Here is a 72,089-nt window from a genome sequence, read left to right as displayed (position 1 = left end):
CGTTGTGTTACAATGATTATTTTATTATTAAAAAAGAAGCTCGACACAAACATGAGGTGATTTTATTTCGCTTCTGCATAACACACAATTAAGCAATCTCTCTCAATATCAGTCGAGTCTCAACAGACATAGCAGTCAAAAGCATAAGCTCTCAATACACTCACACTTTACAACATACATACACACATACATGTGAGATGTATAATATCACAGATGGTAAATTTTAAATAATAGCAATGTAGTAGTAATACAATAAATCTTCCTTAAAAATATAATAATTATTCACTACAGCATTAGCGTTTCTTAGATATTAATCTAACATGCCTGCATAACACATACAATTAGGCAAACTCTCTCAATATCAGTCGAGTCTCTCTTTTGCCTGTTGACCACTAATATGTTTGAATACGCAGATACTCCAATATTAAACACAATGCTGCATTGTACATCCTATTAATAAATACAATGCGTCTAGCGTGTTTACAAAATATATATTTACACATGTATGTAGTCATGTATAAATATGATCTGGTGCCATTTGGGGTACTCATCTCATAGTCAGACGGAGATGTCTCTGGGATGGAGCGTCTAGGTTGATGTTCCCAAGCTCTCAGTGTGGGAAGAGTATAGTTGTTTCATGCAGGGAATAACTCCCTTTTTAAGTCCACCAGGTGTCAAAGCAAACTTATCTTTAGGATGTACACTACACACTAGTAGTTTTTGTAGGACTGAAGTGATCCCAACTGAATCTGAGTAACCACTGAGCACAAAATTCAGCATCAACAGGGAAAGAATGAGAGGAAAATTAGTGCAATGAGGTGTGCGGCAATGTAGTGAGGATGTCCTCTCCTCTTGCTGATAAATAACTTTTTTTTAAGTTTATTTTAAACATGGTAATGAAAATGCAAAACCTTCTTCTCTTCCTTCATAGTTCTATGTGACCAGAAGTGAACACGCACACACTTGCATCTCGGAAGCTCACCGGCACCATCTTGTGCAACTAGCCCATTGAGCACTGGTGCAGCCAGTGCTCACGACTGTTACACATGCTGAACGCATGATCAGTGCTTTCTGCTCATGTTTTTTTTTTTTTGACACAGTCTGTGCATGCATCTTCTGCATAACGGTCCTCAGAGCGGGGTTTACCATAGCAGAGCAAACTGAAGATGCAATGTCCTTGAAGGACGTTCAGCTTGCATTAGAAAACGGTCAGTTTACTGTTAGGAGTCCCACATCAGGCAAGTCTGATTTATGGGAGTCTGTTTCATGCGACATAGACGCAAATGAAAAAAACACTTACCATTTGCGCAGTGTGATAATATCTCAAAGTTTTACCCTTTAGCAGTCGCAAGACTGGAACCTCAGGTTTAAGGCAGAACTCATCACAAAGGGGCAAACAAAACTAACATTTAGCCTACAATCCTTGCACAACCTACAGTTTTATGTTATCCCTCTCTTTTGGTAGTATCAAATTCAACTTGGAAACCAGATCTAAATTTAGTGGGAACATCTGGGTAGAAAATTATTCTAAGGGGCAGCGGATGAACAAAGACTGAATGGGATGAATGCAATGGGAGTGTTCGGGTGGGAGTCCTCCATATATATTAAAACCTAGTGGGAGTGGGATTTTTTTTTTTTTTTAAATCTGTCCCGCGCAGACCTCTAAATGCGTTTCCTATGGGTGCTTCGGTTTCCCCCACAGTCCGAAGACGTGTATAGGTGAATTGGGTAAACAAAATTGGCCTTCGTGCATGAGTTTCTGTGTGTGAGAGCGTATGTGTGTTTCCTGGTACTGGTTTGTGGCTGGAAAGGGATCTACACTATAAAACATATTCTGGCATAGTTGGCAGTTCATTCCACTCTGGCGACCCTTGATAAATAAGGGACTAAGCCTAGAGAAAATGAATGAATAATATTTGCAACCATCTTCATTCCTTTACTCAAATTCACAACGGACTATGCAGCACCAACATATTTGTGCTCTTTTGTTCATTTAATTTCTTCTTTTGTCATCTTTAACTCAAGATAAAAGCATATATCTGAAAATTAAATGTAATGGACCCTTTTCACATTTCCGTGTTTCTCAGTAGCATACGTCGTCATAGTAGGGTAAACTTAAAGTGAATGGGAGAGCACAATAATTATTTTTTTTACAATCCTATTTGCTGAAATAATAAAAGAAAACGCCACAATGGTGTTATCAAGACTATCAGAAAAAGGAAAAACTGTGAGACTGATTACTGCAGCCAGAAGACAGAATAACATCACATTTACTGTCCTGCCTAATAGACGCTGCTTTCAAACACCTTGCATAAGTGGCAATTCGTTTTTTTTGTAATTTGACGCAAAGATGATATAATACATCCATAAATGCTCATTCAATCCATACATTTTTCTTCACCATAGTCCCTTTATTAATCTGGGGTCACCACAGCGGAATGAACCGGCAACTTATCCAGCACATGTTTCACGCAGCGGATGCCCTTCTATTTGCAACCCATCACTGGGAAACATCCATACACACTCATTCGCACATATACACTACGAACAATTTAGCTTACCAAATTCACCTAAAGCACATGTCTTTGCACTCCACACAGAAATGCCAACTGACCCACCCAAGGTTTGAACCAGTGATCTTCTTGCTGTGAGGTGATCGTGACGCCAAATGTTCATACATTTTTAAAATAAATTAAAATATTAAAAACTTTTAGTGAGTTAAGATTATGATGACTGTTAAACGCGTCATAACACTCTTGTGAAAAGGGTCCATAGTTTCAGATTAGTGTATACTGTAAATTAATTTAAAACTGGCACCCTGGAATGAGATGTGAATTTAAAGGAAGAGTGACCAATAATTAATTTGATCAATGTGGATTTAAAAGAGAAAAGCATATGCTGTACATATAACATTAGCAGATAATAATCTGAAACTGAAGCAGTCATTTGGTAAATCATTGATAACTTACCAATTGGAAGCCACCAGCACAAGAAGAACAAAGCAAAAATGTGATCCATTTAGTTTAAGCGTGTTTAACTTTTTCAACTGTGTTTAAAAAGTGTGATTAGCCTCTAAAGCCTAGCTTCTTCATCTGGTCTGTGAGTCCTCCCACAACACACTCTCAGAAGTAAAGGTACAAAAGCTGTCATCGGGGCGGTACTGATTTCAAAAGATAAACTTTTGCAACTTTTAGGTGCTAATATGTACTTTTTAAAGACGAAAATGTATTTTGAAGTGCAAATGTGTACAGATAGAGCCTGGTATAGTTTACAACCACACACTCTGAACACATGCTGTAAGCAAAATCAGAAACGCTGTGACGATCTTATGTCATAATGTAATGAAGCTTTTAATAATAGATTTTCAAAAAATGGTTTTATAATTATGCAGTGGTGATTAATGGAAAAATAAACGGAGTTGAAGCTGTCAGCTTTCTCACTTTGTCAGAGGTGTGATTATTAGCAACTCAACGAGTGAGTCAAACTGAAACCTGCTGTGGTTTAAGTTTCTTTAGACACACAATAACCTGTGATCAGATGAATTCTGGACAGACAGACACTGTAGGTGAAGAGTGGTTTCTTGTTTACCTCTTCTAACAGAGCTTTTTTTGAGAAGTACTCCAGAAAGAGTCAAATAATCACCAGTCAAAATGGATTACCATATTAAACTGGATTATCAATAATCACTAAAGGACTAACAGCTATTGTAAAGATTAATATTGTGAATTGTTTCTTTCTATTTAAGTAATAAGTGAATGTTTGCTTTAATTCCTAATGACCTGTTAAAGTCACCAGTTTCAATCTGATAGCAATAGCTTAGAAATATAGAAATAAGGTTTTTACATGAATCCTGTTCAGTCCAACAAACTTCATAATAATAATAATAATAATAATATTAATAATAATAATAATAATGATAATAATAATAATAATAATAGTAGAATAATTTGTTGCATTGTATTTAATGCTTTCTTAACGCTCAAAGCACTCTAGATGTAATTTAGTAGTATATTAATGGTACATTAATAGCTGCTTGCTATCGAAAAATAGAATCATAAAGCATTTTATCAAATTAAAAAAGATGAAATAGAGCAGGTTCGAATGAGAGGCATAGTTGAGTATCATCAGCAATTTGAAAAGGGATCCAAAGGAAAACTGAGACCTAAGGACACAAGGCTTGTCCTCATTAACAACCTTAACATTGTAATACTATAGATCAGTGGTTCCCAACCTGTTTTGTCTGAGACCCCCTTTTCCTCCGGAAAATATTCTAAGGCCCCCCTCCGCATATAAGTTTGCCGTAAGGATGACAAAAAAGAGCACTGTGGCTGGGTCGGGATCACTTTGCTTTGAAAAAAAGGAATAAAACCATAATTCAGGTAACTATCTTGGTATTTCCTGCATCTCGTGTTTCCAGTATTGCTAATGCTGTGACCCGAAATGTTTGGAGCTTCCTCACCTGGGTCCAGTATGCTTGGATCATTACTATTAGCCACTGAAGGTGAATCAGTGAGACTCTGTTGTTTTTGTGGTCCATTTATTGGTCAGCCAGGGGATAAAATGAACTAAGACAACATGATGGTCTCCTAATTGTCCACTACTACTAAAAAAAAAAAAATTACGCAACTCCCCCCACAGAGCTTGCTGAGGCCCCCTTGTGGGCCAGGACCCCCCCCACATATAATATATATATATGATTCAACACAAAAAATAGAAGCATGTATTTATAGCTCACCCTGTCGCGGAAAAGCAGCACTATTATTAGAGAGTTTGATAATTAAAGAACAGAAGCGATGGTGTTCGTTACATTTACCAAAATATCCATTCAAGCTCGACATTTTGAGGCTGCAAATGCTGTACAGTGCTCTTTATATTGTGAAAAAATATATATACAAAGTATACAGTGCTCTTCAATTGTAAAAAAGAATAAATCAAGAACAATAATTAGCAAACAAAAAGTGTGATTTAATATTTAATGTACATTTTCACCTGATAAACAAATGACATATTATATTTTCGAGTTTGCAAATGCAAATGCAAAATCTGAAAACAAAGATATCCATGCAGAGAATAAATGTGAATAAAAAAGCCAAAAGGAGTGATGAAAGATGAAAGTCCAGAGCTAACAGCAGTTCCTGTAATCAATATGGTCATCGTTTTTTAGGGACATTTTCATAAACAGCCTCCATCTTTGATTTCTGCAAGGAAGCACAAACTCAGTAAGTCTTGCTGATGTCACAGACAATCTATAGCCAAGTTCATATTCTCTCTAAATAATTCTAATAATAACAATTCACCCTTGGTCCTAATAAATAATTAATTTACTTCAGGGTCTTAAAATATCATAAATGTAGAACTGAACATAATTTTACTCCAAAGGTTGCCCTTGCAGATTAAAAGCTGCTTGTATCCTGTGAATTTTCTCTTATTGGTTATAAATTAGATATTTAAATTCTAGAGTTGCTAATCTGTTTTTTATTACATAAAGAACGTGTGTTGAACGCCATCTAGTGTATAGAAAGCGTCACTGCAACCGTTACACACCAGGAAAGTAGCTGCTACAAACGGAAATGACAACATCTGGTTCATCATCTGGTGAGTTTTTGAACATTTTATCGTCGAACAGGTAAAGTTCTAAAGCTAGTTACGTTAGCATATAAGCTGAGAATGCTTGCCTTAAAAAACAATGACAAATGTAATGCTGCACGTCAATAAAACTAGCAAAAGGTACACTTCATCCAGTCATCAAGGCCAGACTTCAGCACAGGTAATAACTTAGTGTCTTACTTTCTTTCCAGTGAAAATGTACTTGTATCTCTGCTGAAAAAAAGCATATGCTGGTAAGATATGTTTTGATGTTGAGTCTTGTAGGTTTCAGTGCTGGTTTTGCTGGTTTCAATGCTGGTTGTGCTGGTCTCAGTGCTGGTCTTGCTGGTTTCAGTGCTGGTCTTGCTTAATGCTTTCAAACCAGCAAGACTAGCATCAAGACCTGCAAAACCAGCACTGAAACCAACAAGACCAGCATTAAAATCAGCAAGACCAGCATTAAAACCAGCAAGACCAGCATACTAGCATCAAAACATACCTTACCTGCATATGCTGTTTTTTTTCAGCAGGGATGATACTGATTTGAGATTTGTTTTTTAGAATAGCAAACAACTAGCTAAAATTGATTAAATAAATTTTTAATAGACCATAATTTAACCATGAAGACAATTTATTTGCATAATATTGATATTTTGTTGCATTAATGGCTGTCTCTTCACACAATAAAAAAATACTATAGTAATTTATACTAAATACTAGTGTTTCTGTACCATATTATAGTGCTAAAGTGTATTATACTGCGTATCTTATAGTATTTACAACTCTTTGTTAATCAATGCTACAACATACTGTAGTATTATCTATAGTATATTAATAAACTATATTAAATACTGAGGTGTACTTTCGTTTTTTCTACACTACACTTTGCTGTATTTTAGGGCTGTGTGATATTGGAAAAAGCTGATATTGCAATATTTTATTTTTCTGTGTTAAATATTGCAAAATGCATTTTCACAAGATGGTTTGCATTGCACTGATTGAGGGTTTTTTGGGTAGTCTTCAGGTACAGAAATTGAATATTTTTTTGTCTCATTTCTAGTCGAAATATCAGAAAATTCTTAATCAAGTAAAATATTGTTTTGTTTTCAACTTGAGAAGAAATAAGTAAATTTTTTACCTAAAACAAGAACAATTATCTGCCAGTGGAGTAGGCAAAATAATCAGTTTTTTGTTTTTAAATGTAAGTATTTGGACTAGAAACAAGACAAAAATACTAAGTATGAAATACATTAAGCGTCATGGTGGCGCAGTGGGTAGCACGATTGCCTCACAAGAAGGTCGCTGGTTCGAGCCTCGGTTGGGTCAGTTGACGTTTCTGTGTGGAGTTTGCATGTTCAACCCATGTTTGTGTGGGTTTCCTCCAGGTGCTTCGGTTTCCCCCATAGTCCAAAGACGTGGTAGAAGTGAATTGGATTGGCTAAATTGTCCAAAGTGTATTTGTGTGAATGAGTGTGTATGAGTGTTTCCCAGTGATGGGACTGTACTGTATACATTTTGAACAATCGGCTGAACTACTTGCTTAAACATTTTGAAAATCATGCAAAATGTCACAATGAACTGTTGCACTTGTGCGTGGCGCCTTATTACAATACTGAGTTCTGATTGGCCAATTGTCATTGTATAATTCATAAATTACCATAAATAGACAATTTATATATTTGATTTGCATGATAAGTTTTACATTTCACACACTGTTGTTAATCTTAGGGGGATGGTAAGGGGGGGGGGGATGGTGGTTTTACAAAGAGGATTTTTTTTCCTTTTTTTTTTTTTCTTTCATTAGGGGGATGCCATCCTCCCACATTCCCCCTCAATTCGAGCACTGGTTATATCAGAGGTATCTGCATACTCGCATTCTAATCAGCTGTGTATCGGGACTACCCTATCTTCAAGAATCTTACAATCTACAAAATAAATTGTATAAAACACTTTTTAGTCTTTAAAAACATTATTAACTCTATACACTTCATAATTAAAATTACGTTAAAAAGTTACATGGAATTTATTTATTTATTTTTCAGTTAGACCAGTTTAGAATGGAATTTAGATTAAATATTCTACCTTATATGCGCACTGTCCCTTTAAATTTGACATTTTTCTACTTTACCATTACAACTATGTGCTAAAGAGCTCCAATATGGCTGGCAAGGGCGTAGCAACCAGGGGGACGGAGGGGATACATCCCTCTCACTTTTAGAGACAGACCATTTAGAAACAGATGAGTAATAATCAAATGAGCGTAAACTTTTAGATCTCATACAGCTGTCCCCCCACTTTTAAAATGTGAATTTAAAATAATATTACTAATTTATTTATTCAAAATTGGTTTGTCTAAAAAAAGAAATTGCCTTTAACTATTAGATCGTCCATCTATTAGATCATAACTATTAGATGATCGTAGGTTCAAATGTGCCTGGGCATGATTTAAAGTGTGAGTACACCCTTAAAAAAAGCACTTTACAACTGAAAACTTAAGAAAAAAATTAAGAAATAAAACTGAATTATTTTAGTTCTAACAAGTTGAAGTAATTTAAGCTTTCACTCGTGAACCTAGAATGAGTTGAGTGTGCTTAAATGACAGGAGATTGTTCATGTCGTGCGTTGCTGTTGATTTTATATGTATTGTTTCTGGCCTTAAGGAATAATTGTATTAAACAAATACACAGCTTGCTAAGTTAAATGCTAACCATTAGTTAGACAAAAGCAGTGTGATAAGTATTAAGTCAAAAAAGAAGTGCTAATATGCTACTGAAGACACTATTTGGTCATTTGTCACTCCTCAAAAAATAATAATAAACTTTTAAAGGGATAGTTCACCCAAAAATAAAAATATACTCACCATTTACTCATGAGTTTCTTTCTTCTGTTGAACACAAAAGGAGATATTCTGAAGAAAGTTTGAAAACCTGTTACCACTGATTTCCATAGTAGGAAAAACAAATACTATAGAAGTCAATGGTTTACATTTCTCATAACATTTTTTTTTGTGTTTAACAGATGAAAGAAACTCATAACAAGTTTGGAACAAGTGAATGAGGATTAAATAATGGCAGAATTATTATTTTTTTTTGAGTGAACTATCCCTTTAAATTTGAAAGGCGCAAACAGTAGACTTACGAACTTAAATACTCAAGTCAGCTTAATCTATTAATAAAGCACATTTAAAAACTCAAGTATGCAAAATAAAAGTTTAAAGAGAAGCTTAACAACTTACAAAACATAACTAATAGACTGGACTGTACACGTTAAAGCACCAACAAACAAAAAATAAACCTAACGACCTTTGAACCTGCTCTTTGTTTACGAAACGTAATGGCAGTTGTGTTTCGGAAGTTTCAGTTACGTCTGATGTGCATTTCACACACAACTTCAATCAGCCAACTTCAATCAAACTGCCTGCAACACAGCCAAAAATAAGCTTACCGTTTTCCGTGTTGTTTTTTTGCACTGCGGCGAATCTGTGTTATATTCCACATACAACTGGGGTGCATTAACTACAATCAGATAAACCAACATTAGAATTTGTGTCCTAATAAATAATAATATCTTCTATACCGATTAATTGATTATTTTCCTGACCTCTTTTTTGACGTTTCTTGCAGATGCAGTTCAGACGAACTACGACAGCAGTTAACAGTAATCCAGCCGCAGTGGATATCAGCAGTATGTGCAATAAAGGTAAGCGCAGTCCTGTTATGGACACAGTAAACCATTAGAAAGACAGCATCGGTCTAATCTGTAGATAATCGACTTTTATATCAATGCCAATGTACCTGATGGTGTGTTACATGGTTGACAGAGTTGAGTGATGTTGAGTTGTGTGGTCTGGTTGCTAATGGTGTTGTTCGCCACACAACTGTATGTGTTTTTGTCTTGATATTCCACATCTAAGGAAAGGCTCCTGATCTGATCAGACACACTGATGCTGGACAATAAACTGTTTCCTTTGTGCCAGGAGAGACTCACAGCGCTCACATTCACCACTGAACACAACACTGAACAGTTATACTGGGATGATGAACATTGAGAAGAGTTGAGGACAGGAACAGGCAGACGAGCTGGAAAACAGCAGAAAATATTGATAAATATGGATAAATCTACTCCAAAAATTATTTGTGTGATGGAGTGTTTCTGAGATCTAAAACAACAGCATTAGCGACACTATTTTGGTTAACACTTTGTTTTTTTATACGCTATATTCTATATAAAAAATGACTTTATTTACAGCTTGTTCAAACCACTTATTTAAAATCAGTTGAAACAACACAATTCTTAATGTTATTTATTTATTTTGTATTGTTTTATATTTAAACTACTTAATTGCGATTTTTAAAAATAATTGGGTCAACATGAAGGTACTGAGTGGAACCCAACATTTTTATAGTGTATTTAAGAAGTGCCGCTTACTTCACAATAATAAAATAATTATAATTATTCTGGTTTTATTATTGTAACATTAAGCACTTGCTTATGAAGTAAACTCACAAAGTTTATAGAAAACTCACGGATTCAATAAGTGTAACGGGCTGAAATATTTGTGTGTAAATAAAGGGTGCGAATAACATCGAGTTGCGTATTTTCAGATTTGTAGAGTCATGCACTGAAAAAATTATTCAAAGATGATTCCTTGGATTTACTCATTTTTTTACGTTAAGTGGTTGTAAACAATTTATTTGGGCTGAATTTAAACAAACAAATTAAGTTGAACGTTATTAAATTTAATTTGTTTGTTTAAATTCAACACAAATAAATTGTTTGCAACACTTTTGCATGCAACACTTTTTTCAGTGCGGTTGATTTTAATGTGTCATTTTGTCATGCAAATTATACCATTATAATTGCTAGAATATGTATTAAATGTGCAATCCTGAATGACAAATTTATGTTGCACAGGTACATTTTTGGCAGTAGTCAAAAAATGTGGGTCACTTATTACACTGTAAAAAATGCAGGGTTCCACACAATTCATTCATGTTGTCCCAACACAAATCGATTAAGTAAACTTAACACTTTTAACTAATTTATGTGGATTGAACATAAAAAAATTAAGTTGTCCCAATGAAATCTCAAGATTTGTGGTGTTTCAGCTCATTTTAAATAAGTAGTTTCAACAAGTATTTATAAATGTATATATATTTTTGAGTGTAGCATATTATTCACTTCATTCAATTCAAGTTTATTTGTATAGTGCTTTATACAATGATTATTGTTTCAAAGCTGCTTTATAAACGGTGCAGGTAATTGCATTACAATCAAATTAGGTTAAAACTACAATCAAATATAAGTTATTATTATATATAAACCTGCAATTAGTTATATAAAACCTGCAGTTTTATATCATATAGGTAAGCCCACACAGAATCTGCGCACGCAGAAATCCGCAGATCTTTAGCCGATCATTGAGTCTGTTTGTTTTTCTAAATATAATATTTATACATTTACGTTTGTTCAGTTTTTAAGTTAATTTCAGTAATATTACTGACTAATAGGAAAATGTCCATACGATTCATGTACAATACAGTTTGTACAGTAATATTTTCTGTATTTTAGTAGTGATATTATATGACAGACTTGCTTTGTTTACTGAATAAGTGGATCTAGATGGATTTGCATTGTAAACATTAAATAAAGTAAAAAATATATATATTATTTTTATTTATTAAGATTTTTAGTTACGATACTCAAAATAATTCTGCATAAATTCGCTGATTTATTACACAATTCTTCGCAGAAATGGCAGATTCTGTCTGGCCCTATATGTAGATGGTGTCTATGTGTACATATTTAATGAAGTGAGTTGTTGTATAATTTGTTTATTAAGTATGTGTTGTTAAGAATATGAAGTAAAGATCATGTTGCATGAAGACATTTAGTACATTTCTTACTGTAAATATATTAACTTTATTTTTGCTTAGCAATGTGCATTGCCAAGTAGTTAATTTGGACAACTTTAAAGGTGTTTTTTTCTCAGTATTTAGGTTAGTTTGAACCCTCGGATTCTACATTTTCATATAGTAATAACATATTGTCCTCCTAAGGAACCATACATCAGTAGAAAGCTTATTTATCAGCTATAAATGTGTATAATAAGCTATATTAATGTAAAAATTAGCACATATGACTGGTTTTGTGGTCCCGCTTATTCAACAATGTGCATTTAATGCTTGAATGGAGCATAATATAATGTAAGCGTCTAAAACAAAAAAGGGAAATTTCCCTTGTCGACTTTAAATGTTTTATTATTATTATTATTATTATTATTATTATTATTATTATTATTATTATTATTATTATTATTATTATTATTATTATTACAAGTTTTGCTCTTTAGAAACCCTCTATAACTCATGTTGTAATAAGCGCCTTTTCTTTGTCATAATTTTTTCAGAGGAATCAATAAAATTAATTTTATTTTCAGATACATTATTGTGAAAATTTGATATATGGCATTAAAAACTTAAAAACAAAAATAGCTCTTTGATAAAACAAGAGTTTTGTGAAAGCTTCATCCAATGATCTCTTCTCACCATAGACAGAAACGCTGAATGTTTTTGATCTCAGTTCTGCTCCACGAATCTGCACTTCATAATCTCCAGCATGTTTGATTGTGATGTTCATGATGGTCAGAGATCCGGTTTGATTGTCCAGCTTCAGTCTGTCTCTGAATCTCCCATCCAGAACATCATGTTTAATAGAGAAGATCCCAGCATCTCCCCTCATTTCAGCTATCAGAGACTTATTAGCTCCGTATTTCCACAGAATGTCATCATTATCATCTTCAGGTAGTTTGGTAACACTAGAGTTCAGAGAGACAGAATCTCCTTCCATCACTGAGACTGAATCACCAAACACACCTGAAGAACATGAAGAGGGTTAACTGTAGTTTTTAACGATTCATGAACTGAAAAATACACAGCAAGGACTATAAACGAAGTGAAATCAGTAGTTTAGTGCTACACGTCTTATAAAATCATCTACTTGTTGAGTAAAACAAGTATGTGAAGTCACAGAGTTACTCTAGAGTAAAACCAGTTCAATTTTGATAGATACTTTTGATATTTTCAGGGTTAGCTCCCTAAAATATGCTTACTAGATTGTATTAAAGCTTACCTATTAGAGAACACAAGCAGAACAAAATAAATATACAAAACATTCTCTTCATTTGCTCAGCGATCTAGTAAGACTATCTGCTAACATGCACACTCATGAATCCTCCCACTAAAGCGAATGACCAACCTATTAGCACACACACACACACACACACACACACATACCTTATACATGATTTTATGTACAGTTGAAGTCAGAATTATTAGCCCCCCCCCCCTTTTTTTTTTTTCTTTTTTTAAATATTTCCCAAATGATGTTTAACAGAGCAAGGAAATTTTCACAGTATGTCTGATAATATTTTTTCTTCTGGAGAAAGTCTTATTTGTTTTATTTCGGCTAGAATAAAAGCAGTTTAAAATTTTTTAAACACCATTTTGTGGTCAAAATTATTAGCCCCTTTCAGCTATATGTTTTCTCGATAGTCTACAGAACAAACCATCGTTATACATTAACTTGCCTACTTACCCTAACCTGCCTAGTTAACCTAATTAACCTAGTTAAGCCTTTAAATGTCCCTTTAAGCTGTATAGAAAAAGTGTATTAAAAAGTGTATAGTATAAGTGTCTTGAAGAATATCTAGTCAAATATTATTTACTGTCATCATGGCAAAGATAAAATAAATCAGTTATTAGAAATGAGTTATTAAAACTATTTTGTTTAGAAATGTGTTGAATAAATCTTCTCTCCGTTAAAACAGAAACTGGGGAAAAAATAATGAGGGGGGCTAATAATTCTGACTTCAACTGTACAGAAAATATGAGCTATATAGGCTTTTCAAGGTCTTAAGACTTGATGATCATCAATAAAAATTATTATCGTCAAATGGAAAACATTTTAATTGACACTGATCATTTCTGAAAGCTACTTTCTGACTGTCAAGTATTAGAGAGCAGAAGAGTGTTGAATTTAACATGCTTTTAATGATATAATAAATCATATGGATGCTTAAAATCATTTTAGTATGTTTTAACTTTTGCCCATTTGCAAAGGTCATCAGCCGTTTTACACTACTTCAGGATTAAGTTTGCTTTGGTTGTCGTCTTCAAAAAAATCTTTCATATGTCGGGTGGACAAATAGCTTGTGCATAAAGCGGTTATTTGTTTGATGTGTGTTCAGTTAGATGAGGCCTTCTTCCTGTACTGCTATTTTGAAACTAAGTACAGTCACTATGCACAGTTGCCTTGAACCGTGCAGAAGCGCGGTTGTCCCCCCCTCCCCACTCCCCTGATGGCCTGCTCTCACACTGCAACTTTACCTTCTGAACCTGAGCATGCTTACGTCATCGATGATTTGACCGTTCAGTTTAACAGGAAAGAAGTGCTTTCGCTCAGCACAGTGGAGATTGCTTTAGTTATATTGTTTTAGTCGTTTAGGATGCAGTGACGCGCTGTCAAATATTTTGCCGAACAGATCCACAACTTTTCACGCTCATAAATTATCATAGAAGTCCTCATGCTGCAGGTATTAGGAGGTTTGCTGAAGGTGCAGCTTCGGCACGGTTCAAAGCAACTGTACTGTAGCTAGTGTGAGTACGCCCTAAGTGTGACTTTCATCCTATACACAGCTTTACATTTTACATCATTTACAACATATCCATTAAAAACATTATTTGGAAAACTGTTGAATGCTCTAATTTACAATTTAGGAAGTGTTGCTATTGAGTGTTATTATTCATAAATCAATCAAAATGTATAGTCTTTTATTTCAGGGCTGTAACGGATGTAATGAATCACAGAAGAGAACGAAAGTATCTATTCAGGTTCGAGGAAATGTCAACAAAACTGAGACAAAACCCAACAGTGTCTGGCTGCGGAATTGCACATGCACGCTGAGTCATGCACTGCAAGTGACATCACTGTGAGGGGTGGGGTTTTGTGGCAATTTAGTCAAAACTCAGCATTCAAAACTCTTAGGGCTGCGTTCCAGTCCACTTTTAGATACACACTTGCAAGCTTTCCTTCTCTCGTTTCCTCGGTGGAATCCCCACCGCCATTTTAAAGTGCGTTCCAGTTCATCAGGTGAACAAGGGAAGCTTAAATGGACATACCTTGATCTCTTGATTTTGAAAGAGAGAGCAAGTCTGCTCCATATGTCCACTCTAGCACCTTAATGTCCCAGAATGCAATGCGATCGTGACGTCACAACAGTGTAATTCCAGAGTGTTTAAGGGTTTAGGCCATTTACTTTAAACCCATTCGGATGCTCCACCAGTAGTGGACACTTGAATGCAGCCCTAATCATTCCAACTGAGAGCAGCACTTGCACGGTTTTAAATTCTGTTACACTGCTTTGAAATTTAACTGTTTCAAATGTTATATGAATGATGGTGTTACAGTTGATTTTTAATTTTTTTTTGGTGTGTTTGTAAACTTAGGAGCGAATTGATCCCAACAACATTCATGTCATAGAGTGGGTTAGCTGGTACTGTGGCATACTGCCAAATCTTTGTGTGCCCCCAAGTGAAAACAGAAAGTGATTCTGTAATGAGACTGCTCAAATTACACACCGCAGAAACAGCCAGTTTGAGAATGTCATGCTTTTCCTGTAATCCATAAAATCATGCAAGTTTTTTAACATTAATGATTCTTTTTAAACTTATTGACGTGACGATGTTAAACAATGAATGCTTCTCAATATCCTTGTTTCCTCGCTCCTCTGTCCTACAACCCGACGACCACTATTGATTGAGCTCAGACATCTTGTAGGATATCTACAGGAGCGAGGAGGCTTTCTGAGCAGGCACAAGCGACAAGGTGGATCCTTTGCAGAAGTGTTTTATTGACAAAACATGACACATGTTGTAAATACTCCTCCCCTTCACATCTGTGCCAATAATTGGGAGTGTGTTCTCGCTGCTGCCTGTAGCACGATGATGTACTGTATCAGGTCCAATACAGGGTGGACATGCGCAGTTGTTGCTAGAAACAATAATTATTTATAATTATTAGGTTGCCCTTTTTATTGTGTGTTATTATTCTACACCTTCCCAACCCATACAGTTAATAATGTCTACGCCTACTCCAACCTTTAACCCAACCATCAGTTATTGACATCTATACCTACCCCAACCCTAAACCCAACCATTAGTTATTTATGTCTACGCCTACTCCAACCCTAAACCAAACCATCAGTTATTGACATCTATACCTACCCCAACCCTAAACCCAACCATCAGTTATTTATGTCTATACCTACCCCAACCCTGAACCTAACCATCAGTTATTGACGTCCACACCTACACCTACCCCAACCCTAGACCCAACCATCAGTTATTTATGTCTATACCTACCCCAACCCTAAACCCAACCATCAGTTATTTACGTCTATACATACCTACCCCAACCCTGAACCCAACCATCTATTGACGTCTACACCTACACCTACCCCAACCCTAAACCCAACCATCAGTTATTGACGTCTACACCTTCCCCTATCCTAAACCTAACCATCAGTTATAGACGTCTACACCTACCCAATCCTAAGCCCAACCATCAGTTATTGACGTCTACACCTACCCCAATCCTAAACCCAACCATCAGTTATTGACGTCTACACCTACCCCAATCCTAAACCTAACCATCAGTTATTAACGTCTACACCTACCCCAACCTTAAACCCAACCATCAGTTATTAACGTCTACACCTACCCCAACCTTAAACCCAACCATCAGTTATTAACGTCTACACCTACTACAACCTTAAACCCAACCATCAGTTATTAACGTCTACACCTACTAAAATCTTAAACCCAACCATGTCTTGTTAACGTCTTCAACAATTGCTTCTTCTTTTTTTTAACCATTTTTATTATTTGTTTTTATTTCTCTTATACGTGTTTCTTTTATTCCTGTTTATGTAAAGCACTTTGAAATGTGCTATATAAATATACTTGCCTTGCCTTTAAATGATGGCAAAATAAACAAGGACATAAGATTTCACTTTCTGATTCATTCAGACCGGGTGACCCAACCCTTTCCCTCACATAGACGACACTAGCTCTAGAGTGCATTGTGTCTGACACTCTCTGAGATTTGCAGTCTCATCTTTAAAATCCAAGTCTGCATACGGATACTTTTGGAGAATCTTTCTTTTATTCCTTTGCAAAAGTCCTGGATAATTCAGTGATGTACTCTCTGCGTTCCTTGGGATTGCTGATAATGCAGAGAGGATTTTCTCTCCTACTGTATTGACGTCATCCTAGCACTTACAGTAACATCAACCCAGAAGCAGACCAGGGGTTTATCTGGCTGCAAATATGCAAGGGCAGATCTACCTTTTAATATTTCCTACAATATGGTGTTTTCAGTATGGTAAGTCATGCTTTTGTACATCTTCATACAAAAAGGGTAGCTTGTGTTTTGTAGTAGCCTAATTTGCTGTCTGTTCTAGAAATTAAAACCACTAAATCCTAATGGAATATGTTAGAGAAAAAGAAACTTACTGGTTTGCAATGATCAATTGTGGTAGTATAATTGTATTTACAATGGAAAATAGACATTTTGTTATTGTTTGTGTAGTTTTTTTTTTGTTTTGTTTTTTTTGCATGGCATTAATAGTTATTATTTTTAATTAGACGTTATTTTTAAGATGCTGAGAATTGAGGATGTATACTATCACTGTGAGATGAATTGTTTAATTTAGGTGAGGGGTGAGGTGCTCTAGATAGACACACCCAAATTTATATTGAGCCGAATGGTCGATCACCGAAATTAAATATCAAATTGAGTTTAAAGGGTACCTAGTTTTTTAAGACTTTTTAAAAGATTTAATATTAATATTTTGGTTTCGAGTGTGGCAGTTAAGGTTTAGTTCAAAACACAGTTCAGATTGTTTTATTATAATGTGTTAAAAAGTGTCATTTTGGGGGCGTGTACACGGGTCGTTGTTTTAGGGGTGTGTTGCTTCACATGAAAATTAGTTTCGACTTCCCGCCCAACTTAACGAAGGGGCGGAGCTCAGAGCCACGACATGGCACACCAGACGCGCACATTCGCATATTATTTAAAATGAAACTATTCAGATGGCGCTCTGTGGCACGGCATAAATATGAACCGTGTCCTGAGTCGTGGCTGGGCGCCACGGACAGCTGCCGACTTGCGGTTCCAGTGAGTGTATGGTGGACCAATTGGATATACCCTGATAGGAAACCTATGTTTAGAATTCTAAAATGCATGGCGCTGCGTGTCGTGAAGCTGTGCGTCGTCGAGTGCCGCTTCTGGTGTGCGACCTGCTTAAGGCAAATTCGTTATTTCCAATGGAGGGACGCGCACGTGAGGCAACGTGCTCGCACTTTCCAGCTGCACCTAGTTAAGATGTCGGAGCTTCTGTGACCACGAGAAATGCAAACGGCTGAAGTTTAAGGAAGATGCAATAAAAAGTACACGTTTGCAAACCCACCTTAAGTTACAAACAATGTCGCCGATGAGAGCGATCATGTGGTGAATGAGGATCTTGTGTCGAGCCCAATGAGCCTTACATCTAAAAAAAAGAGTGAGGGTGTTTCTTTGGTGACATCGCTTTTACTCACACGCTGAAAATGGCGGACGTGAATCAACAAACTGGGGATATGGTGATGCGCGCCTGTCAATCAATATTGGTGGGCGGGGGGACCACACTCCTACGTCAAGTTGCAGTCGATCTCAAAACCACTCCAATTGGTCCACCGTTTTATGTTGGTAAATTGAAAAAAAAAGGACTGGGTGTGTTTATATCACCCCAATATGACAGTTTATACACTATAACTACACACATGTATGTCCAAACAGCTTGAAAAGTAGATTTTTCACCATAGGTGCCCTTTAAATCATTTGCTGACAACTTAGTCCCCCAATCTGAAAAAAAAGAAAAGTCCTGTCTTCAAATCTTGCTTGAGGAAATCACTGATGAATAGTTTCACTTTCGATTTCCAATAAATATAAAACTATGATGACATAATGCAGTATCTCTTATTTTCTTTTAACGATGCACTTTCCTACCTCGTAAAACTGAACGAGTAACATTGTAGAGTCAAGCTGCAGTCACACTGGGCTATTCTCCCCATAGACTTCCATTCATATGCACGTGAATGCGTCAGACCGGAAACGCAAGCTCGTGCATCAAGTTTCACATGTCGCTGCGCTGCAAAGTTTAAGCTTAGTGAACTCTGACCTGCGATATCGCATCACTTGACAGCGTGAGACCAATCGAGGATCAAAACAGGACCTCTCACGACAGAAATTTAAAACATGGACCAATCGTTCGCTTTTATTAAAATGTCTAATCATCTAGTTTAATCCAGCCCCTTTTCGCAGCCTCGTATGACAGCATTTTGCATGCTCAAACTCTATTGTGACCGCAGCTTGACATTGGCAATGAACAAAGGTGGAAATAATTTAAAATGATGTAATTACAATTAAATGTGAATTTCTATTTTGGTGTTTTGCTGTTAAAATATTTTATCCAAGCAGAGACTGCCATAAGCCAATCATGTTTATAAAAAACTCTTTCCTGTGCACCTTAAAATCTCTGTCTATTTTGTGTGCATGGTCACTTCTGGGCAATCTTTGATGCTGTGTATTAACGGTTAAAAGCAAACATTAAAATGACTTTTTTTTTTATAAATGTAAAACGAAATTCACTATGCTTGCTGCAGCCTACATGTCCGGCTCTCCTATGAAGTGCTTTGTCATTATCTGTTCCTTTCTTTTTCAGCTGTCTTTGGGGTTGATCCAGACCAAGTGTCATTGTCTGTGACAGAGGGAGATTCAGTCACTCTGCTCACTGATGTTAAAACCAACCAACAGGAAAAAATTAAATGGTATTTTAATAATATTCGCATTGCTCAAATCAGTGAGCAGTACCACAGTAGGTCCTGTACGGATGTCCAGTGCAATGAAGGTACGGAAAGATTCAGAGACAGACTTAAATTAGATGATCAGACCGGATCTCTGACCATCATTAATGTACAAAGAACTGATTCAGGTCTTCATAAGCTGCAGATCATCAGCAGCAACAGCATTGATGAAAAGGTCTTCATCGTAACTGTTCATGGTGAGTCATTCAGGCTGGGGATAATTGCACACCTGAGGTGGTGATGTGGTCATGATGCTGCATTTTTAAAAATAATTTAGCTGACCGGAGTCAATTATTCTGCTTATACTATGGTTGGCTAAAGACACTGTCAGGATGTATTTCAGATGTTTGAAACTCTTGTGTGTTTCTTACACAGCTCATTTAAAGGGGTGGTCCATTACGATAACATATTTTAAACTTTAGTTGGTGTAATGTAGCTGTGTGAACATAAACAACTTTGAATGTAAGATGCTTAAGTGCAATGCAAAGGGGAGACACTGGCTTTTACAGAGTTAGCTTAGCAAAGCCTACAGAGAAAAAAGTTTGGGGACTACAAAAAAAAAAAACATCCGGGCTAGTGAGGTCACAAACGCTTCAGATTGCATGCATTCACTATGTACATACACCCTGCACAACAAAGGGGTGTGGCCAGAGGCGCTGTAATGTTATAGCAAAGAAAGCTAAAATGGCATCCAAACGCTGCTATTTCCACAGAGCTTCTCCTGTTTCTGTATTTGGGCTTCCAAAGGACACGACACAAAGAGAGAAGTGCTTACAATTTCACTTTAATTATATTCCAGAGAATTATAAAAAAAAAAAAAAAAAAAAAAAAAAAAAATAATATAATATATATATATATATATATATATATATATATATATATATATATATATATATATATATATATATATAGCTCTAGCATTTGACAAAGGAGAACATCCAGAATCTCTCCTAGTTCAGTGCTGGTTACGGCTAAAAATTCCTTCGACCGACGAAGCTGTGGATTGTAATCCACAACCTGTAAGTGCGTTTATTTGTTCAAATTGATCTATTACATGAACAGTTTCAAGTGTATGTTGTAGTGAGGATGTAAACTAGGATGTAAACAACCGGAAATGCTGTTTGGCACCGCTAACAATTTAGCTACAAATTTATATTAATCAGTCAAACTGCTGTAAACAGCCACAATCTTCAGCAGCGCTGCAGTGGATCTCTACGCGGATGCTTTCTCTGTATAATACATCTTAAATAACAAACTCGTCAAAGAAATGTGAATGTTTTATATTACTTACACAGGCTTATTCCAAATATATGTGAAAGACACTCATTAGATCTTATTTTAGAGAGCAGGCGTAAGCTTCAGCTGTCTTCTGTGTCATTTTCTGTCTGATTCAGGCTCTGACTGACAGTGTTTACACAGCGCAAAACCGCACGCTTGTAGGAGAGCCAATTCGTGAATCACAGCACATTATGTTAGCTGACCAATCAGAGCCTCTTGAGGGTGGGCCTTTCAGAGGAACTAGGAAATATGACCGTGTAGCTGTATATAATCAAAGAAAAAAATAATGTGATTTTATTCAAATAAAGCAAATTCCTTTGCATTCCTTTGCAACCAAGCCTTAAAATACACTCTGGACCACCCCGTTAAAGACTTTTGTCTGTGTTTTGATTTTTTTTTTTGACTGTTGTAGCTGTGAAATAAAATCACTGAAACCATTCAGCGTAGTGATATGAAACTTTAATGCACTCAAAACCTGCCAGAACTGCTTTTTCTCTGTGTGTTTATATGAAAATAACTGCACAGCTTAGAATGTTCATCAGTCAATCAGAATCAAGCATTCAACAGTTATGCAGAATAATTGAAGTTTAAGTTTACAGCTTTAGAAAGCTGTTTATTTTACAACGACCCTCCAGGCATTTGTTTTATAATTACATTTGAGAGTATACATTTATTTTTCAAACATCTGCATTTATTTTAACCTAGTTTTGTAGTTTGTTGTGATGCGTAACTTTAAAAGGTGTAATTCAAATTATCCTCCTTGAAGGACTCTGTTATTTGATTTTCCTGTTATCAGTCCCCCATTGTTGATGCCATGGACCCAAGTTTTATTTGAAAACACACAGACAGGTAGTCAAGTCAGCTTTATTGTCGCTGTATGCCATTTTTTTCCCAGTTGTTGCTATTGGGGATACAGCTGCAGCCGTTAATGAGAATTATTTATCAAATTACACATTAATTGTATTTCATTAACATCTACCCCTACCCCAACTCTAAACCCAATCCTCACAGTAATGTAAAAACAGTAATTATACCAATATTATTATTATTATTAATAAATTTCCTTCATTTATTTTCTTTACAGCTTAGTCCCTTTTATTAATCTGGGGTCACCACAGCGGAATGAACCGCCAACTTATCCAGCGGATGCCTTTCCAGCTGCAACCCATCACTGGGAAATATTAAATGACCTATTATTAAGTTGTATTTTATTACTTGCAGTGTAGACGGCAGGAACCCAGAAAGGATGTGCAAGATACGGTTTCATCTTTTACCGAAACCTAGATAATTGTATGAAATAGATATGTATCTGTGGACGACCTCAACTGTCAATTGATGACTCAAAACACAAGGACTCGAGACTGAGCTCATCTATTCTGTTACTGGATCAGCACAGACAACATATCTTTAGTTTATGGAGATGTGATGTAACAAAATAGCCAGTGAATTTCCAGAGGATTTTCAATGGGACAGGTGAGATGAGATATCCGCATAGCCTGAAACTGATACTGAAAACTTGTCAGGCATAAAGTGGGACGGGGCTTTTCGAAGGGTCAATTTTGCCACAGATATTCAGAGAATTGAAATGATGTTACTCTCAGGCTTTAGCTTCTTACAGATAAAAGAGGGCCAGTGTCCTGGAGAGTTTAGCTCCAACCTTAATCAAACACACCTGAACCAGCTACTCAAGCCTTAATTAACTAACATACTAGAAACTTCCTGACGTGTATTGAAGCAAGTTGGAGCTAAACTCTCCAGGACACCGGCCCTCCAGGACTGAGTTTGTACACCCCTGCACTAAACCATAGAAGGAATGTAAAATATACAACCGTATACAATTTAGGTAAAATATAAAATCCAAATATACAAATACCTGGCAGACCCTCTGTCCAACAGCATTTGTTTATTTGTGTTTTAGGTGTTTCTGGCATGGAGAAGGCTAAAAGAAAGTCAGCGAAGGAGGGAGAATCTGTCACTTTGGATACTGGTGTGAAAAGAAACCCAGATGATGTGATGAGGTGGAATTTTAATGTCACCCATATCGCTAAAATCACTGGAGATCAGAGTCAGATCTGTACAGAAGATCAGTGTAAAGAGAGATTCAGAAACAGACTGAAATTAAACTATCAGACTGGATCTCTGACCGTCACAGACACCAGAACCACAGACTCTGGAGTGTATACTCTTGAAATCATCACCAACCGCAGCAGTATTTGTCAGCACCACTACATCAGTGTAATTAGTGTTCCTGCAAATAGTGAGTATAATTCAGTAGTAACACTTTTTTACAGCAATCATGTTATTTTTTGGTCCATTGAGCACTAGATGGCGCCAATTAGACGTTCACTCGATGGCGTAGAAAAGTGGAGATATCCAGCCTGATCTCACGAGAATATTTTTATTAAAATTATTATATTATTATTATTATTATTTATTAATTTATAAATATTAAATTATTATTATTAATTATTATTATTATTTTATATTTAATTTTTATTATTTTATTTTTTATTTATTTATTTTTTAAATATATTTTTGTTTTACGTTTTGTTAGTTTAGTGGCAAATTCGTATCAGTTCAGTCGTACGATAATCTATGATTTTAAAAAGGAAGTGTGGCACCAACCCCTAAAACCCAACCAACATTGGGTGATAAGCAAATTGTACTAAATTGTTCGAATTAGATCATACGAATTTACAGGAATTCGCCACTAAATCAAAAAGTTACGAATTGTCATGGGATCACGTTGAAATATCAGTCAAAGATAGCAGTAAAATGAATTATTTTTCTAATATAACCAATGACAGTCTCTTTTGTCATTACAGTTTGGATTGTCATTTCACTTGCTGTATTAGGAGTAGGCCTATGTGGTGCTGTTGTTCTGCTGCATCGTGTATTTGGTAAGAACTTCTGGTTATGTGTTTATGAATGCAATGTAATTTGCGTGAATGTATTTAATTCAAATTATCATGATTTCTATCGCACTATTTACATATTATTCTGCGTCAAAGCAGCTTAAAGCCTGGTTTATTCTTCTGCGTCAAGTGATCGGCGTGACCCACGTAGCATGAAATGCGTGTAGCTGTGCATTTATAATTTTGCATGCTGTGTGTGTTGCTCTTCATGTTTATGTTACTCTGTGTCAAGTTTCTTCGCTGGTGTTTTGTTTTTTCTGAATGCTACCTTAATATACAAGTGGCTCAAACTCGCTCATTTTGAGGCTGGAATCGGCGGACGTGCAACAACTTTAATCATAAGGTAAACACAAAACAACAGTCTCCATCCGGAGCTCCTTCAAGGGACTCCACGCTTGCAAACACTCGCTGCATTGGACTCTTTTTAAATATATATATATATATATATATATATATATATATATATATATATATATATATATATATATATATATATATATATATATTTATTATGCATTGGTAATTTACAAATACAGAATAACAAGCAACAGACAAAAATTCCAAAGATAATTGAAATTCAAAAAAACACAAAACAAAAACAAATGAAAGACATTCACAAGACGATAGATTCATAATAGCATACAATAGACAGAGCTTTTACATTTTTTTACAGCTTTGAGAGACCTCATTAACAGAATAAGTTTGTTGACCAAAACCTTGTATAAAGGAGGAGATTTTGAAAGTCTACATTTGTGGATAAAAAATTTACCATTTAAAATAATAAAATGAACTAAATTGTTAATTTATCACCATTTTCAAAATAACAAATTCCTTTTGCATTCAATGTTATTAACATGTTATTTTTTAGCAGAATAATCAGAAAAACTTTCCAATATAATTGCACACTCTGACAATCACGCTGCATCGGCTCGTGCGGCTCTCACCTCCGCCCACACTCTACCAATCCGACCAATCATAGAGCTTGCGCTACACGTCGTTGCGACATGTAGTTACGTTTTTTGAGAGGTGCGCGTTAGCGTCTCCAACAGCCACGGCAAGGGCTATGCGACCACACGTAAGGTGTGCCGTAGCATACACGTGCGATTGATGCAGAAGTATAAATCAGCCTTAACACTTTCCCTGCCATTGACATAGTCTATAAAAGACTACGCTTTCCTGCCATGTTTTATATCTATTACGGTAAGGGAAGCCTTATTGCAGGCCCTGAATCTGTTATAGGACTTCTGGGACTTCATACAAAATACTAGATGACAAGAGAAAGTTGAAATCAAGTCATATTTAAAATGATTTTTTCTTGGCTCAATGTCTTCTTTATCAGAGCTCGCCACAGCAAAATGATCCACCCTTGTCGATCTGCACGAAGTTAGAAATGTGTGTTTTACAAACATATATGCATGTACGCATGTGTACTCAATGAATGTGCATTACTATATAATGTATATCTTAAAATTGCACTATTTTTATTTTCTGTCAAAAATGTAGCATTTTTCATGAAATTTACTTACATAAAGGAGGATAAAACATATAAACAGAATAAAATGTTTGTTTAAGCAAAGGCTTAGTTCTTTGTTTTGATACGATAAGCTTATATATACCTAGTAGAAAATATTCTGAAGGCCATGAAATTGAGTTGAAACTCATAAAAAATGCTGGCAGTGACTGACAACTTTTTAAAATGCTGTCGGGAAAGAGTTAACAGAGATAAAGAAAACAGAATTGAAAGGCAAACAATTATGTCAGATGATGGAACATTCCAGCAATTCAGGCAGGCAGGAGAGTCATGTAGAATGCTGGTGTAGTTCTAGTTGAATTAAAACTGATTAAGTTCAGTGTAGTTAAAAAAAATGTCACTGTTCGGTTTAATTCTGTTCAGTTTAATACAATTTTCACTGTTGAAGGTCGATTCATTAAAGGACAACCAAATTGAAGCTCCAAACAAGCGACAGTGGCAAGGTATGATTGAAGCATCAAAACACCATTATAATAATGACCCATTTAGATTTAGAGCTTGCCCAGGGAAAATGCTCACTTTCAAATTACAGGCAAAAATGCACATGATCTTATTATTCTTTTCTTTCACCATGCTATTTCCTAGAAACATTTTAACTAACAATCTTCTAATTCTTGGAAAAATGTGAATGTTTAAAAAGATAACATCAAGCATTTCAGATGTAGTATAGATGTTTTTAAGATGTTAGTTTCGTTTCTTATAGATTTATCAGACTGAAGATTCACTAGACTGAAAAACTCTTGCAGTTTGTGTGTAGAGCAACATCGATTCTTCTAATTTCTTGTATTTTCTATGATCTATTTTCTTAGAGAAAGAAGCAAACCAAAGGCATTTTCAATTGGGAGGCTAGGTCTACAACAGATCTACCAAAAAGTGAAGTCAGGACATGAACATTGCATGGGAATGTTTAAAAGATAAGTACTATTATGTGCTCACACATGCACCTGGATGAATAAATATTGTATTGATCTTATTCTTTCACTTAAAGGGATAGTTCAGAAAAAATGGACTCACAGTCAAGCGGTTCCAAACCTTTATGAGTTTTCCCACTGAAACTAATAGAAGATGATTTTAAGAAAGCAGTGAATCAAAGACTTATATAGTTAGAAAAACAGATACTAAAGATGTCTATGGTTGCAGGTTTTCAGCATTCCTCCGAATTTCATCTTCTGTTTGGTTTGTGAAAGTTGTAAATGAGTTATTTTTTATTTTTGAGTGAACTATCACCTTTAAGAATGGGCATAGCCATTTAAGGTAATTGTCTAGAGCAGTGGTTCTTAAACTGTGGTATGCGGGCTTCGTTTTAGTGGTACACGGAGAAATACTGAATAATGGAAAAAAGAAATAAATAACACACTTATAACCCTTTTATGTGGACGATTACACTGATGTGATTAGCACCGGCTGTTAATTGAAGCGCACGATCACATCGATGTGCTTAAAATGTTTACTTTATTTCATCGCATCATCAGATGCTAAAAATCAACCCGCTTTTGCGCAGAGCCAGAGAAAGAGGCGTGCGGCACTTGCAGAGCAGATACACACTAGAGAAGCGCTTTTGCAGACCAGTGCTGTTGTGTTGGCATTTCAGTTGCTGCAAACTCAGGAATCTCCTCATGCTGCGCAATGCTAATCACAAATGTGTGTTCATAGATGTATAAAATGTGTGTTTTCGATGAGAAGTTTCATAAACTAATTTCGAGAGGAGCACGTGATATGATTGAGCACGTCTGGCCACTCATCTGTAATCAGTAATAATCCAATCAGAGTGATCCTAGTTTACTATAAATGGATCATTTTCTCCCTACTGTTCTATCTTCGTTTAGAAGAATCCCCCCTTCCACCCTATCTCCTCCTTTTCCTCCCTTTTCTAAAGGGGGAGCTCTCGAGACCTACCTGATCTTGGATCTCCTGATATGCTTATCAACCAGGCGGGAGCCCTGGGCTCAAATATCTCCGAGCTCAGGGTTCTCTCCCGGGACAGCATGCCAAATCTGCTTTATACTCCAAGCATATCTAAGTGGGAACTCTTGAAATATAAATTTATCTGCGTGGCGTTCAATTAATTTGTCACCTTGGATTTAGGCTAATTTATCTGAATGTGATCCAAATGTCGCAGGACACAGAACATAGACTCAAGCAACTTTGCCTTGCTTGAAGCTTGGAGCTAGCATATAGCCTAATTAAAGTTAGTCTCAGTGCACGGTTAACACAAACTCCACTGTCCACTTAAGATGAGATCTCAAATCACGGAAATTCCGCACGTAGGAATGGATAAATCACGTATGAATTAGTCAAGCAGTGTATGTCTGCATATAGTCTCTTCCTTTTCTGACACGCGTACTGTAAAGGACGAGCAGTAAGCAGGTCTAATTTCTTATTTAAATATGTAATTCCAAATCATTTATTTTAAAATACAAGTTAATGTTTAGATTTCAGGGATATACAAGGCAAGGCAAGTTTATTTATATAGCACATTTCATACACAGTGGCATTTCAAAGTGCTTTACATAAACAGGAATAAAAGAAACAAGTATAAGAGAAATAAAAACAAATAATAAAAAATGGTAAAAATGAAAATAAAATAAAAGCTGATAAAATGTGTTATAAAAGAATTAAAAAGAAGAGAAAAACATAGTAGTTCGATCTGTCGGACGTAGCACAGTGCTCATTCAGTAAAGGCACAGCTAAACAGATGTGTTTTCAGTCTTGATTTGAACGTGCCTAATGTTGGAGCACATCTGATCATTTCTGGAAGCAGATTCCAGCAGCGAGGGGCGTAGTAGCTGAAAGCCGATTCACCCTGCTTTGACTGAACTCTTGGGATTTCTAATCTATTTGAACAACTATCTCATGTGTTCATGCAATATATTTCAAAATTGATCAGTTGATGGTTTATATATAAATATGATAACATATAGCTTATTTTTTATGAGGTCCAAGCAACATTTCCAGGTTTTGATAATAGGTTACTATTTGTTTATGCTTTACATTTAAGTACAGCAGTTTTCTGTTTACTTTAAGAACAGTAGCCCACCATTTTAATTAACTTTTAAAAGCACTTCTCATCATTATGGTGGTACTTAAAGAATTATTTCTAGACCACTGGTCTAGAGCAGGCATGGGCAAACTCGATGCTGGAGGGCCGGTGTCCCTGCAGAGTTTTGCTCCAACTCTAATCAAACACACCTGAACACCCTAATTAGTGTCTTCAAAATCACTAGAAAGCTACAAGCAGGTGTGTTTGATTAGGGTTGGTGCAAAACTATGCAGGGACACCGGCCCTCCAGCATCGAGTTTGCCCAACCCTGGTCTAGAGGCTTCCAGTCTCATTCATTTCCACTGTTTTTAAGCGTAAAAAACGTTTGTTTCGCTGCTAATGTTTCAAACCTGGATTGTTATTATAATATGTATTTTTTGTAGGTATTGTCATGAACACAAATGTTTACACAATATTTTGACAGTTTGCTGCCATTTGTTTGTATTGTTCTGAAACTATCGCAGTAAAGAGCATGCCTCCACATTGCAGAATAATACCTTACTGACCAATGACCATCACCAGATTTCAACACTGAACTCCCTTACAGAAACTGTTAGAGGCTGCCAATGTTTGCTGGCCATTACAGTGGGCAAGTTTTTAATAGGAATGTCTGCATCATGAAATGCATAAGCACTCCAGTGCATGGAACTGCACCCCTTGCATAGACTTTAACTCGGTGGCCAATTGTCCATCAACATGACTGCTGACAAAGTTGATAAAGGCAGGAATTTAATATAAATGCACACTTCGCTTGTTTGAGGACACGGTCAGAGGTGGAAAGAGGACAGAAAATGTAATCACAGGTAAAAGTACAGCTACATCGCTAAAACAGTGTGAGGTGAAAGTAATTTGTCTAAAAGTAAAGTACTCTTTTAAAAATATAAAAAAGGAAAAGTTAAAAAAAAATCAGATTTTGATCACAGCCTTTTTAAATGTAGCATTTTTGCACAGTTAATTGTTCATTACAAGCCATAAGCCACAGCCATATCACCCTGCAGCCTAAGATCAGTTATTCACTGAAGCTAAGCAGGGCTGAGCTTGGTCAGTAGCTGGATGGGAGACCACATGGAAAAACTAGGTTGCTGTTGGAGGTGGGATCTGCGGTCTGTGTGAGTCCTAATGCCCCAGTAAAGTGAAGGGGACAATATACTATATATTATATTATAATATAATATACTGGTAGTGAGCGCCATCTTGGATCTGACTCTCTGTGGTCATTAAATATCCAATGGCACGTCTCTTAAAAAGTAGGGGTGTAAACCCTGGTGTCCTGGCCAAACTCCCTCCATCAGCCCTAACCTACAGTATCATGGCCTCCCAATCATCTCCATCCACCAAATTGGCTTAATATGGCCAGATTTATTTATTTATTTATTTATTTATTTATTTATTTATTTTACAGTATTTTCAAGCTTTCGGAGGTTTTATTAAAGTCTCTACAACAAACTGATTCTAATTAATGCTTTTCTTTACACATTAGATCAATTACCATTACAATACTTTCTCTTATTTGCTTTTATTGTCTTTACAGCTTTATTGATATAGCATACTGCACACAGAAACTTGAATTCAGGCTTAAAATTAAGTACACTGTCAGTAATAATATTGTAAAACGGCCTTAAATCTATTCAAAAGTTTTTGAAATATGACAATACTGATTTTAGTAAGTGTTTCAAGTGTTGTGTTGTTCATTTTAATATGGGGCATTACATGGCTTTGATCTGTAATGTCTACAATTTAGTGATGCTTCTAAACAGACTAGGATATATGTCCAAATTAGGACTGCAATATTCGATTTTGTTGTTAAATATTGCGATTAACGATATTTCTTGTGGTAGCATTTTCCTAGAGAAATTCTATATCTGTTAGAATATCAAAAAGACTCATGTATATAATGATCATACTAAAACCTTTTAAACATATAAAATATTAAATATACTTATCACAACGTTGTGGTGACTAACTGGCAACGGTTTCCGGTTGTCACAACGCAATTAGTTACATTGTCACAACGAAGCTTTGGTAGTCAAAATACATTACAGTTACAAACTATGAGTAGCTGGGAGCATGGGCGCCGCTGGCCCAGAGTTACTTATATGGGCCCAATCCACCCAATCCCCACCCCGGGCTTCACTTTCGTCCATGACAACATGTATATAATGTTATCTGTAAAGTAATGTGGATACCAGGGTACTAAAACACATGTTTTTCATTAAAAACGCACAGCACTAGCAACTATACTGGTAACTAGATTACAGACTAAAGACGTTGCAGTTACGTTGACAGTAAATCATGGAATTACCAAGTTATTACTAATAGAGTACCTGTCTGGGACGTACTGACAATGATGTGATTTGGTATTGGGATGGTAATGGAATGGCGTTGATATTACTTTAGTCTGTTAGTAAGTCAGGAAATTACCAAAAATGACTAATATGTTACATAACTGTTATGTCATGTGTTAGCTGGGCTACAAATATAACCATATCTACATCAAACAGGCTCCCTTTCTGGAAATTCAAGGACACTTGAGGACAATAAGCAAGTGTGCTTGGATTTCATAGAAAGTCGAGTGTCTGAAGTTACTCTATAAAGTTGTAATCAAAAAATTATTTCTATGTACTCATTTATTCACTATTGTTTGCTCTGTTTCTTTCCAGAAGTCGAAACAACAGTCTGGTCCACTGTTGACATCTTGTGGGAAAACTAAATAATTTGTCTGTAAATAATTAATCTTTTTGATGGAGAAATATGAAGACATGATACGTATTTATATAATATAAATGCAAAATACAGAACCTGTTAATTAACAGATGTGTTTTAGTGAGTATTTCAAGTGTTTTGTGTTTATGTATGCTTGTAAATTGCATTATGGAACCTTGATGTTGAAAATGCAACTCTATAAAGTTTAACAAAGTGACTCTTATTGACATGCAAGAAATAGATACCATAAGTCTAATAATTTCAGAAAATGTACTGGCTCTTTAATAGAAGTTTTTTTTTTGCATAATATACAAAACCAACCCAGACAATATATCACTTTAAACTATTAAAATGTTCATAAAAGTCACTTTTTTTTAAAACTGTTCAGGGTTAAAAGTTGTTTGAAGACAGATTAGGATCCCATAATGCAAAACTCATAAACACTCAATATTTGTCATAGCATATTGATATACAGTTTGCATATTTGACATACAAAATATAAATAGTATCTCTCTTGATTTGCAATATAGTATAGTATAAATAGCATTAGCTTTAAGTTACAGAAACAGTTGGAATATTTTCAAGATATTTCTCTTAATAATAAGAATATTATATAAAAATATACATTCTGGCTTTGTCCAGCGCTAAGGACTTTTTGGGCATCAATTTTTAATTCAATTTCTGAATGCTTTCTTTTAGATATTGAGCCTTGCCCCCTAGTACCATAATTTGGGACTGTTTCTTTGTCATCTACACAATCAAATGCATTTGCTTTTTGTTTAATAATTGCTAAAAGCTTATAACACTGAACTGAAAAAATCCTTCCCCACCCAGTTTTGTACATTGCATGCCTGATCTGATGCAGTCTATGCAAATAGAAAAGATTAGATGTACAGTTTGCGGTAATACTGAAAAATTTGACACTATCTGGAAACCCTTTATCTTACACTTTAAAAATAATAAATAAATAAACATGTGTACATGTATGTGTATATGTATGCAAGTATTTAGCTGACTTATTTTCCTTGCCCCTGGCTTAGTTATGAATAGAGAGTGTGTTTTTTTATTTATTTATTTATTTATTTATAATTTTTAAAAATATTATTATTATTATTATTATTTTGTTTTCTACTGCTGTACCCTTTGCGTATTTTTATTTATATATCTATATATTTGTATTTATATACCTATATATTTATATATCCTAATATTTGTATATGTACTGTATATGTATATATACATATTATATATTAGACTTTACATACCTGAAACTTGTCTATAGCACTTGTTCACTGCTGCTCTTATAGTTGTGTAAATTGCTTCCTTGTCCTCATTTGTAAGTCGCTTTGGATAAAAGCTTCTGCTACATGACTAAATGTAAATGTAAAATATATGTATCCATCACACTTGATAGTGTGATGGATATGTTCTTCAGTATTAAAACAATATATGATGTGCATTGCGATATGATATTATATGTGCATTGCGATATTTATATATTCTATATTTGTGTGATTGTAAGTGCCTGATGCCAACATGCAAGCGAATTCCCAATAAATCCTTCAAATGGGATAATGGACTTGGTAGTTTCTTTAGGATATTGATAGAGATACAATTTTGCTTTAAATGTCCACAGTGAGTCTTTAGTGTACAAAATGGGACTGTAGAGTTAATTTTGTACCCTAAATTAGTTGGATAGTCGTCAGGTAAATAAAAAATTAATTACTTAAATGGTAAATTCTATTACCTTAGTGTTTGAGTGCTGTTTGCGTGGGTTTCCTCCGGGTGCTCTGGTTTCTCTCATAGTCCAAAGACATGCGCTATAGGTGGATTGTGTAAGCTAAAGTGGCCGTAGTGTATGATGCTGGATAAGTTGGCAGTTCTTTCTGCTGTGGCGACCTCAGATTAATAAAGAAAAGAAAATGAATGAATGAATGAATGATGTTTGAGTGCCCCCTAGTTCCCAAACTGATTACAAAATCCACACATTATACATAAGTTTAACTTGGCTTTATGTCAAACACCATTTGAACGAACAGGAAAACGGCTCTCATTTGTATCCATTAGTTAACATTATGAATTTACAGTGATGGTTATTTATACCAGTGTATTTGTTGATTTTAATGTTGTTTTCAGACATTGTGCAAAGCTAGTGTGGATTTTTAACAATCCCAAACTTGTCCACAAACAGCATACAGATTGGAATTCAAAAATGTTACCAAATATTCATGATCAATAGTGAAAAAAGGCTGTACACAGGAAAAGATTCAGGGTTAATCATCTTGTGCAGACAGATGAATACTCCACGTCAATCTCCTCTGTAGTTTTCTGTAAAACACACATGAAACACACAAGTTTTTGACTCTTCTAAAGCATTAAAAAACCATAATATGTTTGCAGATATTTAAGAAACATGCGAAGTGAAAATTCTTGTTTATTTGTAAAACCATGCTGAAGTCAGATATTCTGCTTTGAAAATGTCTGTTACGTGCCGGAATGGCTGTCTTTGTTTTGGTATTTTAACCCACCCAATGCCAGTGTAGCCAATTGTATTTCAGCAACTCTGGTTGCCTTGGTGGAAAACACTGTATTGCATTTATTCAATCTCTCAGAAAGGCTCTCATGTGTCCATGACTGAAATGCGTGACAGTAACAGCCTCCAAAAGGAGATGCAGATTCAGAGTTCCACATGAGGTTATTAATTAGCAAATAATATAGGCTCGAGACTCTTTCCTGTTGGTCATCAATCTGGCATACTGCGCTTGCGTTTTGATCCAGGAATACAATACCTAGTTCAACCACTGGGTGTCAAACTTACATACTGCAGCTTTAAACAAATAATATGGATTAAATTCATTGTTTTTTTTTTCTTTTTTTCCTTTGGTTTAGTCCCTTATTTATCAGAGGTCTCCACAGCGGAAATGAGCCGCCATCTATTCTAGCAGATGTTTTACGCAGCGGATGCCCTTCCAGCTGTAACCCAGTACTGGGGAACACCCATACACACTAATTTATACACACACTCATACATTATGGTCAATTTAGTTTATCCAGTTCACCTATAGCACATGTCTAAACTGTGGGAGAAACCGGAGCACCCGGAGGAAACCCATGTGAACACGGAGAGAACATGCAAACTTCACACAGAAACGCCAAGAGGCCCAATTGGGACTCAAACCAAAACTTTTGTAGCTTTAACTTATTTTAAACTATTTTTTCCAAACTATTTTTTATTTGTTCTATGTGTTACATTTCTTACACAATTGCACATGTAAGGCTAAGTTGTCTCCAAGTTTATACGCTATATATAATTACTCATGTATCGTACAGAAAACATAACATAACAACATGTTTGATATTTATTTTGCTCATAATTTTCATTTGTAAATGTTCAGTAAAAACATTGTGCCGAATACTGTATAGAAAAGACTTTTTTAATATGGTACCAGTGAAATTTCTCTTTATATAGAACACAAACATAAAAAGATACTGAATCAGTTGCCGCTTTCATTAACACAATCTATTTTTAACTATGCTAACTATACACAGTTGATTGTATCATTTGCGTCTCAAATTTTCCGACCAACTACATTGAGACCACAATTAACCAAAACCACTGATCATTCTGCACCAATAAGATAAATTATGTCTGTGTCCGAAATCACATACTTCCATACTATATAGTATGCCAGTATGCGAGCTGAGTAGCATCTGAATTCATAGAATTTAAAAAAAAACTGTATGCAAAAAGTACCCAGATGACCCACTACTTCCAGCGAGATTCTGAAGTGTGCATTCAATGCACATATGCTATCCCAGAGCTATACCCCGAGAGAATTCATGAATGGGAGTGAAGCAACACAACTAACATGGGTAGGTCAAGTGATCATGACAAAATGAGTTCCATTCATACTACTGACATTCATACTGTAAAAAACATACTTTTCCAATGGTTGAGTAGTAAATTTTAATTAAAATGCAGTACCTACTGAAAAGTAGGCAATTTTGGACGCAGCCTTGGTGTTTCATTGACATTTGTAAGTCATAAATTATTGGGTAAAGTACAAAATTACCATGATCTTACCAGTTTATGTGCTTTCTGTGTTTTCAATGTCGGTTCAGCATAGGTTATGCCTTCACTGTGAGTATCAACTGTTTCATTATCATCAATAACACCTAATAAAAAAAATGTAAAACATACATTAAAACAAAACTCTTGAATATGCGCAATATACTGACACTGAGAAGAAGAAACTGTTGTCATTTTTTGATTTTGAGAAACTGTTGTATAATTTTGATTTATATGCACACAAAATAAGTCTCACAGCCTGATAATATTCTAATTGAACCACTGAAGACACATGCACTGATATGACTATGTTTTGTTGTACCTTTCTAGACTTCTAGATCATTGATGTCTATGGAAGATGAGAGAGCTCAAGAATTTCATTCAAAATATCTTGATTTCTCTTATAAAGATGAATGGAGATGTCAGGGGTTTGGAACAACATGAGGGTGAGTAATTAATAACTCATGATTTTGGTGGACTAATCTTTTAATGACATATTTAACCATGTGTCAAAGTTGTCTCTTTTATTTATGCACTGAGCGTGAGCGTCTTGACTCTGTGTTTTCTGATCTTTGTAGAAAACACATTTACTGCTTTAGTTTTTCTGCAGAACACACAGAACGGGTTGGACAATGAAACTGAAACATCTTGTTTCAGACCACAATAATTAATTAGTATGGTGTAGGGACTCCTTTTGTGACCAATATAGCATCAGTTCATCTTGGGAATGACAGATACAAGTCCTGTGCATTGGCTAAAGGGGTTTTAAGCCATACTTCTTGCAGAATAATGTTCAGGTCACTTCGGTACCTGATGCTGGTGGAGGAAAACGTTTCCTGACTCACTCCTCCAACAAAGCCCAAAGTGGCTTAATAATATTTACATCTGTTGACTGTGCAGGCCATGGAAGAACTTCACTTTCATATTCAGCAAACCACTCTCCAGTCTTGCTGTGTGTATTGGTGCATTATCAACCTGATATATGGCACCACCTTCAGGATACAATGTTTGAACCATTGGGTGCACATGATCCTTCAGAATGGTTTGGTAGTACTTGGTAGTGACGTGCCATATAGCACAAGTATTGGACATAGGGAATGCCATGATATTGCAGCCCAAACCATCACTGATCCTCCCCCATGCTTCACTCTGGGCATGCAACAGTCTGGGTGCTACGCTTCTTTGGGGTTTCTCCACACTGTAACTCTCTCGGATGTGGGAAAGATAGTGAAGGTGTACTCATCAGAGAATAATACATGTTTCACATTATCCACAGCCTAAGATTTTTGCTGCTGGCACCATTGAAACTGATGTTTGGCAATGGCACGAGTGACCAAAGGTTTGGCTATAGCAGCCAGGCTATGTATAAATGTCCTGTGGAGCTCCTGATGAACATTTTGGTGTTTGGTAAACTTTTATTAATATTTTGGTGGAAACAAGGGAGTTGAGTTGCACATTTAATTCTTACTAAGACTTGCTGTCTTGGTCACAGATGCACTTAGGACCAACAATTTGTTTTGTTCTCTCATTTAAACTCTGATATGTCACTCATAATGTTGTGCATCGCAATATTTTAAACAAAACTGTGCTATTCCTCTGCTAATTAAACCTCCACACTCTGCTCTTACTGTTGGAATGTGCAATCAATGAAGATTGGCCACCAGGCCGCTTAAATTTGCCATTAAACCTCCAACACTAATCTGGCCAGTGTTTCAGTTTTATTGTCCAACCCTTGTATCTGCGCCATATATTTTCCTAGTTTATTAACTCCATAAACTGGATCACTTTATCAGTCAAATCAACTAGCAAACCAGTATATGGCCAATAAACATTGCTTAATCAGTGGACATGACTATTCTGCAAGATTCAAGAATGCACTGTACAAAGCAGCCTGCCTAAGATAAACAAACATGCATGAGTTTGAAGTATATTTTCAAACCTAACAAATCTGTATCGCTGAATTATTACTTTTATCAAAAGCTGTGAATAACGAACATGCAACACACTGAGACGTATACTTCCCAGTGTCAATCATAACAGTTTTGAGAGTGACTTTTGTTTCGGATAGAAACATAATGATAATTTAGGGTATTTTTAAGGTTTTTAAAGGTGTTGTATGTAAGTTTTTGACTCTTCTAATGCATAAAAATACAATAATATTTTTGCAGATATTTAAGAAACATGCTAAGTGAACATGCTTGTTTGTCTGCCACTTTAGCCAATTATATTTCAGCAACATGGGTTGCCTTGATGGAAAACAGCAAATTTTATTCATTTATATTCATGAAGGCTCTGAAATCATGCATTCGTGACTGAAATGCGACTTCCAGTGGACAGTAGCAGACTTCGAAATGAGACGCAGATTCAGAGTTCCACATTAGGTGGTTATTAATTAGCAAATAGTATAAATATTACAAATGTAAACATTAGGTGATTGGGTTACATCCTGTGTCCTAACACACTACGTGACAAGATTTGCAGTGATAAGCAATTTGGAAATTTAAATACAGCCATTCAGAAGCACAGAATGGTGCACTCACTGCACTCCAACATCAGGGTAAGGTTTACAATCAAATTAATACATATTAAACCTCTTTAACATTATTAAATGTACATGCTGAATAACTGATATGTGTTGGCTTGCACAGTTCTAAAGTTCAAAGTCACAGTTCTAAAGTTCAATTTTAAGTGGTTTATTTTATTTTCAAGATCAAAGAGATGAACTATCTGTTACTGCTTTCAGTATAGTATGGCAATAAATTTAATGTAAAATGGCATTCAAACTCGCATTATTAGCATTTAACATTGAATAAAGCACATGGTGTACCTTAAAAGATCAATGTTTATCCTGTTGTTCACCTGTGAGAAATAGAAGCCGTTTCTAAAATATACATTTTAGGTGAAGAACAGAAAAAAAACTCCTTTTAGTAGAGAAATTATTTCTTCTATCGCTTGATGTTACTTTGTTAAAAAAAAACATTCAAATTCACCTTAAATCAACCTTTAGGCTCAATAATTAGGCACGCTTGCGTCAATCTGGCAACCTGTGCTTGAATGCATTGTGAAAACGTTTTGATCCAGGAGTGCAATAGCTAGTTCAACCACTGGGTGCCAAACTTTCATACTTCACCTTTAAATGTTCTTTCTACTGAAAAGGCTATTCTATTTTCCAACTCATAAGCAACAGACTTGCCTTCTTTATTAGTTTTTCTGCATTTCTTGCCAGTCCAGAAGATCCCAACCACAGCAAGGATTAACAGAAATCCAGAAACAGCAGCAACAAAGATCGTGGAGTCTTGTTGCAGAAGAGACGGTCTATCCAGAGCTGTGATTATAAAGAAGGGAACGTGTCAGTCCGATCTACAATCCCAGATTAAGAACAGCTGAGTAAATAAACATTAATATCTACATTTTGATACCTGAACACGGCTGACAGTGTGTGTTGATGTCGAGATATGTGGTCTGGTTGCTAATGCTGTTGTTGATCACGCAGCTGTAGGTGTTTTTATCCTGATATTCCACCTCCAGAGGTAGAGAGAGACTGATGCTGAGATCAGACACACTGATGCTGGACAATAAACTGTTTCCTTTGTACCAGGAGAGACTCACAGCACTCACATTCACCACTGAACACAACACTGAACAATACTGCACTGATGAAAATGAGGAGGAAGAACAGTTTCTGCTGAGGAGAGGAACAGGCAGACGAGCTGAAACATAAAATAAATAAATAAATAAACATGCCTAATAGTATTAGTCAGTTAGTGAGTATCATCTTACTGAAATCATTTTGTGAAATAAAATAAAGAAAATCTTGAAGGTCAGGATGAAGGATCTCTACTCACCATAGACAGAAACTCTGAATGTTTTTAAAGACAGTGTTGTGCCACTTATCTTTACTTTATAATCTCCAGCATGTTCAGATCTGATGTTTGTGATGGTCAAAGATCCAGTTTGATTGTCCAGCTTCAGTCTGTCTCTGAATATACCACCTGGACCATCAAATATGGAGACGTTTGCCTCTTTACTGGTTTTAGCTATGAAAGACTTCTCATTTCTGAAACTCCACAGAATATCTTCATCTTCGAGTATTTCAATAGCACTAGTTTTTAAAGTGACAGAATCTCCCTCCAGCACTGAATAGCTTTCATTTGTCTCTAAACCAAACACACCTAGAGAACCAAAAAAAAGTGCATGTCAGTTTATCTTTTTGCTTTTATACAGGAGCTGTAGATCATGTTAAAAAAAGATTAACCAAATGAAGCCGTAATAGACCCTTTTCACATTTCCAGGTTTCTCATCAGCCCAAGCCATCATAGTTGGTAAACTTAAGCCCCGGTCAGATCACACAAATTTGTCACAAATTCAGCACTATTTCATTGACATAGGGTGTCGTGGGGATTCGTAAACATCAAATGGGCGTCGTGACACGAAATTCAATAATTTCTTACCAATAACCAATATCATGCCTGCAACGCCTTCTGACACCATCGCAGAAAGTCTAGCATGTTTAATTTTTCTTGTTTTTCACAATAGGTTCCATCCCGTGGGTTTCTCAGTTATCTCAGCAGGTCCTTTAAAGCGCTGGTCAGGTAATCAAAATATAGGCTGCATATTTACTTATGGGTGGGTCACGGGTGGATCAGATCAATCATTGGTTATGCCAATTTTAACTACCTTTTCTAAAATATTAAGGTGTTTTAAGCAATTTTATCTGACAGACTGGCACAAATAAGCAGACATCTCCATTCTCATAATGAGTTTCTGAGTTCTCTCAGCCTTCCAACAGAGTTTTTTCTTCCGAAGTAATCTGGGAACATGTTCAGTGCTGCGAATACATTGCAAAAGCATTTCCTGCTTATTCAAATTTGTCATTAATAGTGAAAACTGTTTAATAAAGGCTTTTCTGAAACTGAATATTTCACTTTCATTTTATTTAGGCTAGATTATTATTTATTTAACAAACCAGCACGAACACACGGCAATTTGTGTTTTGGTGCATATAGCGGACTTGTTTTGAGGCACATCCCCTCAAATGTTATTTATTATTGTTTATAGATAACTAATCAACAAAAGGTACATTAAAATTAAGGTAAAAATTATAGCAAATTCATTCATTTTCTTTTCGGCTTAGTTCCTTTGGGGGTCTGGGGTCGCCACAGCGGAATGATCTGCCAACTTATCCAGCACATATTTTATGCAGCGGATGCCCTTCCAGCAAATGAAATTCATTTTTAAAAAATATATGAATTATAGTTTTGTTTGTGCTCCTCTACTACTCAACTATACGGGTGGATGATTTGTTTCGCTCTGAGGAAAATAAGGATTTAATTAATGCTTCACTGTGATTGTTGTATCACAAACCTCAGTCATATATTTACAAATTTTTAATACGTCAGTATTTTAAATATTATGTCTTGAGCATCTTATTTTTCCTCGGTACTGATGTGCTTTAATTTTCTCCATCTCACTCGCCGCAGGTTCAGGCGAGGGAGTGTTTAATAATCAACAGAGGAAAATATACATTTAGATTTTAAAGAAAATATCTTTATATTAAAAAGGAATCGTAAGTTTGATCATATCCATGTTGCAACGAGTGCTCTTAAATAATGTAGTTATTAGTTGTCTGCAAGCATCAGTGTTTAATGAGATTGAAATAAAAAATTAAGATAAGCAATATCGTTCTAGCAACACTTGTGACTGCTTTGGGAAATGACGCTGGTCGTAGACTGATCATGAAGGATGTAGTCTGGCACATTTGTTACCCATGACCAGTCAAGATTTTCTCAAGAAAAAAATGTCACATAGTGACTTTCGTAATCGACAATAAAAATCGAGTGATCACATCTGGGCTTTAGAGAGCACAACAACTATATATTTTTTACAATCCTATTTGCTGAAATAATAAAAGAAAAACTCCACAATGGTGTTATAAAGACTTTCATAAAAAAGAAAAAAATAGTGGGAGTCTGATAACGGCAGCCAGAAGAGAGAACAATGTCAAATTTACTGTCCTGCCCCATAGACGCTGCATTAGAAACACCTCGCATAAGCTGTAATTAGTTTTTTTGTAATTCATTGCAAAGATTATATAATACATAGGTCTATGTAAATACATATAAATGTTCATACGTTTTACAGAAAAATCTAAATTTTGAAAACTTTCAAGGATTTAAGACACTGATGATGACTGTTAAACGGGTCAACACAGGCTTGTGAAAAAGGTCCATATTGCTTAAATAACTTACCAATCAGACGCCTCAAGCACAGGCATAATAAAACAAACACAGGAAACATCATCTTCAGCAGCTCTGTGTCTGTTCTGAAAGCATATCCGCTGAAAACACTACTCAACTTTTTGTGAATTCACCCACAACAGAATTTGACCCTCCTACTCCGCATGCTCTGTGTGTTATAAATAGTTACATAGAAATGATCATCTTCCTCTTTTAAGAGCTTTAAATCTTTTAAATAAAAACAATATGGTTCATATTTATCATTTAACAGTGACTCTACGGATGTTCCGAATATAGAATGCTAATCAAAATTTCAAATTGACCACTTTTGATTGAAGTTTGATGTGTCGCCATGGAAACTAAATGGAATAAAGCTAAAAGTTCTAAAGCCTTTCACAAACTCACTCCTGGGAGACAGTTGAGACAGTGAAAATGTTAAAAGGTATTGAAAAAGCCTGACTGAATATATAGACCAAATGCAAATACAAGAGTGTGATATTGTGAAAATATTCCTTAATAATTGTGGTTTAAAAAGTTTTAGAATGGTTTTTGATTGTCTTATTTAAGTCTGACAGTTGCAGCTCTGCTTCTACATCAAACCGAAACCTGCTGTGGTCTGATTTCCATCGAATCGTGGCTTTTATATTCTGGTGGATAAAGAGCTTGTCCACCATTGTTTAGAGCATGGGTGATTAGTTTGTATGTGAAAAGCCATTTCCTGCCATCATGAACCAACCTTAAAATAACACCCTCTGCACTTAGCATGAAGTCAAGTCAAATGGTCAGAGGTCAAACAGGAACATTCATTACTATCTTTGAATGGAAATTACTATTTACAACAGTTAGTTGACTTACTTTTTACATCCCACTTTTCCAGTCTAACAATTAACATTAGCCTATAATTGTGTTTTTAACTATGAAAGCGTAATTACAGGTTTGTGAAAAGTCATGCACAATATCTGTTTACTTGAATAACATGTATGACAACGCAATGAAATTTTGAGAATCAATGCTAGATTGCAAATTTCGCTTTGTGGAGAGCATTACATATAAAATGGTTGGGGATAACCCTGGGTAAAAAAAATGTGTAAATGTGGCCATCTGGCGGTCAAAATTATGAATTGGTGCAGTACTTGATTGAGTTTTACCAATTTTTTCATCAAGAAGATGAATGGATAAATAGTGCGCTGATGATGAGATAAATGCATAGTTGAGGGATCGAATTCATTTAGAGTTGGCATACTTTCATTATAGGGTGAAATATAAATTATTTTAAGAAGAGAATGATGAAGGAACTTTGGCAGAATCAATGGGATCAGGAAGAAAAGTGTTTGTTTTTCATACAGAATCCAAAGTAAAGTTGAGGGGAAATCATAAATGTTGAGGAGAGAGGAGATAATACATTAAGGATGCGATTTGAACACTAAATTAAACAAGTCAACGATCCTATATCAGGTATAGGCGAAAACGCTATTTAAATTTGTTGTTTGTCAACTGCCAATCTCAAAAAGGAAAAGAAAACAGCCTATGACTCAGACTCGAGTCGACAACTTATATATATATATATATATATATATATATATATATATATATATATATATATATATATATATATATATATATATATATATATATATATTATAATTGAATAAAATGGTAATCAAGTGTTTTGAAAAGACCATAATTTAAAAGTAACCCTTAAGCCACTGAAACTGATCCTCACTTTTGATTAAATGTTAATGTTCACTTTATGTGCTGGCATCGTAATGTGTTACATCTATAATGCAAAAGCTAACCGTATAGTTAAAAATAGTCACTGCAGAGCCATTTGGACAGAGCTCCAGCGCCCCCCGGAATCAGTCTGCTACATCTGGCAACACTGTAGGAGGAGGAGCCCAACTGGCTTTGACCTTATGTGGTCAAAAGCACTCGTCGGGACGGTCCAATGACTGGTCGGGACCTAAAAAATATGGGCGTGTTGTTCATCGTGACGGAAATGACGTAATATCGCTGTGCTCGTTAACCACCGTAGAACGGGGAAGCAAAATGACAGCTAGCTCTCTAACTTCGGCTAAAACGATAAAAGCGGTGTAGTTTGCGTCTGTTTCACAAAGCTTAAGGCGTCTAAATCAATTACAAAATGGCTCCGGCTTGTTTTGTTTTTAACGTTTTGGATAATCATTATTCTTCAAAGTTACTTTGGTTTCGTTTTTGGTGGAGCTAAGCTAATGATATTAGCCGATCCATCAAAATCATGGAAACATAGGAAATATGTTCGGAGGCATTGTCACTCGGTTGTTTATCGTTCTCTTCTATGGTAAGCCATTTATTGAAATAATTTTATTTAATAATAAATAAGAATATAATTAAGTTACAGTATTTTCCTCTCAGTTGATTCACATCATGAAAATAAACGAGAATACAAAAACGTACGGCTGGATTAAATTTGTTTTAATGCTCAAACAAGTGTATAAATGCAGTTATACATAATGATGTGTGTTGTTTGGTGTTAAAGTTGTTGATTCTCATCAATGTGAGTCTTGCGTGTTTGTCTGATTAATGTATGTAAGTCAGTAATGATCTGCAGTTTGTTTTTGTATATTAAAATTCCAGACCCCTAAAAGCTCTTCTAAACTGTAAAAATGCAGCACTTTTTTCTTTGTTGCATATTTTTGTCCAGGTATCACATAATTTATATTTCTCTCTTCAGGTCTGTCTTCACTTGCCTCAGACCTGTTGTCTGTGAAGGAGGGACAGTCATTCACTCTGCCCACTGATGTTAATCTAATCCAAACAGACATTAGAATTAAATGGTATTTTAATAATATGCGCATCGCTCAAATCAATAGAGTTCATGACGGTAAAACCTGTACAGATGATCTGTGTAAAGAGAGATTCAGTGACAGACTCAAGCTGGATCAACAGACTGGATCTCTAACAATCACAAACACCCGAACCACAGACTCTGGAGATTATAAATTGATGATTACAATATACAGCAGCGACCGTGAACATATCTTCAGTGTTTCTGTCAATTGTGAGTGTCATCCATATCTTCTAATTAATATTAGAATATGACTAGTTAAAAATGATTGAATCAGGCCAGTAAAGAGGATATTTTATCTCATATTTTAACTCATTTATCTAATAACATTATCCGATTAAAATTTGTTCACTACAAACACATTTTCAAGACATTTGTTCACAAAATGACTTGGCACTAGTCCAAAATAGTTGCATTAAATTATGAAATGAAATTAGATTATTGAGAGTTAATAATAATAATAAATATTGTTTTTCTTTGTTAAATTAGATATCGAAACATACAAACTATCAACTATACTTTTTTTTTTTCTTTAGGTGGATCTGATGCTTTAGATGAAGTGTCTGTAATAAAGGGGGATTCAGTCACTCTACATGCTGGTGTAAGAGCTGACCAGGACAGAAGTGTGTGGTATTATAATGATATTCGCATTGCTCAGATCAGCGGGGGTAAGATCTGTACAGATGATCAGTGTAAAGTGAAATTTAGAGACAGACTGAAGCTGGATCATCAGACCGCATCTCTGACCATCATGAACATCAGAGAAACAGACGCTGGACCTTATAAACTAACGAAACGAGACGGTGATGAAATCTTCAGTGTTATTGTTTGTGGTGAGTCATTTAAAAGCAGATTAGATGTTTAAACTATGTGTTTCCTATGTGTTACTCTTTTTTTGTGCATTTTGTCTTGGTAATCTCAGCAAAACGAAAAGCAACCTTTTCAAATTGTGAGTGGAGATTAAGAAAGTAATCTTCATAACACAAATGAAGATATATTTAACCAAGTGTAGTCCTTACTAAATGAAACCTATGTGTTACATTCATTTAACCCACCCAAGTGCTGGCCCTTGCTGCACCTGAGACTACAACCTGTGACCTTTGAGTCAATAACCATTACCCATTTAGTTGCAATGGGGAACATAAACTGAAGTTCACCCTTACCTACTAATAGTGTGGAAAAAACAGCATTGGTCAAGTGCTCAATTATAAATATGTCCATCAAGGAGATTAAATTTGCTTAATTTAGTGGGATGTGTGTATGCATGTATATGTGTATATTTAGATATTTGGAAATGTTTTGTTGCAGCAGAGTTTTGTTGGAATTAATATACTTTGAAGGAACATTCATCTCTTTAATTCCTTTTGTCTTTGTGTTGTGAAGATGAAAATAAGTTTAATGTAATGAATTTTAATTTTGGTAAACTTGAATTGGTCAAGGCATAAAATGTAAGCACCAGTGCTCTGGGGGCCGTGTCCTAAAGAGTTCAGCTCCAGCTTGCCCTTAACATACCTACCTATAAGCTTCTAGTTTTGACTAGTAAGAGCTTGATTAGCTGGTTCTTTTTCAAAAGGATCTCAAAGCAGCTGTTTGTTTGTGTTTCAGGTGTTCCGGGTGCACAGATGAATAAAGTGAAGAAAAAGTCAGTGAAGGAGGGAGAATCTGTCACTTTAGATCCTGATGTGATAAACATACCAAATAATTCAACATGGAATTTCAATGAGATCGTTATCGCTGTGATCACTGGAGATCTTATTAACACCTGTACAGGTGATCCGTGTAAAGAGAAATTTCAAGAAAGACTCTCACTGCATCAAACTGGATCTCTGACCATCGTGAACACCACCGCCACAGACTCCGGAGGTTATCAACTTAAAATCAATGAGTTCAGGAGCAGATACAGGATCGAAAGGATTCAGAGATTCAATGTGACTGTGACCTCGTCTGGTGAGAATAATTCAATCATTCAGTGCATTTTAATTACGTGTCTTATGTTTTTTTTCCTGACAACTTTTTAATATTGTTATTAGCCTATCAGTAATCCTGAGAATTCATGTTACTTTTCAAAATGATAGACCGTTTCAAAGTGCTCTAAATCCTACACCAAGAATACTTGTCAAAACTGGGGAAATGCATCAAAAATTGTAATTAATACAAAGCATCTAATTGTATTATTTAGTGATTCACATAACAATCTTAATTCATAAACGGAAGTTAAAATGATCAGGATAAACACAAAATTAGCCAGTTTTTACCCATACAATTAAAACTAATAAACTAAAATAATTGTTTGAATCTCCAAAAAATTAGTCTAGGTTTTTCATAACCATACATAGAAACCTCTGTTAATGTGTACTCAAGTTTTAGATATAGGTTTTCACAAATGGAATTGACATATCTGCTGTTTTCCCTCCATTTTTCTACATGTTAAACACAAGACCATCACCTAAACAAAAGCTATAATGAAAAATGCCTGAACACAAGTGTAATTGATTTTTCTTTAAAGTGGACCCAGTTTAAAGTTTTAAACACTGTTGTGTGGCAACAGTGTGTGAATATAACCAGCTTCTAATGTTACAAATGTATTTTTTATAATCACACTTGATAAATAGAAACACTTCGAATGAAATTCTCCCTTTGTACGTGTTGTCAGAGGAGGAAAGCCCAGCCCATTAGTGACAATCTCTCCCACATTAGAATAGGATGTCAGTCCTGTTTTTAAATATGCCACAACCTCATTTGAATTTAAATCGAGAGTCACCAAAACGACACATTTAGGATCAGAGTTATAAATGTGAAAACTTAGAGCTGTAACTTCTCATACACACTCTAGGGACATCAGTGACTTATTTTACCTCTAGTAAAAATGGGCATAATAGGTTCCCATTAATGCTGAAAACATCTCAGGAATGAAAGGACCAGAGGTCAATATTTGTTAAATATGCTAAAATACTGGGGACTATCTCATAAACTCTGCACTGTTGGTGCACTGCCATTCCAATGTGGAGCCTCTGCTGCCAGTACAGTACAGTACAGGTTGTTAGCGGGTACATCTGAGCTTCATCTTCAACTTTGTCCTCAGTTAGCACACTGTTTGCACACTTTGTTTGTACTATGAGATCATTAAGTCTGGAACAGAAATGCACCAAATTAAAAACAAATAATCTAGAAAAAAAATTCTGATTTCCAATTTAAGGTTGGTGCATCTCTACTTGCCTCTATGATGCCTTTTTTTGTAATTGTATTGTCTTTTTTTCCGTTAATCAGAAACCAATAGTTACTGCATATTTTTATCCAAGAAAAAAAAAGAGAACAGTTCAAATTCTTGGTTGGCCAGGACCAAGAGAGTCTTTTTGAAATGAACACCATTTTAACTGCATTACATAAGTTGTGAATATTAGTGAAATTTCAGTAGACCTGAGAAGACTGTCCTTTTTTCAGCTGCTGTTACACGTGTCAGATTTGCTGGGGTTGCTGGTGCTGTTCTGCTGTTTGTGTCTGCAGTGATCATCCTTATTGTTCAAAGTAGAAGAAAGCAGGATAAGGTAAAATAAACTGAATTACTCTGATACTACCAAAAGCAGCTGGATGAATACTTTTATGTGAGATTCTAATAAATGTATTTTTTTTTAAAACCATATATAACAGCAGTACTAGTTACTCTTTAAAGCCAGTTACTTTAATTTCCCCTGTATTGACTGACAGCTCCTATTTTATTTTTGTTTTTATATTTTATCACCACTAAAGCACACCTTTACAGACAAATAAATAAAATTCATATTCATACGCTTATCTAATGTAAAATAGTAAATTGAAACTAAATTGAAGCTTTAAACGCACTGTACATTACACATACATCTATAGTAGCTATAATTTGTTGCACAGCTATTGTATTTGTACTCCCATCTTTGGTAAATGTTTGTAGATTTGAAATCTGAATGACAAAAATAGTAGAAAAAGCAAAAAGTAATCATTTTAACTTAAAAATTAACAGCTGCTAACATTGTGTTCTGTATGCCAGTGGTCCTCAACCCCCGGGCCGCGGAATCCGTAAATCAATTGGTACAAAGCTGCACAAGATATCATAAATTATTTTCATTTTATTTGTTATCTGAGTCTGAATGATCTTTTATTTTGAAAAATCTTTTATTTTGAAAAATGACCATAATATCTCGGTCTCTTGAGTGCCAAAATTTAACAAGCTAGCAAAATGAGTAAGAAACAGACGTCTTTGGAAAGTTTCTTTGCGAAGGGGAAAAGGACCCACTAACTGCCAAGGAATGGATCCCCAACGCATTTGTCAGCAAACCAGGTAAATCCAGCATGCCTGGGCAAAAAGATCAACTGCTGGAGATCACAAGTGATGGCGGCCGTTCACATATCGCTTCTGTTCAGTGCACAAGTTCTTTATTTCTAATAGAGGCGAGCGGCCTGTGCACGCAAACATTACAGCGTGCTCGTGTCTTCCAGGTGCACCAAGTAGAAAACATCTTCAGAATGCGCGAGTGCACCGTGAGTCACAAGACAAAAACTGACCGATTGGCTGCGTATACAAATTACGGTAGCGTTAGCACAGCAGTGCTTTTTTAATTTTCTCCATAAATAAAACTTGTATCAGAGTTGCAGCAATGTTATGTCAGCATGTCATCCTCTGAGAAAACGGTTGTTGGTTGCCTACAAACATAAACACATCTACATACACCCACCTCCCGGGCCGCGGTAAAATTTTCTAGCATTGACCAGTCCGTGATGACAAAAAGGTTGTGGACCACGGCTCTATGCAACACAAAGACCTCGGTTAAAATATCAGTAAATGTAGTTGGTTTCATGACCATGTAACATAGGGGTGTCCAATCTCTGTCCTGGAGGGCCGGTGTCCTGCAAAGTTTAGTTCCAACCCAAATCAGACACACCTGGGCTAGCTAATCAAGCTCTTACTAGGCCTTCCAGAAACATTCTTGCAGGTGTGTTGAGGCAAGTTGGAGCTAAAGTCTGTAGGACACTGGTCCACCAGGACTGAGTTTGGACACCCCTGATGCAACAGAAACATTCTGCATTTAAAATAATACAATAAATATTTAAGATGGAGAGACTACTCTGATTTGCCTCAAAAGCACAAATCCACTTTGGGTTTTTTGTGTTTGTAATCTTCATTTTTGTTTTACCTTCTGTGAATGTGTTTTATTTCAGGGAAACTACTCAGCTGTTAAGAATGGGAAGCCTCAATCCATTCCAGCAGAAACAGTCATCACATACAAGAAATGAAGAATTATGGTGCTTGCAGTAGAATGAATTGTTTGAATGTGTGCTTGATGTTTTTCAGTATATTTAAATTTATTAATACTATTAATTTGATCTAAACATTAATAATTTTTTTTCTGTTTGCACAACATTTTGCTTTGACATGGTTTGACCTGGTGAAATTTTGACCCATCTATTTAATTGTTTGCAAATTGGTTCATATACTGGAAGACTCGAGTACTCTTTACAAATTGGCAGTTGTGAGTTTTAAAGTCATTATTATACTCTAAATGAAGATGGATACTAATATTTTTGTCAAAAGTCGCAGACATACTGTGTAGTATATATTTACCTCAACATGCCTTGCTTTTCAGGGATCATATTTTATATGCTCTGCTGCCATATGTTAACAAGTAGTGCCATAAAAAAAACACTAATTTCTGAGGGGCTTATTTATGACATATTTAACTTATTTATAAGTCATCCTAATAAAACTTTGGCAATGAAATATGCAAAACCAAAATTCATTAGAATATTAAGTAAAAATTCTTCCATTAAAGGGATGGTCCACTACGATATCATATTTTAAACTGTAGTTTTTGTGTAATGTAGTTGTGTGAACATAAATAACATCTCTGAATGCTCAAAGTTCATTGCAAAGATATATATATATATATATATATATATATATATATATATATATATATATATATATATATATATATATATGTATGGTATGTTTTATTTGATTTCCACAGTCTTATTTTTTGTTATTCTTTTGACAATCAATTGTCACAGCATCCTAACTGTAAGTCAGGGATTACTGCTTAAATAAAAGTGCCAATGCCAGTCAACATGACTGCAGAAGGAAAAAAAGTGGTGTCATTCATTTAAGAATGCTGCGTTGATGAACTCTGTTAACAAACCCACAAATCTAATGTAGGATGACAAAGCTTTTATACAATGTCAGAAAAAAATCTTTGCTAGCTACTGAAGAATAGCAGCTAAACAATGCCTGTTCTAGCATTTGCAGGTGTATTATTAGTAATGAAGACACTCTTTTAATGTTACTGCAAACTTTTATTAGTACTTTCTATTATCACAATTATTGTTTATGATTGTGATGTCATATTCGTTAACTATTCCATTTCAATGGCTTGAATAGTGCTGCACCCCTAGACTATTTTGTATATTTGTGTATTATATTATTATAGTGTTCCAGAGTTACCCTGTGGTCTGCTATAGAAATTAAAAGTGCAGATCCATCCACACTCTTAATACCTAATCCCAGCAGACATAAAACAATCTTTTATGGTTTCCAATTGTTTTCTAATTGGTTATTTATTGGGGACTAAATTAGAACGTTCTGGGAATGTTCTCTGGGGGTAAACTAGTACACTTTTCAGTACACTAAAATAATTCTTGTGGACGTATGTTTGTTAGTTTTTTCATTTTCTTGTAACTTCTACTTGAATCAATCAAAGCTGACTAAATAAGTTTAAAATTGTATAACTTTAAAACAAAAAAAGCTACTAAACTGATAAAAATAATAAGAAAAAACATTTGTTGTCATGACTTTTTGTCATATCATTCTTACATAGTATATTGCAAGCAGGTTTTTGTAATAAACAAAAAGGAACTATTCTGGGAATGCTCTATTAATTAAAAAAATATTCAATTAATATCTAAAAAACTTTCCTGGCTAACCAAAAGTGAACATTCTGGAAAATAAAAATTGTTAGCTTTGATTTGACATACAAGACATTGGCTACATGCATTGGCTACTACAAATGCAAACAGGTATAAACCCATTGCAAATGCGCGAGATGGGCAGTAAAAGTGAATATGCTTGGGTAAATATGAATAATATCCAACCTAGAAATATTATTTTAATATTTATTTTGTTATCTGTTACAGTTGATGTTTGGTCAGTGTTTTTTAAATGCATCATTTGGCAAACAGCCGATTTTAACAGGAACTTAAATGTAAAGACTTTGACAAGATGATTGAAAGTTCAGAGTGTTCTGTCTCTAGTTAATCATGATTTCTGTGATTAGTGTGTGATCTTATCTAGGTCAAGGCCAAACTAGTGTACTCGCTAGGCTACCCACTAAGAGAGGTGAGAGGGGACGATCGCACACAGGCACGGTTTGAGGCAACTGTTTTTCGTGTGAGAAGGCTACTGTACTGAGCTTCAGTGAGATTTGTTTGAGATTTATGACCGAGATTTCTTATGCTCCAACCAGGGCATTAGGGTAGGTAAACTAAATATGGAGCACTTTTACAGTTCAGAATTATTAAACCCCCTTTGAAATCATTTTCTGTTTTAAATATTTCCCAAATGATGTTTAACAGAACAAGGAAATTTTCACAGTATGTCTGATAATATTATTTCTTCCAGAGAAAGTCTCATTTGTTTTATTTCGGCTATAATAAAAGCAGTTTTTAATTTTGTAAAAAACATTTTAAGGTCAACATTTTTAGCCCCTTTTAGCTATATGTTTTCTCAATAGTCTACAGAACAAACCATCATTATACAATAACTTTTCTAATTACCCTAACCTGCCTAGTTAACCTAATTAACCTGGTTAAGCGTTGAAAATGTCACTTTAAGCTGTATAGAAGTATCTTGAAAAATATCGAGTCAAATATTATTTACTGTCATCATGGCAAAGATAAAATAAATCAGTTATTAGAAACGAGTTATTAAAACTATTATGTTTAGAAATGTGTTGAAACAATCTTCTCTCCGTTAAACAGAAATTGGGGAAAAATAAACAGGGGTAAATAATTCTGATTTCAACTGTACATCCATATCGCAATTCTGTTTGACACACAAAAAATAGCAAACTTCCTAACTGTAGTGTATGTTTTGTATTTTGTTAGTGTGGTTTATTTAGGCGTTCTGTACGCAGAAGATGTCGTGTTTCTTTTTCACATTGTCTTTGGTTGGGAAGATTAGGGATTTGGAGTTTCAGTTACAATTAATTGGTTTTGTTGATTTCTTTTATTTAGGCGCCGCTCTAGTTTTTTATTTTTTAAAAACTTAATTAGATTTATCTTTATTTTACTATTGTTATTATTATTATTATTATTTATTATTTAAAATAAATTACTGCTTATTTCATCTCATTTAAGTCCTTGTTTGCTGTCTTCACCCTCCACCTTATTTGTTTTATAAATATTTATGATCCTTGACCCGAGACATCTTATGGGACTGTAACGGTTAATTCTAATCAAATGTTAAACAACTTTTTTGTATCACATTTTCTGTTAAGAATCACACCAGTAAAGTCTCTTTAAACCATTTGGTCAAATACAGTATAGAGTCTACAGACCACAGCTCAAGAATTGTTTAAAACATGATATGGTCTCTGTTGAAAAGTGTGCAATCGAGAAGGGTTCTTGGAAAGAATATTAAGTTCTTGTTAGAGATGAAAAACCTTCTGAAACTAGGCAGATAAGATACGTGTGTGTGAGTGTGTGTGTGTATCTATCTATCTATCTATCTATCTATCTATCTATCTATCTATCTATCTATCTATCTATATATATATATATATATATATATATATATATATATATATATATATATATATATATATGTGTATGTGTATGTGTATGTGTATGTGTGTGTGTGTAATTACAAAGCTTTTGTGAAACATCAGCATTGGTGAGTTTAGTATTTTTGTAGGAATGTGAATGATCTGAAAAGCAGACTTCTTACATTTCACGAGCAAGAATGGAAAACCTTTTAACCACACCGACATAAAACACAGTCATTTGCTCGTGCAGAACCTGTTTGTTTATTGGCTCAAATCCGCATCTATGTACAGATGCCAATAATGTACTTTCCTCAAGACATGATAAAACAATATGGCCCGTTTTCACAAACGAAAAAATTATTCTATGATCTGGACTTTTCCACAGGTAATCAAACAGGAGAAATATGTGACAACAACCAACCAGTGTGCATTTAATCTACCTCTTTACGCCTAAAACTGGTGAAACTTTTTTTTTTTTTTTTTTTTATTTATTTAAATTTTTTTTGCACATTTACTCTCATTTAATTTTTTTTGTCAGAACCTTTAGTTTATCATTTATTTTCAGTCATTGCTGGGAAGCTTAACAGTTATTATAATTACAGCATTAACAATTCATATGTTGAAAAATAGATCATTATATCAATATGGGGAAAAAATGTATATTCTAAACATGGATATCCACAGAATTTAAAATATAACTGACAGACAATTTCAAATCCAAATTTAAAGTCAGCCACTCTTCACGAGTTGCCGTGGAAAATGCAGAGAGACAGTTCTCAATAGATATTCTAAACTGACCACTGCAAAGGTTTAAATATTCCACTGCTAATTATTTTGGGTTTTGTCACCTGAAGCATGCAGTTTATTCTAGGACTAGACGTGGGTGACTAGCTCTGTGCACACAGCATAATGTACTTTCAAATAAACACATGCGAGTTATATTGTCGATAAAAATATAGGCTAAATTATAATTAAACTCGACAAAAGAGACCAGCAAAGATGTATAGGGTTTTATTTTGTTGCTATAATGTAAATAAAAATGCAGCCAGTAATTAATATCAACTGTTTTGGTGGTTCTTTAACTTCAGAAAAAGGAGCTGAGTGAAATGACAAGATTCTTAAACATTCATTTTATACTATGTATACACTTATATATTACCAACTACAGAAGAACTACACACAACAGACATTTCGTCCTTATTTAGGTTAAAAAAACAACACAAAATATAGCCTACAGTCAGTGTAAACCTCTCATCTGTGTCTGTAATCTTCAGCAGCACATGTAGCCTCTGTTAGACAGTAATTCCATCATTCTGAGTTCATAATAATCCAAAAGGTGATGATAATAGTTAATCATGGCAGTTTGTTCATGTTTGCTGAAAAATAATGTGCTCCTTTTTTTCCGGCTTCTCCTTTGCTTTTTCATGCTTCACTCTCGCATTTGTCAGCGTCTGACATAATCGGGTTTCAAAAGCACGTCAATAATCAAGCGCAGGTTATTATCATCAGCTCAAGAAGTTTGCTATTTCAGATGTAGACGTGTGGCGAGCGCAAGCAAGAAAGCTAAACCGCTCGCACTTCAGACTGGCTTGTAAAAAAGTAAGGGGCACAGGGTAAATCTGCTCTTCTTCTTGGCTTTGTGGATGTTCATCAAGACGACGACAAGGTTTGTTTGAGCCCAGATCGACCATGGCTCGTTATTATATGTATAAATAATTCCGCTATAATCTCTCGGCTGTGTTTTTCAAACATGCCGGGTTTTTTGTTTTCATTCTGGCTTGTTGCGTAAGCGAATGACGTATCTCTGTAAACCAATAGCGTTCAGCTGCCCGTCTAGCTCCGCCTTTTGGTACCCTTTCTCGTGTTCTGTACCCTTTCAAAAGGGTGCAGAAAAAGTGGAAAGGTACGCTTCAGTTCGGTACACCTTTTGACAGTGGAAACGGCCATACCACTCAGTGGGAACGGGCCAATAGAAAGTTATCGCAGCTGGGCATGCATATTAATGATTATGTATGCAACATATCAGTCATTATTTTGCCTGTTGAAACTTTGATTACAATGAACGTGATCTAAATCACATGCAAATGTTGAGGGCGTGCTAATAAATTTCCAAATTGAGCAATGCAACAGTCTGTATGGTTCTTATTGGCCTTTTTTTACCAGGGTTTTACACTTGTGAAATTTACATGAGAATGAGTGAAAAATGGTGTTTGAGGCTCAGAGTATGGCCATTTTAATGTACAGATCCCTTTATTTCAGTATTCAACTTTGCCTAGGTATACCCAGTTCCCCTTCAGATCGGGAACTTCAACGTTGTCAACTGACACATTGGCTTACCCTGGTAAATATGTGCCATGCCGTCAAAGCTTGCTTTCTTGGCACACCCATATCCCAGACAGGCCTATTAGTAGGGGACTTTACCCAGGAGTCCTCGGCAGAGAAAGAACAGTCAAGTGTGATGGGTCAGGTCATCTGCTGATGAGCTTCAAAGACTGCTCCCCTGCTGGTCCCATCAACGCTGGCTGCTCCTTGCCAAAACCTTCCTCCTGCAGCTCCAAGATCCGCTCAGCTACTGCAGGGCATTCCACTGGCTAGTGGCTGCATCAAGCCCCCCTACAGTAAGTCAGCACCTCTGCCCCAGGGTACGACAAAATCTGGTACACGGATGGTGAAGAAACCCTGTGATGTGATGCTGGGAGAAGACGAAGAGGACCATTCGGGGGTCCCACCTGCAAATGAATGCAGCTGTGCACAGCTGATGGTAACCAAGAAAGAGCAGTTTCTCCACTTTCCAGATGTAAAGCCCAAGCACTTCCAGCTTGAGATGTGCTGCCTTCCAGCTTGCAACCTCGGTGCACTTTGCCACAAGCTCCGAGGATGTTAAACATTGGATTATTTTCTCTCGCACCTCCAACTTTCCGCCAGATCCTGGGAGGAAGGTAGAAAGTTACTCCTAGCCCTCAACACAGACTCAGTGGAGGAGCTGGGTGCTTGGCCTTTTATGTTGCTGGTATGTCTGATTGGTCAGCCCGCATTTTGGCAATCAGTACCAGCTATTTGTTATCCCTGTTGGTGATCCCATATACGTCAGTCAGCCAAAGTGAAGTTCCCCGTGTCGAGGACCAGCTCCTTTTGTGCTTTCCATACACATTCCAACCTGAAGGAGAAGTTTCCAACCTGAAGGGGAACGTCCTGATTACTGTCATAACCTACGTTTACCAAAGATGGAAACGGAGACTCCTTGCTACATCAGCTGGGTCTTTAGCTGATAGCTGAGTGTTCAGCTTCTTTTAATTGTTAAAAGCCTGGCTTCTTCTTTAGGTGCAAGCTATATACTAAGTTGAATATATCATCCACACCTGTAAGGAGCTGTGCTTTGCCAATTCATAGGCATTCATTGGTGGATTTTCTTACTCTTGAGAGGGATTGGTCATCAAGTGATTCAGTTGACACAACATCTTCGTTCCATCCTTCGGGGAACATGGGTTATGACAGTAACCAGGACAATTTTCTTTATAGGTCACCTTTAAGCCATGTCATGTGGTTCATATTAAATAGATAATTAATTAACGTTCTAGTTCTACAAAAACATATTTTAAGCATCCAATTCACTCCATCTCCAAATTAATCCATCTTCAATTCTTAAACTTTAAATGCCTCTGAATGGTGTGTTCCTCATTGTACATGCAGTGTTTTTCCACCAGTTTCAAAACTCAACTGTTGACTCTGAATCTGAAATTGTCACAGGATGTTCCAATCCTGGGCACTTGTACTTACAAAAGAATTTACCTTTGAATATCTTCACACAGTAACAGGTGCGTACACTGTGCAATCCTCCTCTTTACTTTTCTGTTTAAAAAAATCCATAACACAGCTTTTGTCAATATCACATGGTTAAAGCACGTGAAACACACAGAAAATGGGTGGTTTTGTGCAACATTTTTATGTAAAAAAAAAAATGATCATACAACATGGAAAAATTCTAAAACCACACGTTTTATGTGTGATTGTAAAAAATTACAGTATTCTATTAGCACCTTAATAAAATATCGGAAATAAAATATAAATGCTATTTTAAACTTTGCTTAACTTGGTGGCCTAAGGCTTCTGCTCAGTTCAGCATGGTAGATCATTACACAAATTGATCTGATGTGCTGCTGAAATGATACAAGAAAACAATAAAGATTCATAAAAAATCAACTTACCGATGTATTGAACACAGGCTCACTGTAAGTGATCTGCTCTGACTGAATCTCAGCTGTTTGAACAGGAGTAGATTGTCTTGAGATGTGATTCTTCAGTATATACACATTAGTATCAAATCAAATTACATTTACAGCAATGTTTTCCCCATATAAAAATTTATTAACAGAGTATTATCATGTTTGTCTTTACTCTAAAGTACATTCATCAAAAGTAAGGTCATTTGCATTCATTGTATTTCATGAAATTATTCAGCTTAAGGAGTCGTCACTGATAAATTTTAATCGATGCACATGTTTACGCATGTAATGTTATGTTCAAAAAGCTTTTTTTATTGAATAGATGCACCAACATATCTGATTTAATATTTTGAGAGTGTTTAGTTTCAGTGCAGTTTGTTTGAGAGATGCAACATTTTTGGTATTTTTTACATTTATTTACACATTTACGTTTAAAAAGTGCTGAATTTTTTTTATTTTACCCCAAACTAAATTATATTCAAATATGATTAAACATCTACAAACACTTTATATACATTTACATGCATCAAAACAACAAATTACTATACTATAAATACTATAAATGTATAAGAACTTAACGTCTTCACACCTTCTTGGTCACCTTTTCTGTGTTTCCTGTAGATCAAGATCACAACTGAAGATACAATCAACAGAGATCCAGCAGAAATCAGCAGAGGTACAGAGACAGGAGAACCTGAAGAAGACAGTCATAAGTGAGTGTGAATTTATACTCATACTGTGAATATTAATGCTGCCGTACCTGGACATGGTTGGCAGAGTGTGTTGATGTCCAGATGTGTGGTGTGGTTGCTGAGGGTGTTGTTGATCACACAGCTGTAGGTGTTTTTATCCTGATATTCCACCTCTAGAGGTAGAGAGAGACTGATGCTGAGATCAGACACACTGATGCTGGACAATAAACTGTTTCCTTTGTACCAGGAGAGACTCACAGCGCTCACATTCACCACTGAACACACAACTGAACAATTATACTGGGATGAAGAACACTGAGAAGAGTTGAAGGTGAGGACAGGAGCAGGCAGATGAGCTGAAACATTAGAGAACATAAGATAAATGTAAACAAATCTAATACAATTCCTATTTCAGATCCATATTTGAATGCGTGTTGGGGTGTGTTCACCCTACACTTTTTGTGACCCTATGCTGGATCTTATGTTGCACTTGTTCATTTTTGGCAATATGGAAGCATATTCTATAGGGCAAAGCTATTGATTTTTCTTTTATACCAAAAACTCATTAGAATATAAAGTAAAGATCATGTTCCATGTAAATTTTCTACTTTAAGTAAATCAAAACTTAACTTTTGATTAAGAATTTGCATTTCTAGTCAATTTTAAAGGTTATTTTCTTAGTTTTTAGATTTTTTTTACCTTCAGATTACACATTTTTAAGTAGTTGCATCTACTTTTCTATTTTTTTAAATTTGTATTTAATATTTTTCTAAAACATACAAATTTGGTTGTATTAGTCTTTCAATCATTATCGTACGTTATTTTGTTAAATAAGCTCATTTGGCTTCAGTGCTGACTAATCTCTTGGCTAAATACTGTATTGTTCAATCAATAGAAAGCATATTTATATTAACTTAGAGATGTAAATCTTAATTTCTTTATAATTACTTTATAAACTACTTCATAATTTACTTAATTACTTTATAAATCTCAATTTTCAAAAATTGACACTTGTCATGGTTTTGTACTTCAGGTTTACATCTCAGTGCAATTCATTAAAATAATTGTACAGTAAATGCTGCCATCCATACCCTGGTGCATACGAAATAAACAGATCAAGACTGCTTAAATGATTGGTCATGGTACAAACTCGGGTACAATTCTAATGAAATACAGTGCTCAGCATAATTGAGTACACCCCATTTTGAAAATAAATATTTGTATCCATTTCTCAGTGAATATAAGCAATGTATTTTGGTATATTTCAACAAAACAGATTTATTAAACAGATATATTTATTAAAATAATAGTTTAGTCACCTGAGAATTTGAAAGAAAATACAATTAAATTAATGTTAATTCAATTATTACAATGTATATAATATCAACAAATTTTTTTAATTTTTTGCTTTTTTTGCTTTTTCCTCTTTTAAAATTTGTATTTAATAATTTTCTACAACATAAATTTGCCTCTACTAGTTTTTGTAAAGTTATTGTAAGTTATTTTGTTAGATGAGCTCCAGATTTGACTTCAGTACTGACTAATTTAATGTATATGCACAAATATAAAATTTAATAGCCTCCTATTAAAAATATGAATTTAAAAGAGAGATCTGTGAGGGGTGTACTTATATATGCGGAGCACTTTATATATGCAACGTATACTCTTACTTAAATTTCAGTACCTAAATAGTTTATAAAATCAGAATGATGGGACCAATGATCATTACTCACCGTAGACAGAAACGCTGAATGTTTTTGTTGTCAGTGTAGCTCCACGTATCAGCATTTCATAGTGTCCAGAATGTTCAGATCTGATGTTCGTGATGGTCAGAGATCCAGTTTGATTGTCCAGTTTCAGTCTGTTTTTAAATCTCCCATCAGAAACATCATCATATGTGGAGCAGACTCCAGCAGCTCCACTCATTTCAGCAATTAAAGACTTAAGACTTAAGGCTCCAAATTTCCAGAGTATGTCTTCATCTTCTTGTATCTTTGTAACTTCAGAGTTTAGAGTGACTGAATCTCCCTCTGTCACTGACTTCACTTCAACACCAAACACACCTATAGAACATTAAAAATAGATTTTAAACAGATTAATTATCACGATATTGTAGAAAATAATGAGTAACATTAGCAGAGACACACAAACATGTGAGATTATTACTCTGGAACTGAAATTAATGACAATAAATGACAAAAATCTTGAAAACTTACCAATTATACGGCACCAGCACAAACAGAACAAAACAAACACGTCAAACATTGTCAGTTCAGTGAAAAGTCGGATGTTTTTCTTCACGACAGTTCACTAGTCAAAGTTAATCTCATGATCTCAATCCTCCCCCTGACTGAGCTCAACCTTTTTAATGATCTAACACACACATACACACACACACACACACACACACACACACAATACTACATACACTTAACGAAAAATAATTAGTTTTTAACCCAAAACACTGGGTTAAACATCTACAACCTGATTATTTGATTAAAAAATGCATTCATATTAGAATTAAAACATTGACCCAATGTTGGATGTTTCCACATTTGACCCACCCTTGGGTTTATATAACCCAGCATTTTTAAGACTTTTATTGTTTTTATATCAGGTTAATGAGATGTTCTATTGCTGAACCTCAGCTACTAAATAGAAACATTAGAGAAATGTACAAACAGGAGATAAAGATAATAACATGTTTGGACCAATATCTAAGCCATTTTAACTATGACTATTTGTCACTTGGCAAATTTAGAGTTAAATTTACCCAACATTGGTTTAATTTTTTAATTTATATTTAAGTTTTTTTAACCCAATTCTTGGGTTTGTTTATATTTGACTCAATGTTGTGTTAATAGACTTTTTAGAGTTGGACTAATATATATATATATATATATATATATATATTTTCAAGTGTCTCTAATGGAGGACATTTGAGCCCTCACAAATATCGCTAAACCAGCACACATAAATTGAACGCATGATTCATACAAGATTCAACTCATGAACACAAACATTCTTCAATTTCATCTTTGATCATTTTAGATGATGTTTGACTCTTGTGATCCCTCTAAAATTATTAAGTAGATTAATATTGTCAGAACTGTGAACGAACAACATCTCATACTGAAATGTAGCATAAGTCTACTGCAGATTTAAAAATTGTGTACATATATTCAGCTCTTGGTTTTAGGGAATGGAAAAAAACACGTGCGCTATCTGACGTTCATCTTCAGAGTCAAATCGAAACTGCTGCGGTTGGTTTTCTTCAGAAATGTGCTTTGATCTGCTGGTGGACAAACAACTTGTTTGTGAAAATGAGCTCTCAATGCCTACTGAACTAAGCCCACCTGCACATAAAAAAGGGCTTCTTCCTGTCCTGCTGCTATGAGCATTAGTTCTATGCCCTCCTGAAAAATTATTTGACATTGAGCCAGAAAAGCACAATAGTATCTGGATGCAGACTTGGATATGCAAGCTGCGTCAGAAACAATGCACTCAATGAAACCAGGGACATCCCTGTGAGGGTTAGGTGTGCAAATTAAAACCATTGCATGCAGCTCAGCTTGCATATATATAATCGTAAAAGGCATATCATGCACCCGGCGCAATAAGGTGCAAGACATGGTTGGCATGATTTGTTGCTATTTTCAGAGCAGTGCAACCCTAATTTTCACATTTTGCGCCATTTTGTGGACTCATGGGTGTGCTGGTCTGAAATAGAGGTGTGTTAGGGCACATTGTTGGTGCGTTGCTCTTTTGAAGAACTGAAATAGACTGTGCCCAAGTAAAACCTGACCGGGATGACAAAGAAAAGTGTTTTTCACTTAATTTGTGCCAGAACACGCTGGATCTGTATCCGGCACCTCTGAAATCTTATCCGGTACCTTATTTTACCCCTCCTCCACGCCCTCCTCCCCCATCCGCTGTTAACCCTCACTTTCTTCTACGACTCCCCAACCCTCTCTCTTTCGTCCACGATACCCCTCTGCCATCCACTGCGTGACACCTCTCCATCCTCGGGTAAGATGCTGGATCTGTTACTCCAATCTGTTCCGGGCCCTTGCAATTCACAAGTTAAACACTGCCCTCAGTGTTTATTTTGCCTCCCCTTTTTCAGGTTCTCCATGAACCCTACCACCTGCCTTGAATTTTGTTTCTTCCTGCTGGAGCAGGGGGAACGAAGCTCAGAAGACTATACCAGACTCTTCCTGGCACTCTTAAACTGCAGCACCAGCTTTTCAGATGATGTGATCTACAGATTTTACTATGCAAGCCTCAAGATCGTGTGCAGAGGACCGTCGTCCTAGGATAGTCCTTGAAGAAACTTTGCCACCTAACTTATGTTGAGTGGACTCTTTGGCAAGGCGAGGATCTCCATTCATCGTTGGTGCAGAGGAAGACCTCGTCAGTGGCACTCCAGACCTAAAAACAAGCCAACCCTACAATAGGGAGTGCTTGCTAGAGCCGACCACAGATGAATAACCACCCATGGTGTGTGAGCCATTGCCATCAAGAGCGACAGAGCAGATTACCACAGAAAAGGAGGAGCTCATCAGATCGTCTTACCAGGTGTGTGACAGGGCCAACTGTAGGAGTCCTGCAAGATATTGAGGAACCAAGAAGGAACCCATCTCCTCACCGCCAAGGTTGAACTGCTGCTGGAATCTAAGATGCTGCTTATTGACTTCGGGGGTGATGTCAACCCATCCCGCTGATCCCAGACTTGCTCCCTGATCCGCTGTTACCAGACAGCACAGAACTTCTTTTGACCTTCAGCTCAAAAATAGACTGTAGTCATCAAATAGACAGATCAGAAAGACTTCACATGTGTAGTCAGTCATTCCTGTCTATTTGATGACGAGTCTATCTTTGGACTATTGTTAGATGTCTAGAGTTTCACTAACAGCTCAAATTAAGCCAAGACATCTATGTTTGATCTGTTAGATGTATTTTACACTTCACTAGTTTATATTGTTCTGAACAAGAGTTTCTGAAGTCTTCCTTTTTAATAATATTGTATATCTTATTAAATGGTGGCACGGTGGCTTAAGCACTGTTACCTCAGCAAAAAGCTCATTGGTTCAAGCTGAAGGTAAGTAAGTAGCAAACCTCTAGAGCTTCAAAATCTGAATGTGAGAACTTGTGACAATAGTATTTGTATGTGTTAGTTGAAATTTACACTCACAGCTCTCACATTGGGTTTTATCCACTGTTACATGAATCCCTGTGTTCAGTACTATAGTCAGTTTAGGAATGCTGTGTGAACATGCACTTATACCAACTATCTACATCCTGGCTCAAAAGTGTAACGGACCAAGCTGTTTTTGCTTGTACCTTTGATAACATTTTTGGCATACATACCAGGCATTGGTGAGCTCCTTTTTGACCAGTATGGTCAGACTGTATGCAGGATTTCCACCTGCTGGACAACAAGTGGATAAAAAGTCTTTCAGATGCAGACTGAAGGAAGGACACGAGATGTACAGAGACTTTTAAGGTAGGTTTTTATTAACTAACCAACAATTCACAGAACCTTATGGCATCTGCACAACATAATAACTTATCAGTGTAACTTCCTTACTAATAGTCTGTATTTTTCTCCTTACAGCTGTAACTGATACATGATGAGATATCTTCAGCTTTCAGTCATTTAAAGTTTCTGGAGTGGACAATCGTCAAAGGTGAAATTTTCTGTTTGTATTTATTTTGTACCAAAGTTCAATATTTTGGGTGAATATTTGCCCTTCAGCTGCTTGAGAGAACTTGAATTGGTTAAAAATTATATAAATATAATAACCATAACAATACAAAAACGTCACATTTTTCTATTAAGCATTGAAATACTTCACTGAGTTCCATCTTTGGTCAAATACAATACGAATTTACAATTCAGTCTAATACACACAGCCATTCTAAACAAAACAAACAAACAAAAACAACAACAACAATATGATTTCTATAAAAAGTTGTGAGATCAAGTTAAATCTTAATTTGTAGTGCGCACCGTAGTTTCTTTAACAATACTAGAGTGAATTGTATTATACTGTATATATTTTAGTATACTCTAAATAAATGCTACATATAGTATTGACAATAGTGAACTAATATACTATAGTATACTTTATTTTTACTACAGAAACTGGTATATTGTGATATAATATGTCCTAGTTACTGTAAAATTACAGTATTGTTTAATTTGTTTATATTACTATCATTTTTGTATTACAAATGGAACTATATTTTAATTATGTAAAAAAAAAAGTCTGTGACAAAAAAAAAGTGTAGGAATTTCTAGTGGCCCGAGTGGTACGGTACAGTTCGGTTTGGTACACTTTTATAGCCGTTTCCACTGTCATTGATCTGCAGTTATAATCAACTCATGTTCATTGAAAAGTTAGTAATAAACATTTCTACACAAGTATTTATGTGTTTGAAGCATCTGTTTTGTGAGAAGTGCTTCTCATATGATATGTGAGTGACCTGTACAGCTTTACTGTAGACATTTCCTCGAGCGAGAATGACGTCGACTGAAAATTTCTGTCTTACACCACGCCCACCAAAAGGCTACCCTTGTTAGGGGTAACGCAAGCCTGATAAAGGTGACTCGTACCAAACTGAACCGTACCGTACCGTACCGTACCGTACCAGTCAGTGGAAACGAGCCATAAGGTAAAGGAGGGGTGCTGTAATATATGTGTGTTGTGTGTGTGTTTAGCCACTAGAGGGCAGAAAATTAGCATGTATGTAAAGCTTAGGGAATGAGGAAGAACAGAGAATAACCAAAAAACACAGCTACAATGCAATACACCAAACATTAAATTATTTATTTAGACAAACTCAAAAGGTGTGATGATGATAATGTTGAAAACAAAACTGAGAATGAATCCGGAAATAAGTGCTCTCCAAAGAGGGTTATGCAGGGTGTGCCAAAACCATCTCCAGTATAGAGCCAGTGTTAGATTACCGTTTTTCCAATATAGATCCAGTGTTAGATCACCGTTTTTTGGGGACGTTTTCATACACTGCCTGTGTTTTTGATTTCTGCAAGAAAACACAAACTCAGTCAGGAGTCTACCAGAACTTTCATGACAAAAACCTTTTTTAAAAAGAAAGGTATTGACATTAATTATGCCATGCACATGCACTCTAAAGTTTCAGGAGCATCATCCACCGAATTAAAATATACAAATGAATCCCCTAAATTGTGTTAGTAAGTGTATGGATCCCAACTATCCTCAGAAATGCCATGATAAACCACATAGTAACTGTAAAGGCATGCTATCTTTGTCAAATTTAACATGACAGCACCAAACCATAAATATGCATGCTTCCTCATTTGGTCCTGAATTACGAAGCAATGGTAAGCAAGAGACCCATCACAAATTGACTTTAGTGAGATGGTCAAGATTTTAATAATCAATAATATTAATAATGATAATAATAGTTAATTCATGACCTGTATACAAATAGAAATGTACTGTCTGTAAACTAAAGATGTGTCACAGTGCATCTATATTCCGCTTTACTGATTACAGACATGCACTGTTTTCTTCACTGCTAAGTTAGAGTATCTCAACTGTCTCTCTGGAATGAGTTTTTGAACAGCTTTAGAACTTTACACCGTTCCATTTAGTTTCACATCAAGCTTCAGTTAAAAAAAGTGGCAGATTTAAAGGTCGAAACTGCATTCCAGTCCACTTTAGATTAATATAACATTAAATCAAATGAATATATATGTTTTTTGTCAGTTGGCCCAGCAGACTAGCTGCAATTGTGCAAAACTTCAATCAAGCTTCATTCCTTGATCTGCAAATCTTTAATCAAAGCCTCTTGCAAAACCGCCACCATGAAGAATCTTACCGTTTTTCGTTTTTTGGGTTTACACAAAGCTGAATGTTTTGTGTTCTTCTTCTTGGTCCGAACTGCATAAACAAAAATAAATTAATTAATAAAAATAATTGGTTGCAATTACTAATTTGGAAAAATTTCAAACACCAATTGTGACCCTGGTGGACCACAAAATTGTCATAAAAGTCTCCATTTTTGGAAATTGAGATTTTTGTATTATCTTAAAGTTGGATGAATAATCTTTTTATTAATGTGTGGTTTGTTAGGATAGGACACCATTTGGCTGAGATGCAGTTACTTGAAAATCTAGAATTTGAGAGCTTAAAAAATCTAAATATTGAGAAAATTTCTTTTAAAGTTGTGTAAATTTGTTTTAAAGGGCACCTATGGTGAAAAATCTACTTTTCAAGCTGTTTGGACAGACATATGTGCATGAATGGTGTATAGACCGTCATATTGGGGTGATATAAGCACACCCAGTGCTTTTTTTTCAATTTAACAACATAAAAAACGGTGGACCAATTGGAGCGGTTTTCAAATCGACCGCAACTTTACGTAAGAGTGCGGTCCCCCCGCCCACCAATATTGATTGACAGGCACGTCATCATATCCTCAGTTTGTTAAATCACGTCCGCCATTTTCAGCGTAAGTCGAAGCGATATCACTAAAGAAACACCCTAGCTCTATTTTTAGATGCAAGGCTCATTGGGCTCAACACAAGATCAATATTCTCCACATTATCGCTCTAATCGGAATTATTGGTTGTATCTTTAGGTAGGTTTGCAAACATGTGTACTTCTCATTGAGTCTACCTTATACTTCAGCCGTTTGCATTTCTCGCGATCCCAGAAGCTCCCTGTGATCTTAACTAGCATGCGTTTTAGAATTCTAAACATAGGTTTCTATCAGGGTACACTCAATTCGACAGCTGGGCACCGCAGACCGCTGCCGACTTGAAGCGCCGCTGTGTGTACCGTAATAGAAACCTATGTTTAGAATTATAAAATGCGTGGCACGGGCATTCAGGACACTTCATGTTTCTGCCGCGCCACAGAGAGTGTCTGGTGTGCCGTGTCGCGGCTTCGAGCGGCGCATCCGGTGCCTCAGTCAAAGTTAATTCAGTGTGCGTGGTTATTAGTTTCTGTGTACAAGCTCGGCACTTGAAACTAGCACACAGTTGGCTGTAAAACTGTACAAAGACACATATGATTTTGTACTCTCTGCTTGGTCTGTGTCAGAGTCGCACATGTACGACTGAATGCGGATCCTCTCACTCCTGCTCCTCTCAGTCTGCCTCTGTTGCAAACGCAGAGCGGGTGAGCTCATGGCTCCGCCCCCTTGTTACGTTGGGTGGGAAGCTGAAACTAATCTACATGTGAAGCAACACACCCCTAAATCAGCGAGCTGTGGACACGCCCCCAACATGACACTTTTGAACACATTATAATAAAACAATCTGAATTGTGTTTTAAACTGAACCTAAACTGGCACACTCAGAAGAACCATAATATTAATATTAAATCATAAAAAAGAGGTAAACTATGTGCCCTTTAAATAAAAAAAAAAATGCATATTAAAAATCAAAACTTGACTTCATACATATTTATGGTAGGGAATTGACAATATATGTTCATTGGAACGTGATATTTAATTTTTATTCAATAATCAATCATTTGTCCCAGTATATTGTTGGTTTTGTGCATCAGGGTCACAATTTTAGTCAAGAGGATCCACATATAACATGTGCATTAGTTGCTTTCTGACTTGTTTTTCCTTTATTGCAGATGCAGACGATCCCGATTACTGTTACAATCAGCAGAAATCCAGCAACAACAGAGATCAGCACAATCTGCCATAAGACAAGACTCTGATCTGAAGGGAAAAAATGTCATGCATGTAAGTCTACAATAAACGCCACCAAACACCAGTGCTGTATTTTAAATAGCGAGCTCACATAAAACTGGTAATGTTTCCGCCTTAGCTGGACACGTCTGACATAGTGTGTTGATGTCCAGATGTGTGGTCTGGTTGCTGATGGTGTTGTTGATCACACAGCTGTAGGTGTTTTTATCCTGATATTCCACCTCCAGAGGTAGAGAAAGACTGATGCTGAGATCAGACACATTGATGCTGGACAATACACTGTTTCCTTTGTACCAGGAGAGACTCACAGCGCTCACATTCACCACTGAACACAACACTGAACAATTAGACGGTGAGGATAAAGATGAGGAGGAAGAACAGTCCCTGATGAGGGCAGGGACAGGCAGACGAGCTGAAAAATAGCAGAGGTTAAATATAATTGATGAAAGCGAATGAGTTAATTTAGGCCACACCCACAAGAAAACAAGCCAACTATTGATTTTCCATTGCGGGAAGTTGCCTTGACATTTATAAAAGAACGTCCAAAAGCTGCTGTGTGACATTGTCTACATTGACATGGAAGTGTTTTTAAGAAAGTGGAAGTGCTTATGAAGAGGAACGAGTGTGTTCCCTACAGGTGTTTTTTGTTTTTTCAATGTGAGAGAGACAGAAAGTGGCTCTGTGTAACCCCGCTGGTCCTACACCACCCAACCTGCTCTGAGCTGGGATTGAACTGGCGACTTTCCATATGGGAGTCTGTTGCTCTCCCAAGGAGGCTAAAGACCATGGCCTCTAGTGTCTGTCGCTAGAGCACCTTTAGAGGTCAGAGGAGTGAGGTTTACCTGCACAGCACTTCTCTAGCTGTTGTGGGTGTCAAAATTAATTGTTTCTTCAGTGCACCGTGATGCAGACATGGACAATTCGGTATCGGTACAGTAATAATCATAACCGGTTATTGTGTACTGACGTCATTTATCTCATATGGGCTATGGCGAGGAAGGCGAGCGCGGGTATTTACAATGCTTTAACTACTTAAAAACGCAGAAACTGTGCACAATTTCACTGCGTGTGTGTTTGCTGGATCAGTCTTTCACTGATAAGAAGCCCCTATGTCACTGCGATTGAGAGAATGAAAGTGTACTCTATTTTTCTCTCGCTCTCTCTCTCTCTCTCTCTCTCTCACTTTGGCCCATGTGACCTGCTGGCGTGACTTTTCCTCTCTTCTCAGCTGTCACATCGATACCTCTGGACAGAGGTCTGCATACCATATTTCTGGCGGCGTGGGAATACATTTCCAAATAAAGCGCGGGAGCAGTCGGTAACTCTGGGGTAATTTGAACGGGAGCGGGCCATCTCACAATATCGCTCCCAAACGAGCAAGCATGCATGTGTGTGTGTGTGTGAGAATGAGAGAGAGCGTGATGCTGTGTGTCGCTTGCTTGGTGCTGTGTGTTTGTGTGTGTGTTTGTACAGACAGCTTGTTTTTGCCCCTCCAAATGAAACTGTGTATGGAAAGCATCGTTGATGCACCAACATATCGAATTAAACCGAATTGATGGCATGATCATCGTAACCAAACCGAACCGTGAGACCAGTGTAGGTTCACACCTCTACTAGCTGGTTTGAACGTAAACATTTGGTGAGCAGGTTGCATTGTAACCCCAACAACATGCGACGTGGCGAGTCCCAACAATATGCCACGTGGCGAGATTTGGAACGATAAGCTATTTGGCAGCTGTTTGAAGTGACGAAACATTGGGCTACTTTCCTATCGAGAATGGGCTAGAAAGTTGCATGAGGATTCATCTGACCTGATTTCCTGAAGTTGACGAGACATTGGGCGACTTTTTGAGTGACGTTGATTGGCTAGTTTCCTAATGAGAATGGGCAAGAAAATTGCATCTGGATCCATCTGACCTGATAAGTTGCCATAAGTCTTACCTAGTTGTCCATTGTCACCATCATTGCTCATCAGCTGGCTCGTGCTTCATCACTTTGACACTCTTAAAAAAAATGATGTTATTTCAACCCAATTTTGGGTTAAAAACAGACAAAACCAGTCGCTTGGGTTTATTTATTAAATTAAATTAATAATTACAAATTTAGCCCAAAGTTTGTCCATATTTTTCCCAATTTGGGTTGAAATATCCCAGCATTTATAGTGTATAGCACATGTGCAGTAAACATTGTGTTACTGACTATTATAATGTAGGTAAAGCAGAAAGCTGAACATTGTTTTTGCGAGTGCCATAGCTACAGTCGCTAAAATGACTAACAGCTCTTTTAATTCTATCAAATAACTTGTAAGTTGGGCCGTTCAGTTGGATCAGTCCTACAATAACAGTACGTTAAAAGAGCTTTGACTCAGACCAATACTGTTGAGTTTCTCCACATATCTCCTACACTCTGAAATAATCCATTAACACAATCAAAAATAATGAGTGTTTGCTATCGCTGATTATATTTCTTTTTAGCAGGCTTAATGTAAGTTTTCTAATATGACACGCTGTGCTCTGCTTTTGTGGCCCTTAATGTTCATTTTTGGGGGGTTGACAGCTTTTAGAATTTTAATTCTGGGTTTTTTAGCTTGCTTATTGCACATCTTGTCACACTCAGCTTTTTTATTTCCTTATTATAAGTCAGAAATGATAACGGCACATCTTCCCGCAATGGAAAGTCAATGGACAGGGTTGAATTGTTCACTAAGTTTGTCTCTGAAATTTTAAACTTCAGATTTCTGCTTTGAAATCTCAATAATCCCATTGGTGCATTTTGTTTTTGTACATATAGTCAAATAAATGTGTAGTAATTAGCATTATGAGTTAGTGGACTGAGTTTAATTTGTAAGTGAATACATGATCTCTACTCACCATAGACAGAAACTCTGAATGTTGTATCTCTCAGTATTGCGCCACTGATCTTCAGTTCATAATCTCCAGCATCTTCAGTTCTGATGTTTGTGATGGTCAGAGAGCCAGTGACTTTGTCCAGCTTCAGTCTGTTTCTGAATCTCCCATCAAGAACATCATCATATATGAAGAAGATTCCAGCAGCTCCACTCATTTCGGCAATCAAAGATTTTTCAGCTCCGAATTTCCATACCAAATCATCATCTTGATGTATATTGGAAGCATGTAAAAGGAGAGAATCTCCCTCCAGCACTGACACAATTTCTCCAAACCCATCTGAAAAATTGTAAGTGTAAAACTGAAATTGGAAATAGCTTGTTATAATTTGTTAAAGCAAAAACAGAAAGAAGATCATTTGAATTTAAATAACAAATTCAGTAATATTGGAAGTTTTTCCATACATTTATAATTCTTGAAATTTACAAATGGCATGACATTTCAAATATTCAGTGTTTTTCTGTGGATAAACATTTTATTTATTATTTTTACTGATTATTCCAGGCCTTATTTTCCCACCGATAATAAATAAAATCATAATAATTATTATTATTTTTTAAAAATCCAAATCTAAACAGAATTATCTTGAATTCAGGCCTTGAAAAATGTTTTCATAACTTACCGGTCAGACACCAGCAGCACAAACAGAACGAGACAACCAGATGAAGCATTTTCTTCAGTTTGTTGTCTGATCTAATAATGCCATCCGTTAAAACTTGTCTGTCTGATGTGTGAATCCTCCCCCAACACACACTAACCTTCCTAGTTCACAACCACACACTCTGATCTTATCTGAAAGTTTTCAATATTGTATAATGATCTTCTAGTTCTTATTAAATCTTTAACCTTTTTTTAATGGTGTACAAATTCTTTATGAACTAGAAAAATACCCCCCCCCCCCCAGTAAATATTCATGTTTTAAAATAAGTATTTGTCTGTTAAATTTAGGAGTGTTGATCTATTTGAATACTTGATTTGTGAACAAGTTGAATCGTAAAGTAAATCGGATGTTTTTAGTTGGTTTCTAATCATTTATTCATATCATGGTTCTCATGTAATCATTTCTATCTTGGGTGTAAAATGACTTGCACATTCTCAGTGTCAAAAACGGTGTCAAACGGAAACATTCATGCCTGATTATCTTGCATGCATGGTTTGATCTGTTGGGTGAACCAATCACATTTGTTCGGCCATTTGTTTAATGTGGTTTGGTTTGTAGCTGAACGAACTAAACTGTACTTCCTGTTTTGCTGTTGTAATCTTACAGTTGATCAGACAAAAGAAAAAAATCTAATCAGTCTCAGGGACGTGGATTCTGACTCAACTGTTTTTAATTAAAAAATTTAATAAAATTCAGCAAGACTTTGAGAAATGGTCCAGAAATCTGTCTGCAATATTGAAGTGAAAGTGAAAGTGAAATTTAAAAATTAAAGTGAAATGTATAGAATTTGACATGTGTAATCTATGTGCTGTCGCGTGTTTTAAAATTACTGTTAAACTAGGCCTAATATTTGCAAGAAGTTTAAAAAAATAGATCCAAAATGTTAAACAAAGCACCAAGTCTCTTTGTAAGGGGTTCATAACAGATGGCGCTGTTTACCTGATTATGTTTGGCC

At 35.8% G+C, this 72,089-nt stretch overlaps 5 protein-coding genes across 5 annotated transcripts; 2 read left to right on the top strand and 3 right to left on the bottom strand.

Moving 5' to 3' along the window:
* Positions 1-5,114: 5,114 nt before the first annotated feature.
* Positions 5,115-12,802, bottom strand: LOC130215469 (uncharacterized). Its single transcript, XM_056447277.1, has 6 exons — positions 12,718-12,802; positions 12,135-12,461; positions 9,381-9,665; positions 9,187-9,297; positions 9,031-9,101; positions 5,115-5,198 (listed from the first exon to the last, which is right to left on the bottom strand). Exons 1-6 carry the CDS (start codon positions 12,767-12,769, stop codon positions 5,151-5,153), a joined length of 894 nt encoding a protein of 297 aa, XP_056303252.1. The 5' UTR covers positions 12,770-12,802; the 3' UTR covers positions 5,115-5,150.
* A 4,041-nt stretch (positions 12,803-16,843) lies between these two features.
* On the top strand, positions 16,844-27,783 carry LOC130215471 (uncharacterized). Its single transcript, XM_056447279.1, has 6 exons — positions 16,844-17,028; positions 19,409-19,747; positions 22,747-23,085; positions 23,654-23,728; positions 25,663-25,717; positions 26,084-27,783. Exons 1-5 carry the CDS (start codon positions 16,974-16,976, stop codon positions 25,689-25,691), a joined length of 837 nt encoding a protein of 278 aa, XP_056303254.1. The 5' UTR covers positions 16,844-16,973; the 3' UTR covers positions 25,692-25,717; positions 26,084-27,783.
* Positions 27,784-43,334: 15,551 nt separating this feature from the next.
* si:dkey-19a16.7 (uncharacterized) lies at positions 43,335-50,054 on the top strand. The gene is made up of 6 exons (XM_056447268.1): positions 43,335-43,639; positions 44,033-44,359; positions 44,683-44,979; positions 45,752-46,093; positions 47,588-47,691; positions 49,337-50,054. The coding sequence occupies exons 1-6, from the start codon at positions 43,594-43,596 to the stop codon at positions 49,409-49,411; spliced, it is 1,191 nt and encodes a 396-aa protein (XP_056303243.1). The 5' UTR covers positions 43,335-43,593; the 3' UTR covers positions 49,412-50,054.
* Positions 50,055-56,019: 5,965 nt separating this feature from the next.
* Positions 56,020-64,522, bottom strand: LOC130216609 (lymphocyte function-associated antigen 3-like). The gene is given in 7 exon segments (XM_056448501.1): positions 56,020-56,109; positions 57,138-57,190; positions 57,745-57,849; positions 57,916-58,203; positions 59,581-59,910; positions 63,765-63,812; positions 64,516-64,522. Coding segments are annotated over 7 exon segments (921 nt in total).
* LOC130216253 (uncharacterized) lies at positions 64,048-71,169 on the bottom strand. Its single transcript, XM_056448151.1, has 6 exons — positions 71,096-71,169; positions 70,438-70,752; positions 67,659-67,979; positions 67,469-67,576; positions 65,717-65,778; positions 64,048-64,897 (listed from the first exon to the last, which is right to left on the bottom strand). Exons 1-6 carry the CDS (start codon positions 71,142-71,144, stop codon positions 64,850-64,852), a joined length of 903 nt encoding a protein of 300 aa, XP_056304126.1. The 5' UTR covers positions 71,145-71,169; the 3' UTR covers positions 64,048-64,849.
* Between the last annotated feature and the right edge of the window lie 920 nt (positions 71,170-72,089).

This window comes from Danio aesculapii, chromosome 22 (genome assembly GCF_903798145.1).
Source record: "Danio aesculapii chromosome 22, fDanAes4.1, whole genome shotgun sequence".
In the NCBI taxonomy this organism is placed as follows: Eukaryota; Metazoa; Chordata; class Actinopteri; order Cypriniformes; family Danionidae; genus Danio; species Danio aesculapii.
Note: the sequence above shows the minus strand (reverse complement) of the source record. Positions and strands in the feature narration are given on the sequence as shown.

Excerpts from the sequence above, each read along its gene's own strand:
- LOC130215469 (XM_056447277.1), bottom strand. The coding sequence starts at position 12,769 with ATGAAGAGAATGTTTTGTATATTTATTTTGTTCTGCTTGTGTTCTCTA. Across the intron at positions 9,102-9,186 it reads CAAGAAACGTCAAAAAAGAG|TTAATGCACCCCAGTTGTAT; the intron begins GTCAGGAAAATA and ends ATCTGATTGTAG. Across the intron at positions 5,199-9,030 it reads AAAAAACAACACGGAAAACG|AAATCAAAGATGGAGGCTGT; the intron begins GTAAGCTTATTT and ends GCTTCCTTGCAG.
- LOC130216253 (XM_056448151.1), bottom strand. The coding sequence starts at position 71,144 with ATGCTTCATCTGGTTGTCTCGTTCTGTTTGTGCTGCTGGTGTCTGACC. Across the intron at positions 70,753-71,095 it reads GTGCTGCTGGTGTCTGACCG|ATGGGTTTGGAGAAATTGTG; the intron begins GTAAGTTATGAA and ends ACAATTTTTCAG. Across the intron at positions 64,898-65,716 it reads AACCCAAAAAACGAAAAACG|AAATCAAAAACACAGGCAGT; the intron begins GTAAGATTCTTC and ends GTTTTCTTGCAG.
- LOC130215471 (XM_056447279.1), top strand. The coding sequence starts at position 16,974 with ATGCAAGGGCAGATCTACCTTTTAATATTTCCTACAATATGGTGTTTT. Across the intron at positions 17,029-19,408 it reads AATATGGTGTTTTCAGTATG|CTGTCTTTGGGGTTGATCCA; the intron begins GTAAGTCATGCT and ends TTTCTTTTTCAG. Across the intron at positions 23,729-25,662 it reads TCTGCTGCATCGTGTATTTG|GTCGATTCATTAAAGGACAA; the intron begins GTAAGAACTTCT and ends TCACTGTTGAAG.
- si:dkey-19a16.7 (XM_056447268.1), top strand. The coding sequence starts at position 43,594 with ATGTTCGGAGGCATTGTCACTCGGTTGTTTATCGTTCTCTTCTATG. Across the intron at positions 43,640-44,032 it reads GTTTATCGTTCTCTTCTATG|GTCTGTCTTCACTTGCCTCA; the intron begins GTAAGCCATTTA and ends TTCTCTCTTCAG. Across the intron at positions 46,094-47,587 it reads TGTGACTGTGACCTCGTCTG|CTGCTGTTACACGTGTCAGA; the intron begins GTGAGAATAATT and ends TCCTTTTTTCAG.